The 72,089-nt window shown below is 42.2% G+C and overlaps 2 protein-coding genes across 2 annotated transcripts; one reads left to right on the top strand and one right to left on the bottom strand.

The window, feature by feature from the left end:
- The first annotated feature begins 20,306 nt into the window (after positions 1–20,306).
- On the top strand, positions 20,307–33,429 carry LOC115202568 (serine/threonine-protein phosphatase 2A activator-like). Its single transcript, XM_029766686.1, has 6 exons — positions 20,307–20,342; positions 24,314–24,385; positions 24,706–24,766; positions 26,456–26,511; positions 32,185–32,306; positions 33,402–33,429. Exons 1-6 carry the CDS (start codon positions 20,307–20,309, stop codon positions 33,427–33,429), a joined length of 375 nt encoding a protein of 124 aa, XP_029622546.1.
- A 27,360-nt stretch (positions 33,430–60,789) lies between these two features.
- Positions 60,790–63,107, bottom strand: LOC115203773 (immediate early response gene 5-like protein). The gene has a single exon (XM_029768748.1). It carries the CDS (start codon positions 62,928–62,930, stop codon positions 62,007–62,009), a length of 924 nt encoding a protein of 307 aa, XP_029624608.1. The 5' UTR covers positions 62,931–63,107; the 3' UTR covers positions 60,790–62,006.
- Positions 63,108–72,089: the final 8,982 nt, after the last annotated feature.

Here is a 72,089-nt window from a genome sequence, read left to right as displayed (position 1 = left end):
TAACGGGTCCTTGTCTCTCTTTGTGCTTTTCCTGCATGGGGCTTTCTGTGTGTTTGTAGGAACCCAGAGGATTACAGTTCAGCTTCTGGCAGGTTTTAACCTCCTGCATGGCAAAACCTATTCGAGACCAGGCAGAGTAGTATTAACTAAGCCCGTAGACTTAGTCATAGTCTCCTGTTGAGGTGAAAAGTACCGTGGTAAAGAAAAAAAAATACATTTATGTCATTTGTTTTTATTTCAAATGTTTAGAACCAAAACAATTTACATTCTGTGGTACATTTTTCCTGCATTATGCTCAAAGCACTAATTATGATAGTCACACTAAATATGGAGTAATTACAGCTGTATAATGGAAGATTGTGATAAGATATAAGTGTTCTTCTCTCCTAGTCCTGGAGAGGCTCAGTGTGTGCAGGCTTTCCTTCCAGCCTAGTACTATAACAGTGGTTCAGATATGTCACGGTTGTCGAAAGGAGAAGCAGACCAAAGTGCAGCATGTATGTCGTTCCACATTTTATTTACACTGTGAAACTATGCAATACATAAACATAAACTAAAGACCAAAAAAACAAACCGTGATGCAGAGTAGAAACATACACTAACTCAGAAACAATCTCCCACATACTCAGGTAGAAAAACCCCTACTTAAGTATGATCTCCAATTAGAGACAGAGGACCAGCTGCCTCTAATTGGAGATCATCCCAAACAAAACCCAACATAGAAATACAAAACTGGAACATGACAACATAGAAATAGAATACATAGAAAAAAACCTGTCACGCCCTGACCTACTCTACCATAGAAAATAACATATTTCTATGGTCAGGACGTGACAAGATAATTCAAATCTCGATGATTAGTTGATCGGTTCAATCAGGGCTCTCGAGAACCAGAAGTGAAGACCCTGAGATGGACAGTAAATGTTACCCCATATCCTGTGCATCCATGCCCCATGCACCTATATCTCTATGCTCATCATATTAACATCTTATCATGTACCTGTTATTTAAGGATAACTCTTATTTTTGACAATAAGTATATGGCCCACTACATGGTTAGGAACATAACATTTGTTTGGAGTATAGACTGTAAATCAGTATTAATATTGTATGTAAGTGCAGCCCCCTCAGTTTGGCCTGTAGTGAACCAGAAATGGTCCCAGAGAGCAGTAGAGCTATACCGTGACATATGCTATTCTGAATGAAAGGGGCACCATCTGGTCAGATGAAACAAAAATTTAGCTTTTTGGCCATCAAGGAAAATGCTATGTCTGGTGTAAACCCAACACCTCTCATCACCCCGAGAACACCATGCCCACAGTGAAGCATGGTGGTGGCAGCGTCATGCTGTGGGGGTGTTTTTCATCAGCAGAGACTGGGAAACTGGTCAGAATAGAAGGAATGATGGATGGTGCAAAATACAGGTAAATTATTGAGGGAAACCTGTTTCAGTCTTTCAGAGATTTGAGACTGGGATGGAGGTTCACCTTCCAGAAGGGCAATGACCCTAAGCATACTGCTAAAGCAATACTTGAGTGGTTTAAGGGAAAATATTTAAATGTCTTGGAATGGCCTTGTCAAAGCCCAGACCTCAATCCAATTGAGAATTTGTGGTATGACTTAAAGATTGCTGTACATCAACGGAACCCATCCAACTTGAAGGAGCTGGAGCAGTTTTGCCTTGAAGAATGGGCAAAAATCCCAGGGGCTAGATGTGCCAAGCTTATAGAGACATACCCCAAGATACTTGCAGCTGTAATTGCTACAAAAGGTGGCTCTACAAAGTATTGACTTTGGGGGGGAGGGGGGGTGGATAGTTATGCCTGTTCAATTTTTCTGTTTTGTTATCTTGTTTGTTTCACGAGAAAAAAATATTTTTCATCTTCAAAGTGGTAGGCATGTTGTGTAAATGAAATGATACAAACCCCCAAAAAATCCATTTTAATTCCAGGTTGTAAGGCAACAAAATAGGAAAAATGCCAAGGGGGAAGAATACTTTCGCAAGCTCTGTATTTTAGTTAACTACATCATATGTTCAGTGGATATTTTTCCATGTAAATCTTGATGGGGCTTACACATTTATTTTTATGCATGCCAGCAAAGTCATTACACTACACAACATTAAACAAATGTGGTTTCTACTGACAGTTGAGATGTACGAACTATGGCATAAGGGGACGAAGAGTGGATAAGAGGTAATCAGTAATTTTGATTAAGAGCTAGGACAGACGAAGTTATTATTACTATTTGTACAGCACTTTTTAAATGTACGACGACAGAATTCAGAACATGGGCCGTTCTTACAGACACCAAGTCAGAACCGTAGAATAAATAAAGGGGGCATAAGCAGACAATGAAAGCTCTTACAATATTCGATGATGACATTTCTCTAAAACAGACTATAGGCCACATGTGCACCACCAAGTCAAATCAAATCAAATTGTATTGGTCACATACACATCGTTAACAGATGTTATTGGGAGTGTAGTGAAATGCTTGTGCTTCTAGTTCCGACAGTGCAGCAATATCTAACAATTCCACAACAAATACCTAATACACACAAATCTAAGTAAAGGAATGGAATAAGAATATATAAATATATGGATGACCAAAGTCAGAGCGGCATAGGCTAAGATGCAATAGATAGTATAAAATACAGTATATACATATGAGATGAGCAATGGGGCAGCAGGTAGCCTAGTGGTTAGAGCGTTGGACCAGTAACCGAAAGGTTGCAAGATGGAATCCCTGAGCTGACAAGGTAAATGTGTGTCGTTCTGCCCCTGAACAAGGCAGTTAACCCACTGTTCCTAGGCCCTCATTGGAAATAAGAATTTGTTCTTAACCTGTTGGGGATAGGGGGCAGTATTTGCACGGCCGGATAAAAAATTGTACCCGATTTAATCTGGTTACTACTCCTGCCCAGTAACTAGAATATGCATATAATTGTTTGATTTGGATAGAAAACACCCTAAAGTTTCTAAAACTGTTTGAATGGTGTCTGTGAGTATAACAGAACTCATTTGGCAGGCCAAAACCTGAGAAGATTCCAAACAGGAAGCGCTCGCTCTGACCATTTCATGGCCTTCTTGATAATCTATAACCAAAACAGGGGATCTCTGGCATAACGTGACATTTTCTAACGCTCCCATAGGCTCTCAGAAGGCGCTAGAAAGATGAATGGTGGCTTTGCAGGCCCTGGCTGAAAAACATTAGAGCATTTTGATAGTGGTCGATCTGAGGACAATGAGACTGGAGGCGCGTGCACAAGCCGACACCATGTTTACTTTCTCTCTCTTTGAACGAAAACAACGACTCCCGGTTGGAATCTTATCACTTTTTTACGAGAAAAATAGCATAAAAATTGATTTTAAACAGCGGTTGACATGCTTCGAAGTACGGTAATGGAATATTTAGACATTTTTTGTCACGAAACGCGTCGGGCGTGTCACCCTTCTTTACCCTTCAGATAGTGTCTTGAACGCACGAACAAAACGCCCCTATTTGGATATAACTATGGATTATTTGGGACCAAACCAACATTTGTTATTGAAGTAGAAGTCCTGGGAGTGCATTCTGACGAAGAACAGCAAAGGTAATCAAACTTTTCTAATAGTAAATCGGAGTTTGGTGAGTGCCACACTTGGTGGGTGTCAAAATAGCTAGCCTGTGATGGCCGGTCTATCTACTCAGAATATTGCAAAATGTGCTTTCACCGAAAAGCTATTTTAAAATCGGACATAGCGAGTGCATAAAGGAGTTCTGTATCTATAATTCTTAAAATTATTGTTATGTTTTTTGTGAACGTTTATCGTGAGTAATTTAGTAAATTCACCGGAAGTGTTCGGTGGGAATGCTAGTCACATGCTAGTCACATGCTAATGTAAAAAGCTGGTTTTTGATATAAATATGAACTTGATTGAACAAAACATGCATGTATTGTATAACATAATGTCCTAGGATTGTCATCTGATGAAGATCATCAAAGGTTAGTGCTGCATTTAGCTGTGGTTTGGGTTTATGTGACATTATATGCTAGCTTGAAAAATGGGTGTCTGATTATTTCTGGCTGGGTACTCTGCTGACATAATCTAATGTTTTGCTTTCGCTGTAAAGCCTTTTTGAAATCGGACAGTGTGGTTAGATTAACGGGAGTCTTGTCTTTAAAATGGTGTAAAATAGTCATATGTTTGAGAAATTGAAGTAATAGCATTTCTAAGGTATTTGAATATCGCGCCACGGGATTACACTGGCTGTTGAGTAGCCCATAGAGGTTAACTGACTTGCCTAGTTAAAAAAAAAAAAAGCAAGATATGTAAACATTATTAAAGTGCCATATAAAGTGTTCCATTTCCTAACCCCACCATCTCCTGGTTGAGGATAACAATCACTGCCTGGGGACCAGGATGCCAGTGTACCTGCTTTCCCGCAACCTGTGGTTCCATGTTGGTGGAGGGTCCTGTGAGTGTCCTCCAGCCCATCAATCTGTCCTCCCATATCGTTGGCCCTGTGTTTTGGAACGTCGATGTGAACATCCACTGGTCTCTGGAGAAGGAACCGCTCCTGCTACCTGCCCTCCAGAGCGTATCTATGTTCCCACGGGGGTGAGAGATTGGCACAAACATCCCAGGTATCAACCACACCATCCAATCCCTCTCCGATAAGTACTGGTGGCCCACTATGGCGCAGGATGTCACCCACTATGTCAAGTCATGCTCCCTATGTACCCAATCCAAATCTCCCCAGCAAGCTCCAGCAGGGAAATAATTCCCCTTCCCGTTCCTCAGCGGCCTTGGTCACATCTGTCTATAGACTTTGTAACTGATCTCCCCCTTTCTGATGGTTTTACCACTATTATGGTTGTTGTTGACATTCTCTACATCTTGCCATTTTATCTCTCTTTCTGGTCTACCTACCGCTCTCCAGGTGGCTGAGGCACTATTCCAGTCTTCCAACACTATGCCCTTCCGGAGGACATTGTTTCTGACCGTTGGCCCCAAATCATGTTGCGGGTCTGGAAAGCCTTTATGCAGAAGCTGGGGGCCACGGTCAGGCTCACATCCAGGTACCGGCCTCAGTCCAACGGGCAGGTGGATAGGACCAACCAGGAGCTGGGGAAGTTCCTAAGGAGTCACTGCCAAGACTGACAGGGGGAGTGGGCCCAGTTCCTTCCCTGGACAGAATACGCCCAGAACTCCCTTCGTCAGTCCTCCACCGGCTGACTACCTTCTGGTGCGTCCTGGGATATCAGCTGGCCCTTGCTCTGTGAACTCTGAGCCAGAGGCTGCTGCAGTTTCGGCGTGCAGAGGAGGTGTGGAACGCGTTCCACGTGAGTCTCCAGCGCACTGTTGTTCGTTAAAAGGATCAGGTGGACCACCACCACAGTGAGGCTCCCGTGTTCTATCTTGGTGATTGCATCTGACTCTCCGCCAGGAACTTCCCACTCCGCTTGCCCTGCCGGAAACTCACCCCCCAGTTTGTGTGGCCCTTCAAGGTTCTCCAGAGTGTCAATGATGTAACCTATCTGTTAAAAACTACAGGATCTCACCCTTCTTTCATGTTTCCCTCCCCAGGCCAGTGGTTCCTGGTCCTCTGGCTGATGCCGTTCCCCGCGACACCCCTCCGCCTCCTCTGGACATAGAGGGGACCACCGCCTAAGTCCCTCCTGGACTACCGACATCGTGGGGGTCGGCTCCAGTACCTGGTGGACTGGGAGAGGTAGTTCCTGAGGAGCGTGTTTTAATCAGTTATATGATGACGTAAATATATGCAGTATAGTTTTATCTAAAAAGGATAACTTCAATGTTTCACTATTTTTATAGGTTGGTCCTCCGCTTAGGAACCTCCTTTGCCCCACTTACCCAATCTCACTTCATTGACTTCAAGGCTGTTGGTAGTATACATGGTGACACTATGGAAGATGTTGAGATCCAATTCAATGTATACTATTCAAGATTGGGCAAGTCTGAGTCATTCACTGTGAAGTCTGGAGTGAGACATGGTTCCTTCATCTCTCAGATCCTCTTCCTTATTACCATTAACTGGATTATGACCAAAACCACATCAGTGGACCCTGTTCTCCCAGCTGGAAGATCTCAAAACTTTGCCAAAAAACTCACATTGTGTATTTGCCCAACTCATCCTATCTGGAGGTCTGAGCAGCCTCAAAACAAATATCCACCTATACAACAGCGATTTCAAATTGGTTTTATTGTATGCTTTGGATTGTTGGCATGTTGTCAAGAATGACATGAGACGGATGGAGACTTTCAGCAGTGGAGGTCTCAGGAAAATCTGCTGCATCTTCTGGCTGAACAAAATACAAAACAGTGAGTAGTTTGGCCACTTTCTCAGAATGCCCATATATAAACTCATTGTGGACTGAAGTCCCAATGGGGATGACGTGGATTGAGTAAGTATATAGAATATTAGATATTTGTGATTCACCACCTGGATTCGGTCTTATGTAGCAAACTTTGAAATTGTGTTTTTTATATTGGATAAAAGTAGAGACTCAGAGCTACAAAATGGTATATCATACACTACATTTTTGAGGAACAATGGGAAAGTAATTCTGCTTTGAAAGTTGATAAACTTGCCCACTCAGTTTTGAGAAAATGGCCTTTGAATGTTTTGGTATCTAGTGATGAGCTCTTCTTTGTCGACACCCATTCACCATCGTTCACACCCTCTTAAGCTTTAGCCCCACCCATGTCGTTTCGCTCTCGGAGCGTTCAGAGCGCACACTTGACACTCTGGTTAATGATTTGTTTACATATTGATAACATGAAAACAGCCTAACCAGCTCTGATGGCAACAATTTAATTGTACTTTTTTGCAGACGTTTACTGACACTGGCAATATTCAACGGGTGTTGTACACTTTAGCTTAAGACATGTAGCTAGCTAGCTAGGTAAACAATGAACTGAGCTAGGTAAACAATGTGTAAGAGCACACATGTCATGGAACGTTAGCTAATGAGCCAGCCAGCTAACATTAGCTAGTTAAACAACAATGAACACATTGCCAAATCATGTCATTACTACCCTGCATGCAAATGCTGGGAGCTAACGAACCAGATTCAATTTTAGCTAGCTAGCATTAGGCTCTAACTAGTAAAGCAAACGGCTCTGGGAAACAAATAATAACATCAGCTAGGGAGCCAGCCAGCTAACGTTGGCCAGCTAGCTAACAGTACACTTTAGCTTGAAATGAAACCCCTTTCTGACAAAATTAGAAACACGTAATATCTGAAAATGTAGCTAGCTAACACTAGACTATCTTACCTGCAAGCATCATCATGCATGATGGACGTGTCTCCCTGTCATGAATGCCATGCCACAGTTGCCCTTAGTTTGAAGATGTAATCTGGTGACAGGTGTTTTCTCCATCTCATCTCATACTCTAATTCCACTTATTTCAAAACGTGATCCCCCAGAAAGTGGAGAGCAACACTTATGCAGCTCCACTACACAATAGATATTAAAAAAAACATGTTCGACAGGATTACCAACACAGACTGACCAACTCAAATAGACCGAAGCCTTCTATATGATAGTCCAAACCGAACTCCTCCCTCGGCATGTCCAGCCCACTCATTATCTCAGCCAATAATGGCTAGTTGGAGAGTTGCTATCTTTTTCTGTGGCTTAACCAACAAGGCTCGTAATTTAAGAATTGTATTCGTATTTACAGATGGCATACACGTTTGTTATTAAGGAAAATGAAAAAACGCATTTGATTTAAAAAAAAAAATACCTTCAAACAGCTCTCCTGTGAAGTCGTGGCTTGCGACAAACACCTAGTTTCCTGAATCATGAAACATGTTTTTAGACATTTTTGCAAATCTCACACCTCTGAGTCAATACATGTTAGAATAATCTTTGGCAGCGATTACAGCTGTGAGCCTTTCTGGGTAAGTCTCTAAGAGTTTTGCACACCTGGATTGTCCAATATTTGCATTTTTTTTTTTTTAGTTCTTCAACTTCTGTCAAGTTGATCGTTGCTAGACAGCCATTTTCTAGTCTTGCCATACATTTTCAAGCCAATTGAAGTGTCACGTCCTGACCAGTAAAGGGGTTATTTATTCTTATAGTTTGGTCAGGACGTGGCAGGGGGTATTTGTTTTATATGGTTCGGGGTGGTTGTGTTGTAGAGGGGTGTTAGATATATGTATTCCGGGGTTTCTGGTTATTGTTCTAGGTTAGTTTATTTCTATGTTCTGTCAAGTCGTTTGTATTTCTATGTTTTTCTAATTGGTGTTGGGGCCTTCAGTTGGAGGCAGCTGTCTATCGTTGCCTCTGATTGAAGGTCCTATAATTAGGAGTATGTTTGTTTTGGGGTTTGTGGGAGATTGGTTCTTGTTTTGCTGTGTGCATGACAAGACTGTCTAGTTTGTTTTCGTGTTTTGTTAAGTGTTCATAAAAATCTAAGTTAAATATGAGCATTCACGTACCCGCTGCGTTTTGGTCTACACCCGTGACATGAAGTGAAAACTGTAACAAGGCCACTCAGGAATACAATGTTGTCTTGGTAAGCAACTCCAGTTTATATTTGGCCTTGTATTTTACTGTAGGTTATTGTCCTGCTTAAAGGTGAATGTGTCTCCCAGTCTCTGTTGGAAAGCAGAATGAAAAAGGTTTTCCTCTAGGATTTTGCCTGTGCTTAGCTCTATTCTGTTTCTTTTTATCTTTAAAAGCTCTGTAGTCCTTGTTGATGACAAGCATGCCGATAACATGATACAGCCACCACCATGCTTGAAAATATGAAGAGTGGTACTCAGTGTTGTATTGGATTTGCCCAAAACCTTAAGTTTTGTATTCAGGACATAAAGTTTGTCATATTCTTTGCAGTTTTACTTTAGTGCCTTATTGCAAACAGAATGCATGTTTTGTAAAAGTTTTATTCTGTACCTGTTTCCTCCTTTTCACTCTGTCATGTAGGTTAATATTGTAATTACAATGTTGTTGATCCATCCTCCGTTTTCTCCTATCACAGCCGTTAAACTCTGTAAAGATTGTTTTAAAGTCAGCATTGGCCTCAGGGTCGTCATTCATCAGAGATGAGCTGGTCATTCAAAACTCATGTTAAACACTATTGCACACAGAGTGAGTCCATGGAACTTATGACTTGTTTTGCAAATGTTTACTCCTGAACTTATTTAGGCTTGCCATTACAAAGGGGCTGAATACTTATTGACTCAAGACATTTCAGCTTTCATATTTTTTATTCATTTGTAAACATTTCTAAAAACATAATTTCACTTTGACATTATGGGGTGTTTGTGTGTAGGCCAGTAACACAATTTAAATGCAGGCTGTAACGCAACAAAATGTGGAAAAAGTCAAAGGATGAGATTACTTTCTGAAGTCATTGCTGCTGCTTGCTCTTTGGGGGTCGAGACCGGGTTGGTAAAACACTCTAAGAGTCATTGTTGTGAAAAGCGCTATATAATACAATGTGTATTCCTTGATTTTTATGTGATGCAAAATGGGCTTGATTGATGGTATATTAGTGCAATCATAAGAGAATTGTGAAGTTCTCAAAAATGAAAATGTTATCTTCTGAAATTTAAGTTGAGGAGTGGTGGGTGGCATTTGGGACCAGCAGGCACTTGAGGTACATACCTGCCCATGAAATCTCCCCATGAAGTCCCAGGGTCCAGACAAATCAAATGCCCTTCCTGTGTTCTGTGAATTTAGTCACACTGTATCCACTTTCACAACTAGAGGCAAGAAGACAGAAGCAGACAACTTTATGGCTATCTATGCCACAGACATGATATTCTATTGTATTATACACTGCAATTTTTGATAAGTTCCTTCCATGGCTTACTGTGGAGGCCCACCATTATATAATAATCCTAGCAGTTTATGATGCTGTACATGGCTCCATTGTAATTATTGCCAATCAAAACATGTCTATTAGAGATCTCCTATTCTGTGGAGTTGTGTTTGGTTCAGCAGATATGAAGGAAAAGACATTCATTGTATGTCTGCAGCGAAATACAGTGCATTTGGAAAGTATTCAGAACCCTTGACCTTTTTCACATTTTATGTTACAGCCTTACTCTAAAATGGATAAAAAAATGTTTTCCCCTCAATCTACACACAATATTCCATAATGACAAAGTGAAAACAGTTTTTTTTATTTTTGCAAATATACAAAAAAAAAAAAAAAAGATCTTATTTACATAAGTATTCAGACCATTTGCTATGAGACTCAAAATTGAGCTCAGGTGCATCCTGTTTACATTGATCATCCTTGAGTTGTTTCTACTGTCACGACTTCCACCGAAGTCGGTTCCTCTCCTTTTTCGGGTGGTGGTCGGCGTCACCGGTCTTCTAGCCATCGTAGATCCACTTTTCATTTTCCATTTGTTTTGTCTTGTTTTCCTACACATCTGGTTCTCATTTCCCTCCTTAAGTGTTGTGTATTTAACCCTCTGTTCCCCCCATGTCTTTGTGTGGAATTGTAAGTGCTTGTGCACGTTTACTGGTGTGCGTCGGGTTTTGTACCCATGTTGATTATTTCTTTATGCCGTTGGTTTTGAAATTAAACTGCTCGGCTATTACCTAGTTCTGCTCTCCTGCGTCTGACTTCACTGCCACCAGTTACACACCCCTTTACATCTACAAATTGATTGGACATGATTTGGAAAGGCGCGCACACACCTGTCTATATAAGGTTCCACAGTTGACATTGCATATCAGAGCAAAAACCAAGCCATGAAGTTGAAGGGATTGTCTGTAGAGCTCCGAGACAGGATTGTGTCGAGGCACAGATCTGGGGAAGACTACCAAAATATTTCTACAGCATTGAAGGTCCCCAAGAACACAGTGGCCTCCATCATTCTTAAATGGAAAAAGTTTGGAACCACCAAGACTCTTCCTAGAGCTGGCTGCCTGGCCAAACTGAACAATCACGGGAGAAGGGCCTTGGTCAGGATTGTGACCAAGAACCCGATGGTCACTCTGAGAGACCCCTAGAGTTCCTCAGTGGAGATGGGAGAACCTTCCAGAAGGACAACTATCTCTGCAGCATTCCACCAATTAGGCATTTACGGTAGAGTGGCCAGACGGAGCCACTCCTCAGTTAAAGGTACTTGACAGCCCACTTGGAGTTAGCCAAAAGGCACCTAATGGACTCTCAGACCTGAGAACACAAGATTTTCTGGTCTGATGAAACCAAGATTGAGCACATTGGAATGAATGCCAAGCATCACATCTGGAAGAAACCTGGCACCATCCCTATTGTAAAGCATTTTTGTGGTAGCATCATGCTGTAGGGATGTTTTTCAGCGGCAGGGACTGAGACTAGTCAGGATGGTGGGAAAGATGAATGGAGCAAAGTACAGAGAGATCCTTGATGAAAACCTACTCCCAAGAACTCAGGACCTCAGACTGGGGGGGTGAAGGTTCACCTTTGACCCTAAGCACACAGCCAAGACAATGCAGGTGTGGCTTTGGGACAAGTCTCTGAATGTCCTTGAGTGGCCAAGCCAGAGCCAAGACTTGAACCCGATCAAACATCTCTGGAGAGACCTGAAAATGGCTGTACAGTGAGGCTCCCCATCCAACCTGACAGACGTGAGAGGATCTGCAGAGAAGAATGGGAGAAACTCCCCAAATAAAGGTATGCGAGGTATGTAGCATCAAATCCAACAAGACTCGAGGCTGTAATCACCGCAAAATATTCTTCAACAAAGTACTGAGTAAAGGGTCTGAATACTTACAGTTGAAGTTGGAATTTTACACGCAGCTTAGCCAAATACATTTAAACTCAGTTTTTCACAATTCCTGACATTTAATCCTAGTAAAAATTCCCTGTTATAGGTCAGTTAGGATCACCACTTTATTTTAATAATGTGAAATGTTATAGTACAGTGATTTTGTTTCAGCTTTTATTTCTTTCATCACATTTCCAGTGAGTCAGAAGTTTACATACACTCAATTAGTATTTGGTAAAATAGCCTTTAAATTATTTAACTTGGGTCAAACGTTTCGGGTAGCCTTCCACAAGCTTCCCACAATAAGTTGGGTGAATTTTGGCCCATTCCTCCTGACAGAGCTGATGTAACTGAGGCAGGTTTGTAGGCTTCCTTGCTCGCACACTTTTTTTCAGTTCTGCCAACAAATTTTCAATAAGATTGAGGTCAGGGATTTGTGATGGCCACTCCAATACCTTGACTTTGTTGTCCTTACTTAATTGGACAACACGCCAAGGATTGGGGGCGCTACAGCGATTTTTGAAAAAAATACGTGCCCATTTTAAACGGCCTAAAACTGTTTGAATGGTGTCTGAGTATAACAGAACTCATATGGCATTCAAAACCCCGTTACAGATCGTAACAGGATGTGGAATTCTGAATTGTGGACTCAACTTCAGCACTTTGCCTATAAATCACACCTTGAGCTATGGTTCATTGAGCACTTCCTATTGCTTCCACTAGATGTCCCCAGTCTTTACAAAGTGGTTTGAGTCTTCTACGGTACAAACTGACCGAATGAGAGTCTGTGGAACGTGGTCATATGGGGAGGGCCATTACCATTATGATGCGGGCGCCCCTGGCTACCCTCCCCTTTCAAAATGTTTTGAAAGACAATGCCACCGTCCCCATGGAATATTATTGAAGCTCTGGTTGAAAAATGCCCTAAAGATTTATGTTATACAACGTTTGAACGAACTTAAATTTTAAAAAAAATGCACTTTCGTGAAGAGAATTTACATTTTTAGTAGCCCTCGGAACGCGCTAAGAAGAAGCTATTCGGACATAAAGGATTAACTTTTTCGAATAAAACTACATTTTGTTGTGGACCTGGGATTCCTGGAAGTGCCTTCTGATGAAGATAATCAAAGGTAAAGGAATATTTACAATAGTATACAAGAGTAGATTTGATTTTCGATTGTTCCAAGATGGCGCTGACCTGTAACGCTAGCCAATTTTCTGAGAATAGCATCCCCTTTTATTGCGAAGTGTGATTTCCCAGTAAAGTTATTTTTAAATCTTTCACGGGATGTTAATCTATAATTCCTTGAATGACAATATTCCATTTTAAAAAATGTTTTCGAATAGTAATTTAGTAAATTGTAGCGCTGATTCACCGGATGCATTTGAGGGAAAATATTTTCTCAACGTCACGCACCGATGTAAAATGCAAATACAAAAGAATGCATGTATTCTGTAACATGATGTCCTAGGAGTGTCATCTGATGAAGATTGTCAAAGGTGCATTTAGCTGTTTTTTGGTTATTTGTGATGCATGTGGTTGGTCGGAAAATGGCTATGTGAATACTTTGGCGATATACTTTAACATTATCTAATGTTTTGCTTTTGCTGTAAAGCCTTTTTGAAATCGGACAACGTGGTTCGATTCAGGAGAGGTGTATCTATAAAACGATATAAAATAGTCCTATATTTGAAAAAATATATATATTAAATTTTGCTATTCGGTTATGAATATGGCAAAATGATTTTACGCTGGATGTTGATCCTGCATGCGGGACGGGCGCTTCAACAGGTTTAAGCCATTTTGCCACAACATTGGAAGTACGCTTTGGGTCATTGTTCATTTGGAAGACCCATTTGCGACCAAGCTTTAAGTTCCTGACTGATGTCTTGATGTTGCTTCAATATATCCACATAATTTTCCTACCTCATGAAGCCATCTATTTTGTGAAGTGCACCAGTCCCTCCTGCAGCAAAGCACCCCCACAACATGATGCTGCCACCCCCGTGCTTCCCGGTTGGGAAGGTGTTCTTCAACTTGCAAGCCTCCCCCTTTTTCCTCCAAACAACAATGGTCATTATGGCCAAACAGTTCTACTTTTGTTTCATCAGACCAGAGGACATTTCTCCAAAAAGTACAATCTCTGCCCCCATGTGCAGTGGCAAACCGTAGTCTGGCTTTTTTATGGTGGTTTTGGAGCAGTGGCTTATTTTTTTCTGTTCGGCCTTTCAGGTTAGCCGATTTTTATAGGACTCGTTTTACTGTGGATATAGATACTTTTGTACCTGTTTCCTCCAGCATCTTCACAAGGTCCTTTGCTGCTGTTCTGGGATTGATTTGTACTTTTCGCACCAACGTACGTTCATCTCTAGGAGACAGAACGCGTCTCCTTCCTGAGCTGTATGACAGCTGTGTGGTCCCATGGTGTTTATACTTGCATACTATTGTTTGTACAGATGAACGTGGTACCTTCAGGCATTTGGAAATTGCTCCCAAGGATGAACCAGACGCGTGGAGGTCTAAAAAAAAAATCCTGAGGTCTTGGCTGATTTCTTTTGATTTTCCCATGATGTCAAGCAAAGAGGCACTGAGTTTGAAGGTAGGCCTTGAAATACATCCACAGATACACCTTCATTTGACTCAAATTATGTCAATTAGCCTATCAGAAGTTTCTAAAGCCATGACATTATTTTGGGGAATTTTCTAAGCTGTTTAAAGGCACAGTCAACTTAGTGTATGTAAACTTCTGACCCACTGGAATTGTGATACAGTGAAATAATCTATCTGTAAACAATTGTTGGAAAAATTACTTGTGTCGTGCACAAAGATGTCCTAACCGACTTGCCAAAACTATAGTTTGTGAACAAGGAATTTGTTAAGTGGTTGGAAAACGAGTTTTAAAGTGTGACCTTCCAACTTCAACTGTATTTAAGTGTATTTGCTTTGTCATTACAGGATATTGTGTGTAGATTGATGAGGAAAAAAAATATTTAATACATTTTAGAATAAGGCTGTAACATAACAAATTGTGGAATAAGTGAAGGGCTCTGAATACTTTCCGAATGCACTGTAGCTAAATGCCCACCAGAGCCAACAGGTCGCCATTGTGATAAGCCATTTTGTATTGGATTTACAAAGGATTTAATTAATGGACATGTAAAATCTGTTTTCCTGATTTATCAATAACTCAGGCTTCTCTATAGAAGGTACACCTGTCAATTGAAATGCGTTCCAGGTGACTACCTCATGAAGCTTGTTGAGAGAATGCCAAGAGTGTGCAAAGCTGTCATCAAGGGAAAGGGTGGCTATTTGAATAATCTCAAATATAAAATATAGTTTGATTTGTTGAACACTTTATTGGTTACTACATGATTCCATATGTGTTAGTTCATGGTGTTGATGTCTTCACCATTATTCTACAATGTAGAAAATAGTCAAAATAAAGAAAAACCCTTGAATGAGTAGGCTCAGTTGGTAGAGCATGGTGTTTGCAACGCCAGGGTTGTGGATTCGATTCCCACGGGGGGCCAGTACAAAAAAGAAAAAAAAAGATATGTATGCATTCGCTACTGTAAGTCGCTCTGGATAAGAGCATCTGCTAAATGACTAAAATGTAATGTAAAAATGTGTTCTAAAACTTTTGACCGGTCATGTGTTTTTCTTAACAGAATAGCATAGCTAGTGTTTTTTTTTTCTAATGAATTTAATTGGCTATTTTGGTTTATGGTCTTGGTGCCCTGGCAGATTGGGCACCTGTTGAAGGCCAAATGGCCTTACCCCTAAAATCACGAAATTCCAGGCCTGGTACAGTCTATGGTTGGAATGGAGGTAGGTTGGGGAATATTTTGCTATCTGGTGCCCTCAACTGGTCATTGTAAAATAATGCAGGCATGAAACAGCTCTTTGCAGTCATTGAAATAAGCACTCAAATGTAATTGGCATGGTGTGTATACTCACCTGTGGTAGGCCAGCTGTAGTCCCATCTGGATGAAGGCATTGGGGCTCTTCTTGTGAGTCTTAGGGACGTTCTTGCCAAAGTGGGAGTAGACAATGACTTTGACATCCATGTCATGCACCATTCTGGAGGGTAGATGACAAAATGTAGAATATTAGAGGGTAGGCCTATACAAATATATGAACTCATAATTGATTACATCAACTATTTTTCATAAATTTGTACATAGGCCTGTATAATATTTAATCAAGGTCTTGAAAATAAGAATAGTTGATTCAGGTGTATTAGCACTGGCTGGAACAAAAGCCTGGAACACCCTGTAGCTCTCCATGACCAATGCAGATGACCACCACTGCTACAGATGTAGACTTTCAATTGATCAACCTGTTGCAGGATAACTTTCCTGCAATGCAGGACATTTAAACCTTGTAGTGTATTTGAGGTTTAAAATGGCTTCTGAAGTTTGTAATTTCCACTTTGAGGTTTCAAATTAGATTTTACCTTACGAAAAATGTATCAACTGTCATGACTGTCCCCATCAGGTCAAGTTACAGGAGACCACAAACCTACAGATTATCTCTCAACTCCCAACAGAGGGAGAGATCTAGGGGTATGAGGATGTGGGGGTTTTATGACCCCTCACGCCCAGGATAAATCTTAGGACACAGAGAAATTCCTTTGTCCTCACTATGGAGAACTGGCCTCAGAACATTAACCATGCAATAAAGGGACTTTGGAACAATGGTTTCCGTCAGCCACAATGGTGGTCATGACGATAGATGGAATATGAAAATGTATGTAATTTTTGTTTCATTATTAAAAGTTAATAAATTACGTTATTATGAAAACATTGTACCTTTAAGAGTTTTCCCAGTATATGCGTGATGTTTATACATTGCACGTTGTGTGGAAAATATCAAAATCAAAGCGCTGAAAACTGTTGTTCTGATTAAAGATCCAATACAACTGGCCTTCTTTAGACTAGTTGAGTATCTGGCGCATCAGCATTTGTGGGTTCGATTACAAGCTCAAAATGGCCAGAAACAAAGAACTTTCTTCTGAAACTCATCAGTCTATTCTTGTTCTGAGAAATGAAGGTTATTCCATGCGATAAATTGTCAAACTGAAGACCTCATACAACACTGTGTACTACTCCCTTCACAGAACAGTGCAAACTGGCTCTAACCAGAATAGAAAAAGGAGTGGGAGGCCCCGGTGCACACGCCTCACAAGTCCTCAACTGGCAGTCTCATTAAATAGTACCCGCAAAACACCAGTCTCAACAGTGAAGAGGCGACTCCGGGATGCTGGTCTTCTAGGCAGAGTTCCTCTGTCCAGTGTCTGTTCTTTTGCCCATCTTAATCTTCTATTTTTATTGGCCAGTCTGAGATATGGCTTTTTCTTTGCAACTCTGCCTAGAAGGCCAGCATCCTGGAGTTGCCTCTTCACTGTTGACGTTGAGACCGGTGTTTATGATTTTGTTTAATAATTAATGATCTGCTTAACGTGGACAGATTTTGGGCGGAGTAAACCCTTCGCCTCATCTTTTTGGATATTATAGTAGATAGACTTTTATATAATTCTCACTCTGACCAGCGAAAGGCAGCAATAAGCAAGATGGCGTTCAGTCTGCCGAAGAAAGGTGATGTTATCAAAACCTCACCACAGAGTTTCTAAACCCAGAGACGCAACATCGTGAAACCTCCAGGAATGCTTGCGACGCAGTCCAAGCAGATCAGGCTGGGGGTTTGAGAAATCAAATCTAATTTTATTTGTCACATGTGCTGAATACAACAGGTGTAGACACTAAAACAAGCCCTAACCAACAATGCAGTTTTAAGAAAAATAAGTGTTAAATAAAAAATAAGAAATAGAAAAATAACATAATTAAAGAGCAACAGTAAAATAACAATAACAAGGCTATATACATTGGGTACCATTACAATGTTTGGGTCACAGGTAAGTCGAGGTAATTGAGGTTATATGTACATGTAGGTAGAGGTAAAGTAACTATGCATAGATAATAAACAGAGTAGTAGCAGCATAAAAGAGGGGGGAGGGGAATGAAAACAGTCTGTGTAGCCATTTGATTAACTTGGCGCTCCAGTACCGCTTGCCGTGCGGTAGCAGAGAGAACAGTCTATGGCTAGGGTGGCTGGAGTCTTTGACAATTTTTAGGTTCCCAGTGGGAGGAGTTCTTGGATGGCAGGAGTTCTTGGATGGCAGGAAGCTTAGCCCCAGGGATGTACTGGGCTGTATGCACTACCCTCTGTAGTGCCTTGCAATCGGAGGCCGAGCAGTTAACGTACCAGGCAGTGATGCAACCAGTCAGGATGCTCTCTGTTGCAGCTGTAGAACTATGGATCTGAGAACCCATGCCAAATTTGTTTAGTCTCCTGAGGGGGAATAGGCTTTGTCATGCCCTCATCACGACTGTTTTGCTGTTTGGACCACTATAGCTTGTTGGTGATGTGGACACTAAGGAACTTGAAGCTCTCAATCTGCTCCACTACAAGCCCCATCGATGAGAATGGGGGCGTGCTCGGTCCTCCTTTTCCTGTAGTAACAATCATCTCCATTATCTTGATCACGTTGAGGGAGAGGTTGTTGTCCTGGCACCACCCGGCCAGGTCTCTGACCTCCTCCCTATAGGCTGTCTCATCGTTGTCGGTGATCAGGCCTACCACTGTTGTGTTGACATGAACTTAATGATGGTGTTGGAGTCTTTACTGGCCAAGCAGTCATGGGTGAACAGGGAGTACAGGAGGGGACTGAGCATGCACCACTGAGGGGCCCCCGTGATGAGGATCAGTGTGGCAGATGTGTTGTTACCTACCCTTACCACCTAGGGGCGGCCCATCAGGAAGTCCAGTTGCAGAGGGAGGTGTTTAGTCCCAGGGTCTTTAGAATAGTGATGAGCTTTGAGGGCACTATGGTGTTGAACGCTGAGTTATAGTCAATGAATAGCATTCTCACGTAGGTGTTCCTTTTGTCCAGGTGGGAAAGGGCAGTGTGGAGTGCAACAGAGATTGCATCATCTGTGGATCTGTTGGGGTGGTATGCAAATTGGAGTGGGTCTAAGGTTACTGGGATAGTGGTGTTGATGTGAGCTGTGACCAGCCTTTTAAAGCACTTCATGGCTACAGACGTGAGTGCTATGTGTCAGAAGTAATTTTGGCAGGATACCTTAGTGTTCTTGGGCACAGGAACTATGGTGTGCTTGAAACATGTTGGTGTTACAGACTCAGTCAGGGACAGGTTGAAAATGTCAGTGAAGACACTTGCCAGTTGGTCAGCGCATCCTCAGAGTACACGTCCTGGTAATCCGTCTGGCCCTGCGGCCTTGTGAGTAAGACCTTTAAACAGGTCAACATTCACATCGGCTATGGAGAGCGTGATCACACAGTCATCTGGAACAAATTATGCTCTCATGCATTTTTCAGTGCTGCTTGCCTCGAAGCGAGCATATAAATAATTTAGCTTGTCGGGTAGGCTTGTGTCACTGGGCAGCTCGCAGCTGTGCTTCCCTTTGTACTCTGTACTAGTTTGCAAGCCCTACCACATCCGACAAGAGTCGGAGTCGGTGTAGTACAATTCAATCTTAGTCCTGTATTGAAGCTTTGCCTGTTTGTGCGTTCGTTGGAGGGCATAGCGGGATTTCTTAAGTGTCCGGGTTAGAGTCCATCTCCTTGAAAGCGACAGCTCTACCTTTTAGCTCAGTGCGGATTTTGCCTGTAATCCATGGCTTCTGGTTGGGGTATGTACGTACGGTCACTGTGAGGATGACATCCTCGATGCACTTATTAATGAAGCCAGTGACTGATGTGGTGTACTCCTCAATGTCATTGGAAGAATCCCGGAACATATTCCAGTCCCTGCTAGCAAAACAGTCCTGTAGCTTAGCATCTGCATCATCTGACCACTTCTGTATTGAGCGAGTCACTTGTGCTTCCTGCTTTAGTTTTTGCTTGTAAGCAGGAATCAGGAGGATAGAATTATGGTCAGATTTGCCAAATGGAGGGTGAGGGAGAGCTTTGAACATGTCTCTGTGTGTGGAGTAAAGGTGGTCTCGAGGTTTTTTTTTCTTCTGGTTGCGCATTTAACATGCTGGTAGTAATAAGGTGAAACGGATTTAAGTTTCCCTGCATTAAAGTCCCCGGCCACCAGGAGCGCTGCCTCTGGATGAGTGTTTTCCTGTTTGCTTATGGCCTTATACAGCTTGTTGAGTGCGGTCTTAGTGCCAGCATCAGTTTGTGATGGTAAATAGACAGCTACGAATAATATAGATGAGAACTCTTGGTAAATAGTGTGGTCTACAGCTTAGCATGCGATACTCTACCTCAGCCAAACAAATACCGCCTACCAAATAGCCATATCTTCTGTATACCACCCCTACGTTGTCACAACAAAATTGATTTGGCTCAACTGCACTAAGAAGGAAAGAAATTCCACAAGTTAACTTAACAAGCCACACCTGAAAGGGAAAGGAAACTCTAGCTATTGGGACACAGCTGACATGCCTTGACTAGTCTCAACTTCTACTCTTCAGGCTCCTCCCCGAAGATGATACACCACATATCCCTGTCGATCAGAACTTCATGGTGCCCAAAACGGATATCAGCATGGTTTCTGATAACGGGAAGTGGAAATGTTTCCAGGTACTCCATACATGTCTATAGGATCAATTCTTAACCCCTAAAGCCCCTAGTGTTTAGGCCTATTGCTAGGGTCTTGGAGACACCCACTACAGGGACTCCCTAGCCTTGTCCAGTAAGACACACTTTTTAGTGTTCCATTGCAAAATGTTTTACATGTCTTCTGTTGCATACCCTAAAGAATGCAACCCAGATACTCAGCACGCCTCAGTTCATGTTCATTTAGATAAGTCTTTATTATCCCAACCGAGTAAACAAAGGGTACGGGAAACCTGTGGCAACGTGGCAATCTCTCAGGTTCTCCAGAGTACTGACTTGCCACTGTCTCGCTTGATCCTATCCCCTCCTCTCTTCTCCAGACCATTCCTGGAGACCTTCTCCCTCACCTCGCTCATCAACTCATCCTTGACCGCTGGCTACGTCCCTTCCGTCTTCAAGAGAGCAAGAGCTGCACCCCTTCTCAAAAAACCTACACTCGATCCCTCCGATGTCAACAACTACAGACCAGTATCCCTTCTTTCTTTCCTCTCAAACTCTTGAGCGTGCCGTCCTTTGCCAGCTCTCTTGCTATCTCTCTGAATGACCTTCTTGATCCAAATCAGTCAGGTTTCAAGACTGTTCATTCAACTGAGACTGCTCTTCTCTGTGTCACGGAGGCTCTCCGCACTGCTAATGCTAACTCTCTCTCCTCTGCTCTCATCCTTATAGACCTATCTGCTGCCTTTAATACTGTGAACCATCAGATCCTCCTCTCCACCCTCTCCGAGTTGGGCATCTCCGGTGCGGCTCACTCTTGGATTGCGTCCTACCTGACAGGTGGCTCCTACCAGGTGGCGTGGCGAGAATCCGTCTCCGCACCACGTGCTCTCACCACTGGTGTCCCCCAGGGCTCAGTTCTAGGCCCTCTCCTATTCTCGCTATACACCAAGTCACTTGGCTCTGTCATATCCTCACATGGTATCTCCTATCATTGCTACGCAGACGACACACAATTAATCTTCTCTTTTCCACCATCTGATAACCAGGTGGCGAATCACATGTCTGCATGTCTGGCAGACATATCAGTGTGGATGACGGATCACCAACTCAAGCTAAACCTCGGCAAGACGGAGCTGCTCTTTCTCCCGGGGAAGGACTACCCGTTCCATGATCTCGCCATCACGGTGGACAACTCCATTGTGTCCTCCTCCCAGAGTGCTAAGAGCCTTGGCGTGACCCTGGACAACACCCTGTCGTTCTCCGCTATCATCAAGGCGTGACACGATCCTGTAGGTTCATGCTCTACAACATTCGCAGAGTACGACCCTGCCTCACACAGGAAGCGGCGCAGGTCCTAATACAGGCACTTGTCATCTCCCGTCTGGATTACTGCAACTCGCTGTTGGCGGGGCTCCCTGCCTGTGCCATTAAACCCCTACAACTCATCCAGTACGCCGCAGCCCATCTGGTGTTCAACCTTCCCAAGTTCTCTCACATCACCCCGCTCCTCCACACACTCCACTGGCTTCCAGTTGAAGCTCGCATCTGCTACAAGATCATGGTGCTTGCCTACGGAGCTGTGAGGGAACGGCACCTCCGTACCTTCAGGCTCTGATCAGTCCCTACACCCAAAGAAGGGCACTGCGTTCATCCACCTCTGACCTGCTTGCCTCCCTACCTCTGCGGAAGCACAGTTCCCGCTCAGCCCAGTCAAAACTGTTCGCTGCTCTGGCACCCCAATGGTGGAACAAGCTCCCTCACGACGCCAGGACAGCGGAGTCAATCACCACCTTCCGGAGACACCTGAAACCCCACCTCTTTAACCTGTTAGGGCTAGGGGGCAGTATTTACACGCCGGATAAAAAACGTACCCGATTTAATCTGGTTACTACTCCTGCCCAGTAACTAGAATATGCATATAATTATTGGCTTTGGATAGAAAACACCCTAAAGTTTCTAAAACTGTTTGAATGGTGTCTGTGAGTTTAACCTCTCTGGGCTATGTGGGACGATTTCGTCCCACCTACGTAACAGCCACTTCAATCCAGTGGCGCGATTTTTGAATCGTTAGAAATGCTATAACTTCAATTTCTCAAACATATGACTATTTCACAGCTATTTAAAGACAAGAATCTCGTTAATCTAACCCCACTGTCCGATTTCAAAAAGGCTTTAGAACAAAAGCAAAACATTAGATTATGTCAGCAGAGTACCCAGCCAGAAATAATCACACAGCCATTTTTCAAGCTAGCATATCATGTCACATAAACCCAAACCATATCTAAATGCAGCACTAACCTTTGATGATCTTCATCAGATGACACACCTAGGACATTGTGTTATACAATACATGCATGTCTGTTCAATCAAGTTCATATTTATATCAAAAACCAGCTTTTTACATTAGCATGTGACGTTCAGAACTAGCATTCCCACCGAACACTTCCGGTGATTTTACTAAATTACTCACGATAAACGTTCACAAAAAGCATAACAATTATTTTAAGAATTATAGATACATTACCCCTCTATGCACTCGATATGTCCGATTTTAAAATAGCTTTTCGGATGAAGCACATTTTGCAATAATCTAAGTACATAGCCCGGCATTACAGGGCTAGCTATTTAGATACCCACCCAGTTCAGCCTCCACCAAAATCACATTTCCTATAAGAAAAATGTTCTTACCTTGCTTGTTCTTCATCAGAATACACTGCCAGGACTTCTACTTCAATAACAAATGTTGGTTTGGTCCCAAATAATCCATCGTTATGTTCCAACAGCGACGTTTTGTTCGTGAGTTCTAGAATGCTTCTTCGCGGTGTCGCGCATGGCGCATTGGCGTGTCAAAAATGTCTAAATATTCCATTACCGTACTTCGAAGCATGTCAACCGCTGTTTAAAACCAATTTTTATGCCATTTATGTCATAGAGAAGTGTTAATATTCCGACCGGGAGTATGCATTGAGCCTAAACAGCCGAATAAAATTTCTCCTCAGAAGCGACTCATGCACGCGCATCATTGAAAGGTCCTCCGAGCATCCACTTACAAAAGGCGATAATATATTTCAACCTGAGGTTCCCTCGTAAACCTTCAGTTATTTCGCGGGCTCTGAGAGCCTATTGGAGCCCTGGGAATTGTCACGTTACAGCTAAGATCCTTACTTTTCAATAAAAAGAGGTAAGACGCACGACTCCTTGTCAGACAGGGTACTTCCTGCTTGAAGCCTTGTCAGGTTTTTGCCTGCCATAGGAGTTCTGTTATACTCACAGACACCATTCAAACAGTTTTAGAAAATTCAGAGTGTTTTCTATCCAAACCTGAACAATAATATGCATATTCTAGCTTCTGAGTTGGTGTAGGAGGCAGTTAAAAATGGGAACATATTTTTTCCAAAATTCTCAATACTGCCCCCTATACCAAAGAGGATAACAGAACTCCTATGGCAGGCAAAAACCTGAGAAGATTTCATGCAGGAAGTGGCCTATCTGACAAGGTGTTGTTGTTCTTGCCTCTGTTTATTGAAGAGTCAGGATCTTAGCTGTAACGTGACACTTCCTACGGCTCCCATAGGCTCTCAGAGCCCGGGAAAAAGCTGAACGATGTCGAGGCAGCCCCAGGCTGAAACACATTATCGCCTTTGCCAAGTGGCCGATCAGGGGACAAAGGAATTAGGCGCATGCCCGAGTCGACCCCATCCTTTATTTTCTTTCGGCTGTTTACCTAATTGCAGATTCCCGGTCGGAATACTATCCCTTTTATACGAGAAAAATTGCATAAAAATTGATTTTAAACAGCGGTTGACATGCTTCGAAGTACGGTAATGAAATATTTAGAAATCTTCTAAATTGCACAAGTGCTAATAATAATCAAACATACCCAAAGAAAAACAGTTAAATGTTAGGAGGGTTTGTTTTGGGGTTTTATGTGTTTATGTTCTCATTTCAGACCATAGAGAAGCTTCTGGCTTTGTTGGAGACAAAGCTGAGATGAGACCCCTCCTAAAGACCAGCTCTCTCGCTTGGGCGACAAGGCTTACAGTGCCTGGTACGCCAAGCTTGACCAGGTAAGTGCACACACAGAGAAAGAAAATAAAGACTACCTTCGTCTTCAGTGTTTTTTACATATGTGGGAAGCACACAGGTTCCTTGGATAATGTACATTGAGACAGGGAGTTTCCCTTATATCTAGCTCTTCAGCACAGAAAGAATACACACACACACAGGGTTAATCTTATCCACAAGTGTTTTAATAAAATATGAAGAATTTACATTTGTTTGTGTGTTGAAGATTTTGTTGTGGAATGTGGTTGTTTTACCTTCTTTAGTTAAATACGGTGATTGTAAGTCGCTCTGAGTTTCTGCTATATGTATTGTGTGTGTGAAGGAAGCAGAGGCCCTGGTTGCAGCAGTCTTCCAAGAAAACAAGGCTGCTGCAACTCCAGAGATCAAATTTATTTATATAGCCCTTCGTACATCAGCTGATATCTCAAAGTGCTGTACAGAAACCCAGCCTAAAACCCCAAACAGCAAGCAATGCATGTGAAAGAAGGACGGTGGCTAGGAAAAACTCCCTAGGAAAAACTCCCTAGAAAGGCCAAAACCTAGGAAGAAACCTAGAGAGGAACTAGGCTATGAGGGGTGGCCAGTCCTCTTCTGGCTGTGCCGGGTGGATATTATAACAGAACATGGTCAAGATGTTAAAATGTTCATAAATGACCAGCATGGTCAAATAATAATAATCATAGTAGTTGTCGAGGGTGCAACAAGCACGTCCGGTGAACAGGTCAGGGTTCCGTAGCCGCAGGCAGAACAGTTGAAACTGGAGCAGCAGCATGGCCAGGTGGACTGGGGACAGCAAGGAGTCATGATGCCAGGTAGTCCTGAGGCATGGTCCTAGGGCTCAGGTCCTCCGAGAGAAAGAGAGAATTAGAGGGAGCATATTTAAATTCACACAGGACACCGGATAAGACAAGAGAAATACTCCAGATGTAACAGACTGACCCTAGCCCCCGACACATAAACTACTGCAGCATAAATACTGGAGGCTGAGACAGGAGGGATCAGAAGACACTGTGGCCCCATCCGATGATACCCCCGGACAGGGCCAAACAGGCAGGATATAACCCCACCCACTTTGCCAAAGCACAGCCCCCACACCACTAGAGGGATGTCTACAACCACCAACTTACCGTCCTAAGACAAGGCCGAGTATAGCCCACAAAGATCTCCGCCATGGCACAACCCAAGGGGGGGCGCCAACCCAGACAGGAAGACCACGTCAGTGACTCAACCCACTCAAGTGACGCACCCCTCCCATGGACGGCATGGAAGAACACCAGTAAGCCAGTGACTCAGCCCCCGTATTAGGGTTAGAGGCAGAGAATCCCAGTGGAAAGAGGGGAACCGGCAAGGCAGAGACAGCAAGGGCGGTTCGTTGCTCCAGCCTTTCCGTTCACCTTCACGCTCCTGGGCCAGACTATACTTAATCATAGGACCTTCTGACGAGAAGTCTTCAGTAAAGACTTAAAGGTTGAGACTGAGTCTGCGTCTCTCACATGGGTAGGCAGACCATTCCATTAAAATGGAGCTCTATAGGAGAAAGCCCTACCTCCAGCCGTTTGCTTAGAAATTCTAGGGACAATTAGGAGGCCTGCGTCTTGTGACCGTAGTGTACGTGTAGGTATGTACGGCAGGACCAAATCGGAAAGATAGGTAGGAGCAAGCCCATGTAATGCTTTGTAGGTTAGCAGTAAAACCTTGAAATCAGCCCTTGCCTTAACAGGAAGCCAGTGTAGGGAAGCTAGCACTGGAGTAATATGATCCAATTTTTTGGTTCTAGTCAGGATTCTAGCAGCCGTATTTAGCACTAACTGAAGTTTGTTTAGTGCTTTATCCGGGTAGCCGGAAAGTAGAGCATTGCAGTAGTCCAGCCTAGAAGTAACAAAAGCATGGATACATTTTTCTGCGTAATTTTTGGACAGAAAGTTTCTGATTTTTGCAATGTTACGTAGATGGAAAAAAGCTGTCCTTGAAACAGTCTTGATATGTTCTTCAAAAGAGAGATCAGGGTCCAGAGTAACGCCGAGGTCCTTCACAGTTTTATTTGAGACGACTGTACAACCATCCAGATTAATTAGCTGTGTATTTGAAGGAGGCGGTGGGCAACTCCACCAGGATAGACTACGGAACAGTTAATAGTGATACACATACACTAGGGTTTAATATTTTCTAGAGAATCTACCAATTTCCCTTCCAGAGATAATTGCAGTAAATTACTGGGTATCCTTGTATTTCCGTTCAAACCGGAAGTGCTTGTTTAAAAGCATATAATTCCAGCGAAAATGATGCCACTGTAAATGGAGAAATATACACATCAATATAATGTTTCCTTTTTTTGCAATTTTAATCAACTGAAAGTTCTCTGTCACCATACTATTTTGTTGATGTAGTGTTTTAAGGTAGCCTAGGCCTAAGAAGCACTGTTGGCCGACTGGAAAAATATTCTGATATCTAGTGGAAGTTACATTCGTTTTAAAGTACCTTTGACTGAAAGATGTCAGGCAGCTTGTTGGCCCTTTTCTCTCCCCTTGCACCTGGCTATCGGGGAACGTTGGGAGGTTGTGGCTGTTTTTACTTCATCCTAAGCCGCTTATTGTGGTGACTGTCACATAGAACATCAGATTCTCCGCTAAACACACAGGCCTAGGCTAGCGCAGAATCAGCACAATGGACAGCGCAGTTGAGCAATTGTCCATAAATCTGCCCAGTAGCCCACCATGCCAGTGTTTTCCACAAGCCCATGGAGTAGCCAGCCAAATAGAAAAAGTAGCTAGACCGGCTCCCCTGGGCTACGGAGGTCCCACTGGCTTAGAACATTTTTGCCAAACAAGCTCTATTTTGGTGGCCTCTGGTAGATTCTAATACTGGAATGTAGTTTCAAGTACCAACTCTCAGGACATGAACCTGATCACGTGTTCACACTTTTACAGTGTTAGTTTCATCAGCTGTCGTACAATATGATATAAAACACAGAAACGTAATTTTGACTGCACTGGGATCTTTAAAGAATCCTGTAAGAGTCTTCCACAGGCTTCAAGCTTCCTTTTAAGGGGCATTTTCTCAGCTTTTGCAATACAGGTAGGCTTGAAGAATGAAGCAGGTGTTAAACATGGGCTTTAATAAACAGAAAGCAGAAGTTGATTACTACATTGTCAACACTTTGATTAAATCAGTAGACATATCAATATCTTTAATGATGCAATATATATGATTAGCTTTGAATTGTTTTAAATCTGTTTTCTTTTATCATATTTTGAACCAAAGTGAGGCTGTCTGTCCACTTGCTTACCTATTGTTCCTGCAGTGAGGGGGATTTACCATCTTCATAGAATGTTTTCATAATTTTATCTGCACATAATCACTAAAAAGCCTACCAGTATGCATATTAGGGAGCCAAATGAACAGCTCTTAACGATGCAATTTGGTAGGCTAATGACGAGTCACTCACTTTAATATGTCACTGTCTTGGAAGTCCTGATGTATTTCATATCGAAAATAAAAACAAGATCTTTAGTTTACTTGTCCGGATGCGATGCCATGGATATATAATTACGTTGTATGATTTATGAATGGCAAGGATATATGATATCAACTTTATTCAGTCAGTTCAACACCTAAATAAATCTAGTCAAGCTTGCTGTTCATCAGCCCGGACATTGTGTAGTTCTTAAATGCATTGGGGTCATATGTTGGCATGCTTTCTCTACATATTTAGCTATTAATAGGCTACATTTGGTTATTATAATATATTAAAAATCAGTGTAATATAATTTAGCAAAGCAAGACATTACTCTATTCTTTCGAATTGTATTAATTGCATTGTTTCTAAAGTATGTCATTGTCAGAAGATTTGAAAATGGGATGCTGACCCTTTTAAGACAGGCATTCCAAAATAGATATCAACATGAACTCTAGGTGTCTTTTTGTAGACTATCAACAGTAGCCAACATATTGCTAGTCTGTTCACTATTGAAAGTTTACTTTTGCAAATCACTTTCTCTAAAATAAATAAGCTCAGCGAGTAGATTGATGGGCACTTCTTTTTGCTCTGGACAACTTACGTGTGCTGTGCGACGGCATCAACTCATGTACTGCTTGAGTGCTCGAGAAGTTATGACTTGCGGGAGGGAGCGTGTGGTACTTAAATGAACGGCCAATCATATTGCTCAAAAACAAATAGCATGACATACGAGTGTAGTCTTTAGTGGTAGACTGCGACAAAGCAGGTAAATGTTTAACTGGAATGAAAAATGGCTACCGGGTCAGTGACTGTGTCACGACTACTGTCGAGGGCGGTTCCTCTCCCTGTTTGGGTGGCGCTCGGCGGTCGTCGTCACCGGCCTACTAGCTGCCATCGATCCCTTTTTCGTTTTTCTGTTATGTCTTTATGAGTTACACCTGTTTTCTATTAGTAATTAATATTTAAGCCCGCCTCTCCACCTGTTCTGTGTGCGGGCTTGTTACGTGTTGTCACTTTGTATGTTTGTGGTACGTGTATTTTGGACTTCGGGGTTATTGTTTCGCCCTGCTGTGTTTGGACATATTTCCTCGGTTTTCAGGAAATATTGTACCAAACATTTTCCTGCTTCCTGCGCCTGACTCCACACCCACGAAGCCCAAGTGTTACAGACTGGCCCAACTGACACACATTTTTACTGACCCCGAGCCATCGTTAATGTTGGACCCTGCACCCAATAGAAAATAAATTAATGTGCCAGAAAACAATAGGCTAAGTGGATTTTGACTCATCGTTACCACATATGTATGGGATGTGCAAATTCATGCTCCCTCCCTTAGTGTAACTGAAATTTGATCGCAGGTACCGAGAGGCGGGACAGACAGTAGACTGTCAAACCAGCAGTGTTTCCCTATCATCGCTCACTTTGTGACTGACAGGCCCCTATCCTATCAATAGATTGCTAGAAGATGCATATTGTTCATTCAAGCGGGAGAGGGCTCTGAAGACTTTTTTTCTGACTAGCGAATTGAAAAGTAGCCTAGTTAATTTAAGTGGAAAATGTACCCAGCTGAAAATGTGTCTGTAATCGGCCATATAGCCGGCGCTAGTGAAAAACACTGCCATGCCCCCACTTTTGTTAGCGTAGTATCGTGAAACAATGTTGTGGACACTGTGTATTAGCCGTTTTGTGATTAGCAACAGTTTATATTTGAGCCTCTGTCAGAGATTTTAATGTGAGATGGAAGTTGAGATTGGACATTGTCTAACGTAACTGCGTCGAGCGGTCGCGTGTAGCCTGCAATTACAGTAGCCTAAGAAAATCAATGTATAGAAGCCATGCAAAAATCCTAAGGCAGGAATCATCAACTAGATTTCTTTCTTGAGTGGGTGGTCAGGGGGATGGAACATAATTACAAATAATTTGTATACTGCAAAAGCCCAAACGGATAGATAAATGATTGTTTTAGTCAAATATTTTAAAACCTTGCTTACATTTTGTATACGATCATGTTATGCATGGAAATACAGTGCATTCGGAAAGTATTCAGACCCCTTGACTTTTTCCAAATTGTTTACATTATAACAGTCTAAAATGGATTAAATATATTTTTACCTCAAATCTACACAAAACACCCTATGATGACGAAGCAAAAACAGGTTTTTAGAAAAAAAATTTTGTGCCCCCCCCTCTAAAATAACACATTTACATAAGTATTCAGACCCTTTTACTCAGTACTTGGTTGAAGCACCTTTAGCAGCGATTACAGACTTGAGTCTTCTTGGGTATGACGCTACAAGCTTGGCACACCTGTATTTAGAGAGTTTCTCTCATTATTCTCTGCAGATCCTCTCAAGCTCTGTCAGGTTGGATGGGGAGCGTCGCTGCACAGCTATATTCAGGTTTCTCCAGAGATGTTCGATCGGGTTCAAGTCCGGGCTCTGGCTGGGCCACTCAAGGACATTCGAAGACTTGTCCCGAAGCAACTCCTGCGTTGTCTTGGCTGTGTGCTTAGTGTCGTTGTCCTGTTGGAAGGTGAACCTTCGCCCCAGTTTGAGGTCCTGAGCACTCTGGTGCAGGTTTTCATCAAGGATCTCTCTATACTTTGCTCTGTTCATCTTTCCCTCGATCCTGACTAGTCTCCCAGTGCCTGCCGCTGAAAAACATCCTCACAGCATGATGATGCCACCATGCTTCACCGTAGTGATTAGGGTCCTTTAGGTGCCTTTTGTCAAACTCTAAGTGGGCTGTCATGTGCCTTTTACTGAGGAGTGGCTTCCATCTGGCCACTCTACCATAAAGACCTGATTGGTGGAGTGCTGCAGAGATGGTTGTCCTTCTGGAAGGTTCTCCCATCTCCACAGAGGAACTCTGTCAGAGTGACCATCGGGTTCTTGGTCACCTCCCTGACCAAGGCCCTTTTCCCCGATTGCTCAGTTTGGCCAGGCGGCCAACTCTAGGAAGAATCTTGGTGGTTCCAAACTTCATCCATTTAAGAATGATGGAGGCCACTGTGTTCCTGGGGACCTTCAATGCTGCAGATATTTTTTGGCATCCTTTCCCCAGATCTGTGCCTCAAAACAATCCTGTCTCGGAGCTCTACGGACAATTTCTTCGACCTCGTGGCTTGGTTTTTGCTCTGATATGCACTGTCAACTGTTGGCCCTTATATAGACGGGTGTGTGCCTTTTAATAAATCATGTCCAATCAAGTTGTAGAAACATCTCAAGGATGATCAATGGAAACAGGATGCACCTGAACTCAATTTCGAGTCTCATAGCATAAGGTATTTCTGTTTCTTATTTTGTATACATTTACAAATATTTCTAAGAATCAGTTTTTGCTTGGTCGTTATGGGGTATTGTGTGTAGATTGAGGGAATCATTTTTATTCAATCAATTTAAGAATAAGCCTGTAACGTAACAAAATGTGGAAAAAGTCAGGGGGTCTGAATACTTTCTGATTGCACTTTACTTTGGAACAGATTTTCAAAATGAAAATCAGTTGGAGCTGATTGGCTGGTGTTTCGACAGTAAATAAAGAAATATAAAAGCATATACATTTTGCTCAGAAAATTTGGGGTGTCAAATGGCCCTGCTTTCTATTGGGGATTTTATGTTGAGTAAATATGGCAGATTGCTAGCGTTGTGATGACTGGTCTAATGTATGAATGAAGCCAGAGTGTTATGTCACACATGCATATTTTATATTTTTGCATTTCAGCTAATTTACCCTCACCTTTCTTGGCATATCCTCTCACCAGTTGTGATATGTTTTAGGGATTCTTGGGGAGGGTAGGCTATAGCCATCTTTTTTTGCTCTGATCTAGGCATACTTGCTGTTTGCAATGGAACGGAAACCCATCGAATGTAGCGCTTTATATTCATGCCGACTTTGTAAGTAAATAGGTCTACGATAAGCAACAACACACACTCACTGAACGTTAATGATTGATTATGCAGAAAGCAGAGAAGGCCGCAGAGAAGCCTGATTTTTAGAGTTTGTATATCATTTAACATTTCACGTCTCGCTGTTCATATAAATTAGGGCTAGACAGTCAAAAGATATTTAATTTAGCAGTATTGATTTTATGTTTAAGCAAAATGGCACAGCATTAGCCATAGCAAAATGCATAGAATTGCAGGAAATTAGCTTTAAATCTCCAAAAATGTCTCTCTACTCCATGGAGAAATGTGTAGAATTGTAGGAAACTGGCTTAAAAATGCAAAAATGTCTCTATACCGCCAAGATGGAAGACTCTAAAATTCAGCCGCACCGACAGGCCGAACCAAACCCATTAACATGCCCCCTGCCATACCCACCACCTAAGCCCCTTTTTGATCCAGAAAGAAACCTGTGTTTTATCACATCACAAAGCTGCATTTGTTGTCTTCTTCTGCTGTCTCTGCAAGATCACAACACTCAAGGTAGATGACCAGTTGGCCATCATTTTCAAGGTGTTTGACAGGTGGGGTAGGCACTGTTTCGTGTGTGTGTGTGTGTGTGTGTGTTAATCCTGCATGGCTAAGTTTTCTGGAGCTGCACCCACCCCATGCCAGCCACATCAATACTGGGCCCCACCCGATCAGGACAGGTTATTCTCTGGAACCTGACCCACCTACAGTTGTTCCGAGAGCCGATCCACTATCCGCCATTTAACATACATTTATTTAATTGTTTTTATGACTCCAGAGTAGTAGACTTTATTGTTATTATTATGATTAGTATTATTAGGCTATTATTCTTTTATATTAAAGTTTTTATTTTATTTAACAAGACAAGTCAGTTAAGAACAAATTCTTATTTACAATGATGGCCTACCCTGGCCAAACCCTAACAACGCTGGGCCAATTGTACACCGTCCTGTGGGACTCCCAATCATGGCCGGTTGTGATACAGCCTGGAATCAAACCAGGGTGTCTGTAGCGATGCCTCTAGCACTGAGATGCAGTGCCTTATATCGCTGTGCCACTCAGGAGCCACTAAATAAACCAAACTGAGCCAAACTTTGGTTCACATAACTCATTTTGGAGCTAGAGGAATTGGACTTGCTATGTACACTGAGTGTACAAAACCTTAGGAACACCTTCGGGCATGGACTCTACAAGATGTTGAAAGCATTCCACAGGGATGCTGACCCATGTTGGCTGGATGTCCTTTGGGTGCTGGACCATTCTTGATACACACGGGAAACTGTTGAGCACGAAAAACCCAGCAGCATTGCAGTTATTGACACAAACCGGTGCGCTTGAACCCTACTACCATACCCCGTTCAAAAACACTTCAATATTTTGTCTTGCCCATACACCCTTTTTATCCCAGAGGCTGCTCCGAGATGCCGCCGGCAGAGAAGAGGTATTCGGAGTGGACTTCTAGTATGACTCAGGAGGCATGCACATCATCCACCACTTCCGAGTGTATTACTCGCTAATGTTCAGTCTCTGGACAATAAAGTGGACGAGCTCAGGGCGAGAATCTCCTTCCAGAGAGACATCAGGGACTGTAACATACTCTGTTTCACGGAATCATGGTTCTCTCCGGATATACTGTCCCATCCATACAGCCAGCTGGGTTCACAGTACATCGCTTAGATAGGAGTAAAGAACTCTCCGGAAAGAAGGGCGGTGGTGTATGTTTCATGATTAACTACTCATGGTGTGATTGTTATAACGTATAGAAACTCAAGACCTTTTCTTCACCTGACCTAGAATACCTCAAAATGCCATACGTATTATCTCCCAAGATAATTATCTTTGGTTATAGTCCCAGCTGTGTATATTCCCCCTCAAGCCGGCTCTCAAGGAACTACACTGGACTTTGACGGCTCTCAAGGAACTACACTGGACTTTGCACAAACTGGAAACCACAGTCATGTGGCCGCATTCATTGTAGTTGTGGATTTTAACAAAGCAAATTTGAGGAAAATGCTACTGAAGTTCTATCAACACATTGACTGTAGTACTCTCGCTGCTAAAACACTGGACCACTGCTGCCTCCAACTTCCGGGATGCCTACAAAGCCCTCCCTCGCCCTCCCTTCGGCAAATCAGATCATGACTCCATTTTGCTCCTCCCTTCCTATAGGCAGAAACTCAAACAGGAAGTACCCACGATAAGGTCTATTCAACGCTGGTCTGACCAATCGAAATCCATGCTTCAAGATTGTTTTGATCACGTGGACTGGGATATATTCCATGTAGCCTTTGAGAATAACATCAACGTTTACACTGACACGGTGACTGAGTTCATCAGGAAGTGTATACCGGATGTAGTTCCTACTTTGACTATTAAAACCTACCCTAATAAGAAACTGTGGATGGCAGAATTCGCGCAAAACTGAAAGAGCAAATCACCGCATTTAACCATGGCAAGGTGACTGGGAATATGGTTGAATACAAACAGTGCAGTTATTACCTCCGTAAGGCAATCAAACAGGCAAAACATCAGAACAGAGACAAAGTGGAGTAGCAATTCAACGGCTCAGACATGAGACGTATGTGGCAGGGTCTACAGACAATCATGGATTATAAAAGGAAAACCAGACGTCGCGGACACCGACATCTTGCTCCCGGACAAGCTAAATACCACACCCTAGATCCACTCCAATTTGCATACCGCCCCAATAGAACCACAGACAATAACATTGCCATCGCACTGTACACTGCCCTATCCCATCTGGACAAGAGGAATACCTATGTAAGAATGCTGTTCATTGAATATAGTTCAGCCTTTCAGGACCATAGTACCCTCCAAGTTCATCATTAAGCTTGGGGCCCTGGGTCTGAACCCCGCCCTGAGCAACTGGGTCCTGAACTTCCTCATGGGCCACCCTCAGGTGGTGAAGGTAGGAAATAACACCTCCACTTCGCTGATCCTCAACACGGGGCCCCACAAGGGTGTGTGCTCAGCCCTCTCCTGTACTCCCTGTTCACCCATGACTGTGTGGCCACCCATGTCTCCAACTCAATTATCAAGTTTGCAGAAAACACAACAGTTGTAGGCCTGATTACCAACAATGACGAGACAGCTTACAGGGAGGAGGTGAGGGCCCTGGCGGAGTGGTTCCAGGAAAATACCCTCTCCCTCAACTTCAACAAAATGAAGGAGCTGATCTTGGACTTTAGGAAACAGCAGAGAGAGCACCACCTTATCTACATTGACGGGACTGCAGTGGACAAGGTGAAACGCTTCAAGTTCCTCGGCGTACACATCACCGACAATCTGAAATGATCCACCCACACAGACAGTGTGGTGAAGAAGGTGCAACAGCGTCTCTCCAACCTCAGGAGGCTGTCGAAATTCGGTTTGGCCCTTAACACCCTCACAAACTTTTACAGATGCACAATTGAGAGCATCCTGTTGGGCTGTATCACTGCCTGGGACGGCAACTGCACTGCTTGCAACCACAGGGCTCTCCAGAGGTTGGTTCTGTCTGCCAAACGCATCACCGGGGGTACACTGCCAGCCCTCCAGGACACCTACATCACCCGATGTCACAGGAAGGCCAAAAATATCATCAAGGACATCAACCACCCGAGCCACGGCCTGTTCACCCCTCTACCATCCAGAAGGCGAGGTCAGTACAGGTGCATCAAAGCTGGGACCGAGAGACTAAAAAAACTGCTTCTATCTCAAGGCCATCAGATTGTTAAATAGCCATCACTAGCCGGCTACCACCCGGTTTCTCAACCCTGCACCTTCGAGCTTGCTGCCCTATATACATAGACATGGAACACTAGTCACTTTAATTATGTTTACATAATGCTTTACTCATTTCATATGTATATCCTGTATTCTACTGTATTTTAGTCAATCCCACTCCGACATTGCTCATCCTAATATTTATGTATATTTTTTAACTCCATTCTTCTACTTTAGTTTTGTGTGTATTGTTGTGAATTCTTAGATATTACTGCACTGTTGGAGCTAGGAACACAAGCATTTCACTACACCCGCAATAACATCTGCTAAATATGTGTTTGTGACCAATACAATTTGATTTCATTTGAATGGCACAGAATCACAATCCGTCTCAAAGCTTAAAAATCCTTCTTTAACCTGTCTCCTCCCCTTCAACTACACTGATTTGAAGTGGATTTAACAGGTGACATCAATAATGGATCATTGGATTCACCTGGTCAGTTTGTAATGTTTTGTACACTCAGTGTATATTTACATTTAGATCTGTTTTAACATTTTAGTCCTTTAGCAGACACACGACTGACAGTATATTCATCTTAAAGGGGCAGTGCAGTTAATGTGATTTTCTTGTTTTCTTTATGATATTTACACACTGAGGTTGAAATAACATTCTGAAACTGTGAAAAGGATAATGCCCTTTTTGTGTTTGAAAAAAATGCATTGAATTCAGCCTGTTCAGGTGGGATGGAACTTTTAGCCCACTTCATGTGTTCTGATTATAGTAGACCAACGACTGTTCATCTAGGCTCTAGACCAGGGATGGGTAACTGGCGGCATGCGCCCAACTTTTGTAAGCCCGCGGACCGATTTTAAAAAATAAATAAAAAGGGGACTCAATTTACTGTTGAGAGTTAGAATAATAGAATGCCCAAGGTGCAATTTCGAAATTATTGTGCGTCAGCAGTCACTCAATTAGCCTATGTCAGCTATTTTTATTTATTTATTGTTAAGTTAGTCTAGCGGCCAGTTATCTAAACTTGTAGTAAGGATGATCTAATTACCGACCAGGATGGGACCCATTGATCATCAGTTGTCATATTAAAAACTGCAAACATTTGCCTCCACCCTATGGATAAAATGAGTAGAATTGCAATGAAATGAGTTATAAAATTGCACAATCTTCTCTCTGCCCCATGGAAAAATGTGGAGAAATGCAGGAAATCTACTTTATTACAAAGACTGCATGGGGGCTTTAAGGTAGCTAGGTATAACAACCACATCTCAGTCATGGTGAGTCAAACTTTCTTCAATAAAGCAGCTACCAGCAAAAATCAGTGCTCGTATGAAAAGGCAAGTGTTAGTGCAAGCAAGGTAAGGACTGATTATATTTGACTGATTTCTGTATGCTACTGACAAGACACACACACACACACACACACACACACACACACACACAATACCTTATATCCAGCTTTTACATTTAAATGTTATTTTTTCTACTAGGCAAGTCAGTTAAGAACAAATTCTTATTTACAATGACGGCCAAACCCTAAGCCGGATGACGCTGGGCCAATTGTGTGCCGCCCTATGGGACTCCCAATCACTGCCGGCTGTGATACAGCCTGGAATCGATCTAGGGTCTGTAGTGATGCCTCTAGCACTGAGATGCAGTGCCTTACACCACTGCACCACTCGGGAGCCAGGAAACCTGACCAAAAGAGTCAAGGGTGTGTGGGGTGGAGTGGAGTGGAGGAGAGAGGGGAGTTTGATTTTGAGACTGTGGAAGAAAAGGAGGGTAGGGAAGGAGGTGCAGCTATGTCCTGTTTCTCCCCCCGAATAACAGGCTGAGCCAAGAAGGAGAGAGAGGGGAGTTTGAAGTTTGAGTTTGATGCTGCAGCTGTGCTGAGGGGGCCTCCCTCTCTCGCTCTCTTTCTGTCGGTACTCTCTTTTTCTGTTTCTTTCTCTCCTTCCCGCTCTCTTTCTCTCCATCTCTCTGTCAGTACTCTGTCTCGCTGTCAGTCTTTGTGTGTCAGTCCCTCTTTCTCTTTTTTCTCTGTCGGTTGTTCTGACTCAGTTTCCCAGAGCCAAGGGGAGGAGAAAGGAAAGGGAGGGGGAAGAGGGCTGCAGGGAGAGGGGGAGAAGAAGTGGAAGGCCCTGCCTCAGACTGAATCCTTTACTAAATCCAATCTTTCTCTCTATCTGTCTCTCTTTGTCTCTTACTTTCCTTATGTGAAGAGGCCAAATATGTTTGTTTATCAGTGTGTATATGCAAGTCTCTTAATGTCTTTTTAGTTCTACAGCTCTACCATCTTTTTTATGAATTTGTACAATTAGCACATTCCACTCCTTTCTTTCTCTCCCTCTTTTGCATTTGTATGCCTGTGCTTTTTATCTTCTGTAAACCACTGTTTCACACATACATACAGTTTGTATGCTTGTGTATTTTGTCTCTTACTACTTACATGCTCTTGCACACACTGCACTCTCTCTTCCATGCTCACACACTGGTCACTTTAATCATGTTTACATACTGTTTTTCATATTTATTTATATATATATATATATATTATACTGTATTCTAGTCGAGGCTCATCCTATACCGCTGTACACACCTTTTCTATTCATTTTGGTATTTTATTAGGATCCCCATTAACTGTTGCAAAAGCAGCGGCTACTCTTCTTGGGGTCCACATGAAATGTGACAGAACATTAATAGACAAGGACAGCACTACATATGTTTTTCTTTTTAAAGGCACACTTAGCCTACATTTCAATGCATACACAAACTATCTAGGTCAAATAAGGGGTAGGCGTTGTTCCGTGAGGTGTTGCTTTATCAGTTTTTTGAAAACCAGGTTTGCTGTTTATTTGAACAATATGAGTTGGGAGTTCCATGCAATAAGGGCTCTATATAATACTGTACTCTTTCTTGAATTTGTTCTGGATTGTGGGACTGTGAATAGACCACAGGTGGCATGTCTGATGGGGTAAGTATGTGTGTGTCAGAGCTGTGTGTAAGTTGACTATGCAAACACTTTGGGATTTTCAACACATTCATGTTTCTTATAAATAGGAAGAAGTGACGCAGTCAGTCTATCCTCAACTGTTACCCAAGAGAGACTGGCATGCACAGGATTTATATACATATACTGTCTATTCACACCATTATATACTGTGCCTTCAGAAACTATTCAAACCCCTTGATTTATTCCACATTCTGTTGTTACAGCCTGAATTCAAAATTGATGAAAAAATAAAATTCTCACAAAATAGCCCATGACGGCAGTGAAATCATGTTTTTAGAAATTATTGCACATTTATTGAAAATGAAATATAAAAATATCTCATTGACATAAGTATTCACACCCCTGAGTCAATACTTTGTAGAATCACATTTGGCAGTGATTACAGCTGTGTCTTTCTGGGTAAATCTCTAAGAGCTTTCCACACCTGGTTTGTGCAACATTTGCCCATGAATCTTTTCAACATTTTTCAAGCTCTATCAAATTGATTGTTGAGGATTGCTGAACAACCATTCTCAAATACACTGAACAAAAATATAAATGCAACGTAAAGTGTTGGTCCCATGTTTCATTAGCTGAAATAAAAGATCCCAGAAATGTTCATATGCACAAAAAGCTTATTTCTTTGAAATGTTGTGCACACATTTGTTTACATCCCTGTTAGTGAGCATTTCAGGTGTGGTGTATCAAGAAGTTTATTAAACAGCATGATCATTACACAGGTGCACCTTGTACTGGGGACAATAAAAGGCCACTTTAAAATGTGCAGTTTTGTCACACAACACAATGCCACAGATATCACAAGTTTTGAGGGAGGGTGCAATTGCCATGCTGACTGCAGGAATGTCCACCAGAGGAATGTCCACCCTACCATAAGCCGCCTTGGTCATTTTAGAGAATTTGGCAGTACGTCCAACCAGACTCACAAACACAGACCATGTGTATGGCGTTGTTGTGAACAGAGTGCCCCATTGTGGCGTTATGACATTTTATCGATGCCTATTTGAATACATAGATACAGTGATGAGATCCTGAGGCCCATTGTTGTGCCATTCATCCGCTACCATCACCTTAAGTCTCAGCATAATAATGCACGGCCCCATGACACAAGGATCTGTACACAATTCCTGGAAGCTGAAAATGTCCCAGTTCTTCCATGGCTTGCATACTCACCAGACATGTCACCCATTAAACATGTTTGGGATGATCTGGATCGACGTGTACGACAGCGTGTTCCAGTTCCCGCCAATATCCAGCAACTTCGCACTGCCATTGAAGAGGAGTGGGGCAACAGTCAACAGCCTGATCAACTCTATACAAAAGAGATGTCACGCTGCATGAGGCTAATGATGGTTACACCAGATACTGACTGGTTTTCTGATCCACACCCATACCTTTTTTTAAAGGTATCTGTGACCAACAGATATGCAGATATTTCACAGACATGTGCAATCCATAGATTAGGGCCTAATGAATTTATTTAAATTGACTGATTTCTTTATATGAACGGTAACTCAGTAAAATCTTTAAAATTGTTGCATGTTGCGTTTTTTGTTCAGTATAGACTAAACTGTAACTCGGCCACTCAGGAACATTCACTGTTTTCTTGGTAAGCAATTCCAGCGCCTTGTGTTTTAGGTTATTTTCCTGCTGAAAGGTGGATTCATATCCCAGTGTCTGGTGGAAAGCAGACTGAACCAGGATTTTCTTTAGGATTTTGCCTGTGCTTAGCTCCATTCCGTTTCTTTTCATCCTGAAAAACTCTCTAGTCCTTAACGATTACAAACATACCCATAACATGATGCAGCCACCACTATGCTTGAAAATATGGAGAGTGGTACTCAATAATGGCTTATATTGTATTTTCCCCAAACATAACAGTTTGTATTTAGGACAAAAAGTGAATTGCTTAGCCACATTTTTGCAGTATTACTTTGGTGCCGTTTTGCAAACAGGATGCATGTTTTGGAATATTTTTATTCTGTACAAGCTTCCTTCTTTTCACTCTGTAAATTAGGTTAGTATTGTGTTGTAACTACTATGTTGCTGATGCATCCTTAGTTTTCTCCTATCACAGCCATTAAACTCTGTAAAGAAAATTGTGTGTTTTATTGTGCAATTTCTTTTTTACAATCTTGGTCTCATCGCTGCAACTCCCCAATGAGCTCGGGAGAGTCAACGGTTGAGACGTGTTCTCCGAAACATGACCCGCCAAGCTACGCTGCTTCTTAACACACTGCTCACTTAACTCAGAAGCCAGCCTCCCCAATGTGTCAGAGGAAACACATTCAACTGACACCAGAGGTCAGCTTGCAGGCACCCAGCCTGCCACAAGGAGTCACTAGAGCGCAATGAGCCAAGGAAAGCCCCTTGGCCAAACTCTCCCCTAACCTGGAGGGAGCTGGGCCAAATGTCCGTCGTCCTATGGGGCTCCCCGTAACAGGATCGAAACCCCAGGCCGTAGTGGCGCCACTCAGGAGGCTCAACTCTGTAACTGTTTTAAAATCTCCTTTTACCTCACGGTGAAATCTCTGAGCGGTTTCCTTCCTCTCCGGCAACTGGGATAGGAAGGATGTCTTTGTTGTGACTGGGTGTATTGATACAACATCCAAAGTGTAATTAATAACTTCACCATGATCTAAGAGATATTCAATGTCTTCTTTTTTGTTGTTGTTGACCCATCTAGCAATAGGTGCCCTTCTTTGCAAGGCATTGGAAAACCTCGCTGGTCCTTGTGGTTTAATCTGTGTGGGGTACAGAGATGAGGTAGTCATTCAAAAATCATGTTAAAGACTATTGCACACAGAGTGAGTCCATATAACTTATGTGACTTGTTAAGCACATCTTATTTAGGGTAGCCATAACAAAGGGTTTGAATACTTATTATTCAGCTTTTCACTTTTTACTAATTTGTAAAAATTTTAAAACATAATTCCACTTTGACATTACAAAATGTGAATAGTTTCTGAAGGCACTGTACATGTATGTTTATATTCTGGACTCTGACATTGCTCGTTCTGATATTTCTGAATTTCAGTCGTCAAATTGTTTGGATTTGTGTTTCTTTAGTGTATTTTCTTGTTTTTTAGTATATACATTTTTTCTTTACTTATTTTATTTTCAGGAGGTAGATCAGCTTTAATAGGGCACCTGAGTGGCGCAGCGGTCTAAGGCACTGCATCTCAGTGCTAGAGGTGTCACTACAGTCCCTGGTTCGATTCCAGGCTGTATCACATCCGGCCGTAATTGGGAGTCCCATAGGGCTGCGCCCTATATATTTATTTATTTTTTATATATTTTTTCCAAATATATTTTCCTTTTATTACCCTCGAACCCTATCACCCCTCCCCGTTTATGTTCCGGACTCTGACATTTCTCGTTCAGATATTTCTTATTTTCATTAATTCAATCTTGGGGATTTGTGTTTATTGTGTTGTACTGTTAGGTATTACTGCACTGTTGAAGCTAGCAACATAAGCATTTTGCTGCACCTGTGATGACATCTGCAAAATATGTGTATACAACCAATAAAATTTGATTTGACACACACATATAGACACACACACGCTCTTACATACAGTTTCAGCCTCTCTCTGGGAGGTTGTGTGTAGTGTACTAAGCTCACATGAGTCATTTCCTTCCCCACATGCTGTTGTGAATCACTCTTTCCCCCAAGGGACCCTTGCTCGACCCCATCCCTTTCTCCCTCCCCCCTCTCCTTCTTCCTTCCCTCCTCATGCGAGGCTGGAAAGTCTGGTGTAGTGTCTCTCTCTCTCTCTCTCTCTTGTGTGTGTGAGAGAGTGTGAGTTTGTGTGTGTGTGTGGGGGGGGTGCAACAAGGTGCTGGAAAATGAATGGGGAGCTACATCCCTTAATTCATTTATTTCTTCATTCATTCAAGGGCCTTTCTCTCTCTCCCCATCTCTCTTTCTTCTCTTAGGGCAAAAAAAAGAACATGCACACAAGGTAATTCACTCTCCTCACTGGCACCCCAAAAAGTATGAGATAGACAGTGGGACAACTGTTGACCTGCCTACCATAAGGTCATAATATCTAAGGCCTATATCTTCCATTAAACTGTTATTCTTTTATTTATCTCTCTCTCTCTTTCCAGATGAAAATGGGTCCATAAGCTGAACACTCCAATCAGCTGTGGAATATCAGTTCTGTCCCCAACTGTTCCAAAGTCAACCAGAGCCTGATCCGAATGTACAAGGCAGAGGTAAGAGGACACACCCACAGAGAGAAAACACTCTAAATCTACACTTTAAGGTGCACTTTGTAAGATGATGATGACATTTTTACATGGAAGCTAAATAACTTCTATGCTTGCTTCGAGGCAAGCAACACTGAAGCATGCATGAGAGAGTCAGCTGCTCCGGACGACTGTGTGATCACGCTCTCCGACCACGCGCTGACCAACTGGCAAGTGTATTCACTGATATTTTCAACCTGTCTCTGACTGAGTCTGTAATATCAACATGTTTCAAGCAGACCACCATAGTCCCTGCAACCAAGAACACTAAGGTAACCTGCCTAAATGACTACCGACCCGTAGCACTCACGTCTGTAGCCATGAAGTGCTTTGAAAGTGTGGTCATGGCTCACATCAACACTATTATCCCAGAAACCCTAGACCCACTACAATTTGCATACCGCCCCAACAAATCAACACCTCCCTCTGCAACTGGATCCTGGACTTCCTGAAGGGCCGCCCCCAGGTGGTAAGGGTAGGTAACAACACATCTGGGTCGTTGATCCTCAACATGGAGGCCCTCAGGGGTTGGTGCTCAGTCCCCTCCTGTACTCCCTGTTCACCCATGACTCCAACACCTTCATTACATTTGCCGACGACACAACAGTGGTAGGCCTGATCACCGACAACAATGAGACAGCCTATCGGGAGGAGGTCAGAGACCTGGCTGTGTGGTGCCAGGATAACAACCTCTCCCTCAATGTGATCAAGATAAAGGAGATGATTGTCACTACAGGAAAAGGAGGACCGAGCACATCCCATTCTCTTCGACGTGGCTGTAGTGGAGCAGGTTGAGAGCTTCAATTTCCTTGGTGTCCACATCACCAACAAACTATCACGTTCCAAACACACCAAGACAGTGTTGAAGAGGGCACAACAAAACCTATTCCCTCTCAGGAGACTGAAAAGATTTGGCGTGGGACCTCAGTGTCACGGTTGTCATAGAGAGAAGCGGACCAAAGTGCAGCATGTGTGTCGTTCCACATAATTCTTTATGAAACTGTGAAACTCTGCAATACATACAAAATAAACCTGAACAAACAAAACAACAAACCGTGACGCAGAGGTGAAACATACACTACTCAAAATTAATCTCCTACAAACCCAGGTGGGACAAACACCAACTTAAATATGACCTCCAATTAGAGACAACGATGACCAACTGCCTCTAATTGGAGATCATCCCAAACAAAGCCCAACATAGAAATACAAAACTAGAACAACCCAACATAGAAATACAAAAACTAGAACATAGAAAAACTCAACTAGAAACCCCCCCTGTCACGCCCTGACCTACTCTACCATGGAAAATAACAGCTTACTATGGTCAGGACGGGACACTCAGATCCTCAAAAAGTTCTACAGCTGCACCATCGAGAGCATCCTGGTTGCATCACTGCTTGGGATGGCAACTGCTCGGCCTCCGACCGAAGGCAATACAGAGGGTAGTGCGTACTGTCCAGTACATCACTGGGGCCAAGCTTCCTGCCATCCAGGACCTCTATACCAGGCAGTGTCAGAGGAAGTACCTAAAAATGGTCAAAGACTCCAGCCACCCTAGTCATAGACTGTTCTCTCTGCTACCACACGGCAAGCGGGACCGGAGAGCCAAGTCTAGGTCGAAAAGGCTTCTTTACAGCTTCTACCCTCAAGCCATAAGACTCCTGAACAGCTAGTCAAATGGCTACCCAGACTATTTACATTGTCCCCCCTCTTTTACGCTGCAGCTACTCTCTGGTTATTATCTATGCATAGTCACTAACGCTACCTACATGTACATATTACCTCAATTACCTTGACTAACCTGTGCCCCTGCACATTGACTCTGTACTGGTACCCCCTGTATATAGCCTCCACATTGACTCTGTACCGGTACCCCCTGTATATAGCCTTGCTATTGTTATGTTACTGCTGCTCTTTAACTATTTGTTATTATTTTTTTAACTTGTTTATTTTTTACTTAACACATATTTTTCTTAAAACTGCACTGGTGGTTAAGGGCTTGTAAGTAAGCATTTCACTGTAAGGTCCAAACCTGTTGTATTCGGCACATGTGACAAATAAGAGTTGATTTGATTTGAACACCAATTGATTTCTTTGATACATTCATCAAATAGTAACATTCCATGAGAGATACATTACTTTCCCAAAAAAGGATTTTTATTAGATTTAACATTTTATTAGGATCTATTTTAGCCCAAGGGCTAGTCTTCCATGACCCCTTAAGAAATGTAAAAAACATACAGAAATTACAAGAACAACAAAAGCTAAGTAAAAGCACAAAGATCCACATTCCTACAGTATTACCTATGCATATGAGTTACCCACATACCTCATGTGCACAAATTAATTTAAATACAACATAACATATTACAATTACATATTACAAGACCCACTCTAGTAATTCAAGACATTTTGTGTATTAATCTCTTAAAACAACTATTTGGCAAGTTATTGTAACTTTCTGGCAAAGAGTTCCAGGACTTCACTGCCCTGAAACTAAAAGCTCTTTGCCCAGGTCTAATTTGGGCTTTGGTGGTCTATAGGTGGCCTTGGTTCTGTGTGTTACGAGAGTGTCTTTAACCATATCCAGTTTATCATATATAGCGGTTGGTCTTTCAGAGTGGTGAATTTTATTAAATAGGATTAGCATATTATTTTCTATATAATTTCCTTGACTGTCGGCCATTTGAGTTTATTATGTAATTCTATGAAGGACCTCTCGTAACCACATTGTAGCACTATTCTGGCTGCCTTATTTTGTGCTATCTGCAGTCTCTTTAGGTCACCAACACTTGCATTATTCCAGACGACAGAGCAGTAGTTAATTTGACTATGGATGAGAGCTTGTTAAATTTGTTTTAGAATTTGCTCTGGCATATCCTTATGAGCATACAGGAGGTGCCGATGATTTTGTTGCAAAGCTGTGAAATGTGTGATGACCAAGAGAGACTGTTGTCTAGCAGCACAGCCTAGTCTCTAAACCTGTTCTATGGGTGTCCTGCCAACTGTCAGCTGTAAGGAAGGTAGTTTCTCTCCCTCTACTCTTGGTACATATTAGCATTGCCATGGTTTTCTTTTAGTATTTAGGACTAGTTTGTTTGGGTTATCCAATTTGAAATACAGCAAACATTGTTGCCATAACATTGGAGAGCACCAGAGGGAGATCATTTGTATACAGCAAGTACATAAGACGTCTTAGGCAGCTGCCTTGTGGCACACCACAGTAAACAGAATAAGGTTCAGAATGGGCACCATTGTAAATGTATATTGTTTTCTGTTGACAAGATAGGACCGTAACCATCATATGAGGTGTTATCAAATCCATAGTGACACAACTTCATCAACAGTATATCATGATCAACAAAGTCAAAAGAAGCACTAAAATCAAGAAGCAGCACACTCACAAGTTTACCTTGGTCAAGTGACCTGAGCCATTGATCTGTTAAATCAACCAGAGCTGTTGCAAGCGAGTGATCCGCCTCAAGTCATACTCTTCCAAATCAGGGTTTATTTCATTAGTTGAAATCACACTGTGCCATTAACAGTGCATTCTGTCACTTGGATTTCCCCACTGACAATTTGAGGTACTACAGATTAACCCCCCACCCCACCCCACCCTCTTCCTCCTTGCAACTTAACTTTTATTTCAGGGGTAATTCAATTGTTTTGTTGAGTGTGTGGGTATTGTAGTTTAATCGTTAAAGTTTACACTAGGGCTGGGACGATACCAGAATAGCGATACTCATTAGTATTGTGGCAAGGAAACAAAACACAAAGGGGTTTAACCTTATTTAGGAAAACACTTATTTAGGAAAACAGCCTTTATGTTGGAAACAAACATTATGTTGTCATCCAGAGTCACACTGATTTATTTTCCCAAAAATGGCACATATTATAACAATGTAAAATACACTGTATTCTGAGAGTATTCGTACCCCTTGACTTTCTCCACATATTCTAAAATGGATTGAATTGTTTGTTTTTCCCCACCAACCTACACACAATACCACATAATGACAAAGCATAAACATGTTTTTAGAAATGTTTGCTATTTTATTTTTAAAAAATTAACTGAAATATCACATTTCCATAACTATTCAGACCCTTTACTGACTCAGTACTTTGTTGAAGCACCTTTTGCAGCTATTACAGCCTCATGACTTCTTGTATTTTTTATTTTACCTTTATTTAACAAATTCTTATTTTCAATGATGGCCTAGGAACAGGACAAGCTTGGCACGCCTGTATTTGGGGAGTTTCTCCAATTCTTCTCTGCAGATCCTCTCAAATTCTGTCAGGTTTGATGGGGAGCGTCGCTGCACAGCTATTTTCAGGTCTCTCCAGAGATGTTCGATCGGGTTCAAGTCCGGGCTCTGGCTGGGCCACTCAAGGACATTTAGAGACTTGTCCTGAAGCCACTACTACGTTGTCTTGGCTGTGTGCTTTGGGTCATTGTCCTGTTGGAAGGTGAACCTTCACCCCAGTCTGAGGTCCTGAGTGCTCTGGAGCAGGTTTCAATCAAGGATCTCTCTGTCCTTTACTCCATTCATCTTTCCCTCGATCCTGACTAGACTCCCAGTCCCTGCCTCTATAAAAGATCCCCACTGCATGATTTTGCCACCACCATGCTTCACCGTAGGGATGATGCCAGGTTTCCTCCAGACGTGACGCTTAAAATTCAGGCCAAAGAATTCAATCTTGGTTTCATCAGACCAGAGAATCTTGTTTCTCATGGTCTGAGAGTCTTTTATAGGTGCCTTTAGGCAAACTCCAAGTGGGCTGTCATGTGCCTGTTACTAAGGCTTCCGTCTGGCCAATCTACCATAAAGGCCTGATTGGTGGAGTGCTGCAGACACGGTCGTCCTTCTGGAAGGTTCTCCCATCTCCACAGAGGAACTCTGGAGCTCTGTCAGAGTGACCATCAGGTGTTTGACCGCCTCCCTGACCAACGCCCTTCTTCCCTGATTGCTCAGTTTGGCCGGGCGGCAAGCTCTAGGAAGAGTCTTGGTGGTTCCAAAATTGTTCCATTTAAGAATGATGGAGGTCACTGTGCTCTTGAGGACCCTGTAGAACCTTTTTGGTACCCTTCCCCAGATCTGTGCCTCTAAACAATCCTGTCTTGGAGCTCTACGGACAATTCCTTCAGCCCCATGGCTTGGTTTTTGCTCTGACATGCGTTGTCAACTGTGGGCCCTTATATGGACAGGTGTGTGCCTTTCCAAATCATGTCCAATCAATTGAATTTACCACAGGTGGACTCCAATTAAGTTGTAGAAACATCTCAAGGAGGATCAATGGAAACAGGATGCACCTGAGCTCAATTTTGAGTTTCATTAGCAAAGCGTCTTAAAACTTGTCTAAATAAGGGATTTCTGAAAAAAAAAATTTCCTTTGTCATAATGGGTATTGTGTGGAGATTGACAAGTAAAATACTTATTTTTAAATCCATTTTAGAATAAGGCTGTAACGTAACAAAATGTGGAAAAGGGAAAGGGGTCTGAATACATTCTGATTGCACCATAGGTTTTTAAAGGACCAAAAAGTTTGGTCTGCATCGAGTTATTAGTTTTGCCGTGGTAAAGATATTGCGATACTGGTATCATCTCAGCCCTAGTTTAGACAAGATCATTCAAACAGAAGTGTAGTCCTCCCAAGTGGAAAGAAAGAAATGAGAAAAGATCAATGAAATGTTGTTTATTAATACTCTCTCAAATACGACTTTGTGTATGTCAGTATACAGTACCAGTCAACAGTTTGGACACATCTACGCATTCAAGGGTTTTTCTTTATTTTTACATTTTCCTACATTGTAGAATAATAGTGATGACATCAAAACTATGAAATAACACATATGGAATCATGTAGTAACCAAAAAAGTGTTAAACAAATCAAAATATCAATTTCATATGAGATTCTTCAAAGTAGCCACTCTTTGCCTTGATGACAGCATTGCATACTCTTGGACTTCTCTCAACCAGCTTCACCTGGAATGCTTTTCCAACAGTCTGCAGAGTTACCACATATGTTTTCCTTCACTCTGCGGTCTAACTCATCCTAAATCATCTCAATTGAGTTGAGGTCGGGTGATTGTGAAGACCAGGTCATCTGATGCAGCACTCCATCACTTGGTCAAATAGCCCTTACACAGCCTGGAGGTGTGTTTGGGGTCATTGTCCTGTTGGATTCTAATTAATTCACTGACAGTGTCACCAGCAAAGCACCCCCACACCATCACACCTCCTTCTCACATGTGGAGATCATACGTTCACCTACTCTGCGTCTCACAAAACACAGCCTTTGGAACCAAAAATCTCACATTTGGACTCATCAGACCAAAGGACAGATTTCCACCGGTCTAATGTCCATTGATCGTGTATCTTGGCCCAATAAAGTCTCTTCTTCTTATTGGTGTCCTTTAGTAGTGGTTTCTTTGCAGTAATTACACCATGAAGGCCTGATTCCGTATTGACTGAGATTTATGTCTTAAAGTAATGATGGACTGTCATTTCTCTTTGCTTATTTTAGCTGTTCTTGCCATAATATGGACTTGGTCTTTTACCAAATAGGCCTATCTTCTGTATACCACCCCTACCTTGTCAAAACACAACTGATTGGCTCAAATGCACTAAGAAGGAAAATAAATCCACAAGATAACTTTTAACAAGGCACACCTGTTAATTGAAATGCATTCCAGGTGAGTACCTCATGAAGCTGGTTGAGAGAATGCCAAGAGTGTGCAAAGCTGTCATCAAGGAAAAGGGTGGCAACTTTGCAGATTCTCAAATATAACATATATTTTGATTTGTTTAACACTTTTGGTTAATACATGATTCCATATTTGTTATTTCACATGTTATTTCACATGTGGTGTCTTCACTATTATTCTACAATGTAGAAAATTGTAAAAAATAAAGAAAAACCCTGGAATGAGTAGGTGTGTATAAACGTTTGACTGGTGCTGTAGATTTGACTCATGTCCTATCTTGTGGTGCTATTATAAGTACAAATTTGTTATGAAGAGAGATGGCTAATGATTCTATTGACAAGTCAGAGAGAGGCAGTCAAGGGTTAAACGAGAGAGGAACTGAGAGTGCAGAACTGTGTGTGTGTGTGTGTGTGTGTGTGTGTGTGTGTGTGTGTGTGTGTGTGTGTGTGTGTGTGTGTGTGTGTGTGTGTGTGTGTGTGTGTGTGTGTGTGTGTGTGTGTGTGTGTGGCGCTGGGCCCACCCCCTTCTCCTGCCTGATCCCACATCCTGTGTTTTTGAGAGTGGGCCTGCAAGTCCTCTCAGAGCTGAGGGGCCAAGCTGTCTGCTAACTCTCTCCCCCCTCCTCCATCCTCCTCCTCTCTCTCTATCTGTCCCAGGCTGGAGCAGCCATCAGCGGCTCGCATTCCACTCTCCCTCCCCCGGCCCCACATTGGGAATCTGCTCCATGTTCTCAGTCTCTCGCCCTCATTTTTCTCAGTTTCTTTCTACCCCTACCCTGCCTTTAGCCTCCTGCTAGCGTCCCTCGTCGGGCCTTTTGCAATCTCTTCACCTCTGCCAGGGCTCAACAATAAAACATGCAACTCCCAAAAAATATGTTCTGTTCAAAAGTTTATCCTGACACTGGCGTGGGTGTTTTTTTGTTGTGTTAATTTACAGACTTTATAAAGTCAATTGACAAAGACTGAACAAATGCTGATTGAACAAATACTTACTTTAGATACCTCTGATACTGGGTACCAGTGTACTATCTCACTGTGCCTGTTGTATGAACCACAAAGAAACAGAAATAGTTTTTATTGTGTATTGTTATGTCATTACCATGTAATACCTTGTAATATTGAAGTAAGTAGCAGGTAAATACTTTAAAATAAAGTGTTACCCAAGGTTGTGCACCAATAATTTTGACTCCACACATCTAAATCTTTTGTGAATTTTTGGGGAAAAAGTCCCACCTAGCCAATTGCTGTGGATTCACATTGTTTATTACTTTGAGCCACCTAACTTCCAGAAATAAGTCATTTCCAATGGAAGGAGGCACAAGGAGACATTGAATGATTTGACTCTTGGCGACTACAGATGTTGTGTATACAAATAAAGTCACACACTATATATGCTCCCAACAATCTAATGGGTAAACCAATGTTTCAGCACACAGTGTGCCTTCTGAAGTGTTAACTAGAAATTTTGTGACCAGTGTCGAGACAGTTTAAACTTCATGCTAATTATCAGTGACGTGACTTTGCATTACGACTTTGTGATAGCAATTAGCTGATAAACTCTCGCTAGCGAGCTTTGACACCTTGCTAGATAGACAACCAACCAACTTGCTATTTCACAGGCTGTTCTGAAGTAACGCCAATGAGGGGAGATGTTGGCAATGTCTTACTACAAAGTAGTAAGCAGAAGCAATGTTAATCATCCGTTAGAGGGCAGGGTGTAGTTACCATATTGCTGATACCCACCCAACTGTTTCAAATCAACAATTACTAGGGGCTAGTGGTCAATTTGGAACTGGGCAATGCAATTACTCCAAAAGTCCTCTAAGAGTGTGAACGACTGGCCAGGTGAAAGCCATATCCATATAATTGTTTTCAATGGCAATCACACGATTGTAGAAACGGGATTGCATTTGAGCACAAAAAGGACTGTACTCGAAAAACTCACATTTTATTTATCAAAGTTTCATATGCCAATGATCTGAGTATGAAGTTGGCTGGTTTATAAATCTGCACAAGACTTCGAATGAAAGAGCACAATTTCACACCAACATTTAAAGAGTAGAGCGTTGACAGGAGAAATATTCATGTTTTTTGCCTACCACATGGTTAGCCTACCGATCAAGTACACTATACTAACTTGGTTATTATTTACTGCTAAAGAGAGCACCTTAGCTAGTGCAAATAAAACGGAGAGTAATTTGCAGATTATTTGAATGTCTTTTGGTCATGCATCGCTCACCTTTGTGGGAATAGACATGAAAGTAAAAATAGCGCTTTGCGTAACGTAGAATTGCCAATCTAATGAGATCGATATGTGCGCTTGCTCATCTTTCGACTGAAGTATCGCAGAAGCAACGCTCAATCTGCAAGTAAAAAGAGAAACTCAAGTCTCGCAAATAATCGAAACTAAAACAACAATTGATCCAACGCACTACAAATGTAGTCTGAAAAACGTCCCACTTCAATGCCTTTGAGACATCCAATCCATTGAGAGTATAAATATAAATGTCTCATTGGGTTTAAAAGTGTCTAGCTAGCTACACGAAAGGCAGATACAATACTCAATGTTTAGACAAATGTAAATACGGCCAAATTGTAACAGTCAGAGGTAATTGAGCTGTGGACGGCAGCTGTGGAGGAGATGAAAGGTGAGCTGATAACGGCTAATGCTAGCAACCCTGTGGTATCTCCAGTCACTAAAGCCATACTTGTTCATGCTAACACTACTCTCCCCTTGTGTTATCTTACCTAGACCAAACCATCGAACGGTTAATGGTTCTGAATGGCCAACAGTCCATAGCTATTGCTTCGGCTGGTATGGAAAACCAAAATCGGGCTAGAGTAAAGAGCAGACTGTACCACTTGCTCTCTGTTCTCATTATGTATTTCTCATGTATTTCTCCCTCTCCTCATCTCTCTTGATGCCCCATCTCCCTTTTTCTTTTTAATTCCCCCATGTTTATTTTTCTTGTTTATTTTATCTTCTTTTTATCTCTATTAATAATTGTAACCCCCTTCCTTTCTTTCGCCTCATCTCATTCTAGTGCTTGGAGAAGTTCTCTGTCATTCAGCACTTTAAGTTTGGCAGTCTCAAATTCCCAACAATCCTTGTGAAGAAATGTTCCACCATGTTTCACATTTGAGACACTAATTTCTTCAGCAATTCTAAGATTGTTTTGTTTTTGGTTTGAGTGTCCACTGATGTTTTGGACAATTGTTTTCAGTTTTGTCGCATAATGTGTCTGTCATTATTGCTTGTACGATTATCCAAGTTGTAAGTCATATTATAATAAGTTAATCATTTTGGTGTTCGGTTATTATTTCATGGAACTAGAAGCTGGTGGTTCGTTTTGAAAATGTCAACATGGTTCTCAACGAACTTATTCAACCGAAATAGGGTTACAAATTAAAAAGGAAATTAATATTCCCTTTGCACACTACAGTGCATTAGAAAAGTATTCCGACCCCTTGACTTTTTACACATTTTGATACGTTGCATCCTTATTCTAAATGGATAAAAAAAATCCACATCAATCTACACATTGACAAAGAAAAAACAGGTTTTTGTACATTGCATTTACATTTTACATTTTAGGCATTTAGCAGACGCTCTTATCCAGAGCGACTTACAGTAGTGAATGCATACATTTCATACATTTTTTTTCTTCCGTACAATTGTATTAATAATGTATTAATGATAAAAAAATTACATACATTTTACATACATTTTACATAAATTGTACATATTTACATAAGTATTCAGACTCTGCCATGAGACACTAAATTTAGCTCAGGTGCATCCTGTTTCAATTGATCATGCCCAAAATATTTCTACAACTTGATTGGAGTCCACCTGTGGTAAATTCAATTGATTGGACATGATTTGGAAAGACACACACGTCTTTATAAGGTCCCACAGTTGACAGTGCATGTCAGAGCAAAAACCAAGCCATGAGGTCAAAGGAATTGTCCGTAGAGCTCCGAAACAGAATTGTGTCAAGGCACAGATCTGGGTAAGGGTACCAAAAAATGTCTGCAACATTGAAGGAACCAGAGAACACAGTGGCCTCCATCACTCATGAATGGAAGAGGTTTGGAACCACCAAGACTCTTCCTAGAGCTGGCCCCCGGACAAACTGAGCAATCAGGGGGAGAAAGGTCTTGGTCAGAGAGGTGACCAAGAACCTGATTTTCACTCTGACAGATCCAGAGTCCCTCTGTGGAGATGGGCGAACCTTCCAGGAGGACAACAATTTCATCAGCACTCCATCAATCAGGCCTTTATGGTAGAGTGGCCAGACAGAAGCCACTCCTCAGTAAAAGGCACATGACAGCCCACTTGGAGTATGCCAAAAGGCACCTAAAGGTTTCAGACCACGAGAAACAAGATTCTCTGGTCTGATGAAACCAAGATTGAACTCTTTGGCATGAATGCCAAGCGTCACGTTTGGAGGAAATCTGGGACCATCCCTATGGTGAAGCACGGTTGTGGCAGAATCATGCTGTGGGGATGTTTTCAACAGCAGGGACTGGAGACTAGTCAGGACCGAGAGAAAGATGAATGGAGCAAGGTACAGAGCGATCCTTGATGAAAACCAAATCCAGAGTGCTCAGGACCTCAGACTGGGGGGTAAAGGTTCACCTTACAAAAATCAATCAATCAAATGTATTTATAAAGCCCTTCTTATATCAGCTGATGTCACAGTGCTGTACAGAAACCCAGCCGAAACCCAAAACAGAAAGCAATGCAGGGGTAGAAGCACAATGGCTAGGAAAAACTCCCTAGAAAGGCCAGAACCTAGGATTAAATCTAGAGAGGAACCAGGTTATGAGAGGTGGCCAGTCCTCTTCTGGATGTGCCGGTGGACATTTAGTTGCATGGTTGTGGATCCCTTATACATAAGGGGCACTCCTGTCCCTATAGCATGTGAGCTTGGTTTGTAAACCAAACATTTTGACCCTCCTATGTTCCGGGATTCATCCAATGGCATTTAGGAGTATACAACCTCAGTCACCGGCATCATCAATAAGTGCATCAACGATGTTGATCCGATAGTGACCATACGTATACAGTTGAAGTCGGAAGTTTACATACACCTTAGCCAAATACATTTAAACTCAGTTTTTCACAATTCCTGACATTTAATACGAGCAAAAATCCCTTATGTCAGTTAGGATCACCACTTTATTTTAAAAATGTGAAATGTCAGAATAATAGTAGAGAGAATGATTGATTTATTTCAGCTTTTATTTCTTTCATCACATTACCAGTGGGTCAGAAGTTTACATACACTCAATTAGTATTTGGTTGCATTGCCTTCAAATTGTTTAACTTGGGTCAAACATTTCAGGTAGCCTTCCACAAGCTTTCCACAGTAAGTTGGGTGAATTTTGGCCCATTCCTCCGGACAGTGCTGGTGTAACGGAGTCAGGTTTGTAGGCCTCCTTGTTCGCACATGCTTTTTCAGTTCTGTCCACACATTTTCTATAGGATTGAGGTCAGGGCTTTGTGATGGCCACTCCAATACCTTGACTTTGTTGTCCTTAATCCATTTTGCCATAACTTTGGAGGTATGCTTGGGGTCATTGTCCATTTGGAAGATCCATTTGCGACAAGGCTTTAACTTCCTGACTGATGTCTTGAGATGTCGCTTCAATAAATCCACGTAATTTTCCATCCTTATGAAGCCATCTATTTTGTGAAGTGCGCCAGTCCCTCCTGCAGCAAAGCACCCCCACAACATGATGCTGCCACCCCCGTGTTTCACGGTTGGGATGGTGTTCTTCAGCTTGCAAGCTTCCCCCTTTTTCCTCCAAACATAACGATGGTCATTATGGCCAAACAGTTCTATTTTTGTTTCATCAGACCAGAGGACATATCTCTAAAAAGCACGATCTTCATCCCCATGTGCAGTGGCAAACCGTAGTCTGGCTTTTTTATGGCGGTTTTGGAGAAGTGGCTTCTTCCTTGCTGAGCGGCCTTTCAGGTTATGTTGAAATAGTACTTGTTTTACTGTGGATATAGATACTTTTGTACCTGTTTCCTCCAGCATCTTCACAAGGTTCTTTGCTGTTGTTCTGGGATTGATTTGCACTTTTCGCACCAAAGTACGTTCATCTCTAGGAGACAGAACGCGTCTCCTTCCTGAGCGGTATGACGGCTGCGTGGTCCCATGGTGTTTATACTTGCGTACTATTGTTTGTACAGATGAACATGGTACCTTCAGGCATTTGGAAATTGCTCCCAAGGATGAACCAGACTTGTGGAGGTCTACAATTTTTTTTCTGAGGTCTTGGCTGATTTCTTTTTATTTTCCCATGATGTCAAGCAAAGAGGCACTGAGTTTGAAGGTAGGCCATGAAATACATACACAGATACACCTCCATTTGACTCAAATAATGTCTATTAGCCTATCAGAAGCTTCTAAAGCCATGACATCATTTTTTTGAATTTTCCAAGCTGTTTAAAGGCACAGTCAACTTAGTGTATGTAAACTTCTGACCCACTGGAATTGTGATACAGTGAATGATAAGTGAAATAATCTGTCTGTAAACAATTGTTGGAAAAAGTACTTGTGTCATGAAAAAAGAAGATGTCCTAAGTAACTTGCCACAACTATAGTTTGTGAACAAGGAATTTGTGGAAGGGTTGAAAAACGAGTTTTAATGACTCCAACCTAAGTGTATGTAAACTTCCGACTTCAACTGTATATCCCAACCAGAAGCCATGGATTACAGGCAACATCCGCACTGAGCTAAAGGCTAGTGCTGCTGCTTTCAAGGAGAGGGACACTAATCTGGACGCTTAAAATAAATCCCGCTATGCCCTCAGACGAACCAACAAACAGGCAAAGCGTCAGTACAGGACTAAGATTGAATCCTACTACACCGGCTCTGATGCTCATCAGATGTGGCAGGGCTTGAAAACTATTACGGACTACAAAGGGAAACCCAGCCGTGAGCTGCCCAGTAACGCGAGCCTACCAGATGGGCTAAAAGCCTTTTATGCTCGCTTCCAGTTAGAGCAATACTGAAGCACGCATGAGAGCACCAGCTGTTCCTGGACAACTGCGTGTTCATGCTCTACGTAGCCGATGTGAGCAAGACCTTTAAACTGATCAATATTCACAAGGCCACGGGGCCAGACGGATTACCAGGACATGTACTCAGAGCATGCACTGACCAATTGGCAAGTGTCTTTACTGAAATGTTCAACCTCTCCCTGACTGAGTCTGTAACACCTACATGTTTCAAGCAGACCACCTGTTCCCAAGAAAGTGAAGGTAACCTGCCTAAATGACTACTGCCCGTAACACTTACACCAGTAGCCATGAAGTGCTTTGAAAGGTTGGTCATGGCTCACATCAACACCATCATTCCTGAAACCCTTGACCCACTCCAATTCGCATACCGCCCCAACAGATCCACAGATGACGCTAACTCCACACTGCCCTTTCCCGCCTGGACAAAAGGAACACCTACGTGATAATGCTGTTCATTGACTACAGCTTAGTGGTCAACACCATAGTGCCCACTAAGCTCATCACTAAGCTAAGGATCCTGGGACAAAACACCTCCCTCAGCAACTGGATCCTGGATTTCCCAATGGGCCGCACCCATGTGGTAAGGGTAGTTAACAACACATCTGCCACGCTGATCTTCAACTCGAGGGTCCCTTCAGGGGTGCGTGCTCTGTCCCCTCCTGTACTCCCTGTTCACCCACGACTGCATGGCCAAGCACAACTCTAACATCATCATTAAGTTTGCTGACGACACCAACAACAACGATGAGACAGGCTATTGGGAGGAGGTCAGAGACCTGGCAGTGTGGTGCCAGGACAACAAACTCTCCCTCAACGTGAGCAAGACATAGGAGATGATCGTGGACTACAGGAAAAGGATGGCCGAACATGCCCCCATTCACATTAACGGGGCTGTAGTGGAGCGGGTCGAGTTTCAAGTCCTTGGTGTCCACATCACCAACAAACTATCATGTTCCAAACACACCAAGAAAGTTGTGAAGAGGGCACGACAATGCCTTTTTCCCCTCGGGAGGCTGAACGATTTGACATGGGTAACACAGATCTTCAAAAAGTTCTATAGCTGCACCATCAAGAGCATCCTGACCGGTTGCATCACAGCCTTGTATGGCAACTGCTCGGCATCCAACCGCTACAGTGAGTAGGTCGTACACCCCAGTACATCACTGGGGCCAAGCTACCTGCCATCCAGGACCTATATGCTAGGCGGTGTCAGAGGAATGTCCAAAAAATTGTCAAAGACTCCTGTAACCCAAGTCATTGACTGTTCTCTCTGCTACCGTGCGGCAAACGGTACAGGAGCACAAAGTCTAGGTCCAAATGGCTCCTTAACATCTTCTACTCCCAAGAGTGCTGAACAATTAATAAAATGGCCACCCAGACTATTTACATTTGTTTTTACACTACTGCTAATCACTGTATATTATCTATGCATAGTTACTTCACCCCTACCTACATGTACAAATTACCTCGACTAACCTGTAACCCCCGCACATTGACTCAGTACCAGTACCCCCTGTATATAGCCTCATTATTGTTATGTTATTTTATTTTGTTACTTTTTTTTTTTTTACTTTAGTTTATTTAGTAAATATTTTCTTAACTCTGTCTTGAACTGCATTGTTGGTTTGTAAGTAAGCATTTCCCGGTAAGGTCTAAACCTGTTGTATTTGGCGCATGTGACAAATAAAATTTGATTTGATTTTGATACAGCCAGGCTACACCAAGGATATATAGGGCTACAGATAGGAATAACTGGCTGGACCTAAGTTTATAGTTAAATGTAAACATTCAACATTAATTCACTCTTTCTCTTTTTCCAACCTCTGCAGCTAATCTGAATTCTCCATGCAAATTCGTTCTCAATTTTTGCCTCACCACTGTCGGGTTGTGCACAGAAGAGTGGCCCCTGAAATTTGTGCGGCTTGCTGCTGACTAATTAAAGCGAGGAGGCTGAGCAGAGCGGTCGGCATCACCTTATATTCACCCCTACCTATTCAAATGCATGGAGCGACTGCTGTGCTGTGATCATCAATGCCGACGACACCAATAAGGATAGGGAGGGTGGAGGGGTTTTAGACCATGCACTCGGGTAAAGCGGCCTTCTGTCAGGGTAGCGTTAAGCTCAAACAGCTGGTCTGACCAAGTGATCTAATGGCCTGATCATGTAGCCTGCCAAGAGACAAATATTTGTTTACCTCAACTTCATCCCAGCACAGCTGAACACGCTAGCTAGCCATTGTAACATAAATCTTAAATGTTTAATTTGCGTATCCACCATCCTTATCTTTTTGTTGTGGTGTCTTATTGTTCACCTGGCACAAAAATGTTTGTACAAAGTTAACTGGACGAACCTGTGACCCACATCCTTTGCATAGAATTGGCAACCAGAGGGTTAATGGACAAAATCTGTGATCGCACTATTGCCAAAAATACTTATTTAAATATGCCTTCGCTGTGTGTGACATTTGGTGTCTCTATCATAAAGTCCACAATTTGTTCACATAGCTGCTGGAATATGGTCAAAATAACCTCAACATGACCCCTATTAAGGTCTTAAGAGTACTTTATTATCCAAATGATTGTCTATATTATCTGTGGGGTTCATTTAGTGGGTAGATAACATTACAAAGTCATTTTGATACTGTTTGGAACAATTTTACCCTATTTTCTTCCAGAAGGGAATCCGGATGGCAGCCATTTTATTAAAATGGCCGCCCTGGTTGACTGACAGGCTTCCCAGACTGCCTCCAATCTTTAAAATGTTCCTAGTAGTAGTGTACCAAGTTTGATACTTGTACCATAAAATGGAAAATAATTTAATCTCTCAACTGGACTAATGAGGATCCAAATAAACAAAAAATATATAATAAGGCCAGTTGGTGTCATTGTAACGTGAAACCACATTCTCTGACAGCACCAATCTTTAGAATTATTTCTGAGATAGATGCTATTCCTTTGGAATCCACGCGGAGGAGCTCGCTCTACACCACTAAACGAACCCTAATTTGTTACAGTGGGAGAACACTCATTTTAAAGGTTTATTATATACAATTATTTTCCATCATCGCTTTCTGGAGATGAAACCCGTCTATAGCGACCTAATGCTCCAAATAATAAAAAGCACAATCAAATGTCCATTACCCGTTTGTCAAAAATATCTAAATGAACTGTAACCTATAGTCTATAAAAAGCATTGTAGATCTTCCATTATTTGTCGTAGTGTCGTCAAATCATGCTAAATAATAGTCTAATCTAAGAAAACCGACGCGCAGTTAGTTAAGCTTTCTATTTACGACCTACCTATACCAAATTAATATGCCCAAAGGCTAATGGCAAACAGTGCCAGCAACGGAGATTTGAAAGAGTAGGTTAGGCTAAACCATAGCTGCGTTGACGTGTTGGACGTACTGCGGTATGTTACATTGAAAGGAGTCGAGAGGTTTCGGGTTGGAATAAAAACGAGGGAGACAGGAGGAGGGGTGGGAAGCGGGGTGGATGACTGTTGGGGGAGGGGTGGCGAGGGGGAGGGGTGGCGAGGGGGGAGAAGCAGCGGAGCCGAGGTCAGCCCGAGGTGCTGCTACAAAGGCTTTCTAATACCTTCATTCATTGATTTCGAAGAACACCACCAAGTGGCATATAGCAGAGATAACACGACTGCAAGTTTGGGGGAAATGTCGGGCAAAAAAATGTGCACGCGCACAGCAGAGTCCCAGTCAGCTTGAGCGTGCACTAACTAACCAAGCACAGACAGTCAGTCCTATGTGAGTTTGGGACTAGAAATTAGCCACTGCCTTTTCTCAAGTAAACCAGTTTAAAAAAACAATCTCTATTAAATATTCTTCATTGTTCTTACAGCATTGCACTCCGCATGGTTGTAACAACCAAGTTGTAACGTTGTAACAACTCATAGCAGGCTACTTTTTTAAAAGTTTTTTTTAAACATTTAAACATGGATGCCCCATCAATAACAGTAATGCTGTAAATATTAGTCCAAAAGGGTCTAGTTACACAAAAGTGTTGGCTATACTATGAGTTTCTTGGAATTCAATGTAGTATCCCTAAAAATATATATTTCATGGATATCTTTGTGTTGATAACCAGGTCTTCCTGGTCTACAATGATGTGAGAAGATAATGTGGTGTAGGCCTATGCAACATATCACTGAATGAAGGGTCCATTCTTCTTTTGTAACACTGGTTACCAAATAGACCTACCTCTCTCCCTTATTGGAAATAACATTTGACCAGCATGTGCCATTCAAACAATAAATCAAGGAGAGTTGATTGTTTTCAATTGTTTATTAAGATTATAAATTTAAGAAAGATTTTCTTAAACAGTTTTACCCGGTGATATACAATTTAATATGCACAAAAATACAAGAATACAAACAAAATATGAAGAGGACGTCTGGAAACATCTTTCAGTACACATAGTGCTTATAATGTGTGGATGTATGGCTAAATCAGGAGCTTGCCTTTTTAGAACAAAAGGTCATAAGATTTAAGAAAACAAAACAAAAACTCACAAAACCAAGACATGTTGGCATCATGAATTACTGTGAAGGCTTGATCAATAACTTTTTGTTATAGGTTAAGTGGGAGGGGGGCGCTCAACAAACAAAACTGTCAAAAACTACCTGGATTTATTAGATTATACATGCACTCTGGGAATTGGAGTAGCCTAATTAATGGTTGTGATCAGAGGTGAGGTGGGAACTTGGGTACAACTAGCAGATCAATGGAGACACAGCAAGCTGGTTCAGAGTTAATGCACCCAGGAGTTTGATAGGGAAATGTAAGTCTGAACCATTGCGCCTTCACCTGTCAATTTATATGTGGTCAGAATGTACCACATAGTTCCCATGTAACATAGCCTACCACTGATGTGCTTAGAATAAGAGTTTCTATACACAAGGTTTAAATATCAACCCAGAGATACATGATAACCAAGTACAACACAACCGTGCTTGTGTAATAGCCTGTTACAGCTTTGTATTAGTTATTTGCCGAATGAAACCGCGACGCACAACAAAAGCATTTTGCAAAGCCATCCATGGCCACACTTTTCCAGTTAGGTTGGAGCTGGGGCTACATTATATGATTGCTATTCAGTCACAATACTTGTGTAGTGTCTTTAAACGAGACATTGTGTTCAAAACTGTTCTGAAGTGATCAACAACATAACCCGCGACCTAGACATTCAACCACTTTCAATGTTAGCAACAATAGCTACCAGTAGTATGCGTTGGGTTTAAGGCAACGAAATCAACTTCGTTAGATAAAATTCACAACTAGTATGTAAAATGTGTTATGTAGACATTTTCGGTTTAAAATTAAAGCTTGCCCATCACATGCGGCAACAACCTTTCTCTCCCTCCCTGTGAAAACGAAAGTCAACAAACGGTTCAATTTTTAAATACCCTTTCCTGCAAAAAATAAATCCGATTTGATTTATACTTTGTACAATTTCATAAAGTGTTTCATTCTAGTTTACCATTGAGTCAAAAAGCTACTATAGCTCTAGTCCATGCCCCAAGACTCGATAGGGCTTGTTTGCTACAGAACTGTCCGTTCAAGGCTAAGGCTTGCTCTAAGTCCGCCTGTCGGCTCACCAGCCCCGAAAACCCCGAACCGAAGATCGAGATCAGATTGGAAATGTTCGAAGTGTCCAAGTGTTCCGAATTTGCATAGGAACAATCCTCAAATTTCGCTCTTTTACACGGCGTAAAATCCGGTACCTCCTCAATATCGGATATATAATATTCAAAGTCAACCTTGCGTTTCTTGCCTGAGTACTGTGCGCCCTGGCAGCACTGTTGGAGAGACGCGCAGCAGTCCTGGTGAAGGTACCCATTCTCCACAGTAGTCACTACGTGCGTGTCCAAATCGAGCACCGTCGTTTTGTTGCAGTGTAAGTTGTTCACCGGGGAAAACTCGCAATTCGATACAGGGTAAGCCTCCGCACAACAGCTCTGGTAAAACGAGGGCTCTGTCTCCTTGCAGACCTCGTCGCTTTGGAGAGAGAGAGGCGCGGAGCAGGCGGAGGGGGTTTGCATATGCGCTGACTGCACTGCTACTAGTTGGCTCACTGGCAGCAGAGCGCAGCACAGACTCGCCGGCTCGCTCACCCCACCGTTGCCGCAGCAGTCCCCCCTCTGCTCCTCACAATCCTCGGCCAAATCCAGCGGGTTTAACTCCTGGATCTCGTTGCAGACGGTCATCACCTCTTCGTACTGCTGCATCCTGTAAACCTCCGCGTACTTCTCGTTCATGTAGACCTGCCTGGCGTTCCTCAACACATAGGACACCAGGAGGTTTTTGTGCAGCTTGATGCCTCCTCTCTGTGTCCTGGAGTTGTGGATCTTCCGTAAGGAAATAGATATTAGACTTTGTGCATCCACTGCACACTCCATCGTGTTGATCATGATGGTGATCTAGTCGTTTCCCGCTCTTCTCTGACGCAAAAAAGCGACTTTCTCTCAGTGGAAGTCACGATATTTCTATTGGGGGCGAAGGCTAAGTCAGCTCTGTGGTGAAACATTGAACACGGCTGTCCGCTTCCCTCTGTAAGCGAGCAAGTAATCATTTGCTAGGCACACATTGCAGGAGTATATATATTTCGAGGAGTCTGCCCACAACCTCTTGCGCCAATAGGGAGCCGCGTTCGCCATTGATTGTCATGCAAACTCCACCCATATGAGATGATCAGGCCCTATCAGACAGAGGCGGTTCTTCTGTGCTATTCAAATTCCAAACTTACTTTACCAAACTGGAACGCTCTCATGAGACTCACTGGGCTAAAGCGCCGGATCAAATAGGACATGCGTGTCTTTGTGACAAGCCTACAACATGGGGGAAACTATTTCTGACTTACAAATATCTGTAATATTGAGGATATTAATCTTCATCAAATTAATTTCTGATCTGAATTCTGTACCAAACAAAAAATAAAGTCTAGGACACTTAAAAATGAGTTTTAGTGTTTAGAATAAGAACATATTGAATATTTGTCTATGCACATGATGATATTAATTTCTTATTTGATTGATTGATTCATTCTTAAACTATCTCTGAACTATTCTGATTACATTTTAATATATATACTTATCAGGTATAAATAAAATGTGTGTACATTTTAAAAGCCAACTGCCCCATAATACATATAAGGGCTGTACACTACAATCAGGAAACAGTAGAAAATATGAACTATTTTCCTATTTAACTATTTTGCTATTGTGACGACCCTCCCACTCTGTCTGCCGTATTCTCTCTCTTGTTCTTGTTTCTTTATTAGGAGGCCGGTGGGCGGAGTTGGAAGGGTCGTCAGATAAATGGGAAACACCTGGGCTCAGGTGTTTCCCAGGATAAATGGACCTCTTCCCCATTCATTGAGGAGACTCTCTCCACACAGACACCTTGTTGATTTTGGTTGTGTAGTTTTGTGGTTTTTTTGGTTATTTGCTTTAGCACCTTTCAACACTCTGCATTATTACATTCAAGTATGCAACACACTCACTTACACTACTGATTACTGATTACACATGCCATTGTTACCTTCTTAGTTGCTTTATTTAATAAATATATATTTTTGATACACCTTGTCTCCATGTTGTCTCCCTTTTGTTGCGAACCCTGAGCCGGTTCGTAACACTATAAAAACAAGAAATTACATTGACAAATAGACAAACAAATAAAGTATAATTTTGTCGTTGTGCCATGTCATTATTTACTTATTGTATTCTATCCATTAGGTTATGTTAATCACACATTGGTCTCACAATAGCTTCCAGAAATCCATTTCCACTGGTCAATGTGAGAATTAGGATCCCCATTAGCTGTTGCAAAAGCAGCAACTACTCTTCCTGGGGTCCATACAAACCAAAAAACATGACATAATACAGAACAATAATAGACAAAAACAGCTCAAGGACAGAATTACATACATTTAAAGGGTTACTCTAGTCTCCACCTAATTTAACACCTGATTTACTTAACAAAAGGCATAGGTGGTCCAGGTATGTCATGACATAGCACAAGTGGAGGGGCGGGGCTCTTTTGATCTATGTTGCTCCTCTATTGATCCTCAAGCAAAGGGAGAGGCCGATGACATCACGGATTCCCATCAGACCAACCCCTTGAAGTTTGTAGTTGTCAAAAAAAACTATTTTGCTCAAAAAAATGTTTGTTTACGCTTTAGTGTGTGTACTTTGATATATTTACATTTGGGATATTCCCTTTTTATAGTAAAAAATATATATTTTTGAAGGACATCTTTAAAATAAGAATCTCGAAAAACTGCTCCTGTACAGACAAAATACTGAGAAAAAAGAGAGACCTATACTATTGGCCTACATTCAGTCACATCTATCAATTTAATGCTTTCTTACATATCAGTTGACATATACTGTACATACAAGTTATTTGTATGTAGTGCATGTGTTATAACATGCATGTGATGTAGTGCACGTCTATCCAATGTAGTGTCTGTCTGATTGTCAAACCACAAAGCTATTTATCTATTGCATCCCATTCATAGTAAACATATTTCTGTTTAATATTGTAAATCAATTCAAAATGATCCACCTGATTCACACCTCAGAACCCTACTCTCTCTCTCTAAATTCAATTGTCAATTTAAGGGGCTTTATTGGCATAGGAAAAATATGTTTACATTGCCAAAGCAAGTGAAATACATAACAAACAAAAGTGGAAAAAAAAACAATTTAAAAAATGCACAGTAAACATTACACTCACAGAAATTCCAAAAGAATGAATAAAACATTTCAAATGTCATATTATGTCTATATACAGTGTTGTAACGATGTGCAAATAGTTAAGGGAAAATAAATAAATATACTGCTCAAAAAAATAAAGGGAACACTTAAACAACACATTCTAGATCTGAATGAAAGAAATAATCTTATTAAATACTTTTTTCTTTACATAGTTGAATGTGCTGACAACGAAATCACACTAAAATAATCAATGGAAATCCAATTTATCAACCCATGGAGGTCTGGATTTGGAGTCACACTCAAAATTAAAGTGGAAAACCACACTACAGGCTGATCCAACTTTGATGTAATGTCCTTAAAACAAGTCAAAATGAGGCTCAGTAGTGTGTGTGGCCTCCACGTGCCTGTATGAGCTCCCTACAACGCCTGGGCATGCTCCTGATGAGGTGGCGGATGGTCTCCTGGGGGATCTCCTCCCAGACCTGGACTAAAGCATCTGCCAACTCCTGGACAGTCTGTGGTGCAACGTGGCTTTGGTGGATGGAGCGAGACATGATGTCCCAGATGTGCTCAATTGGATTCAGGTCTGGGGAACGGGCGGGCCAGTCCATAGCATCAATGCCTTCCTCTTGCAGGAACTGCTGACACACTCCAGCCACATGAGGTCTAGCATTGTCTTGCATTAGGAGGTACCCAGGGCCAACCGCACCAGCATATGGTCTCACAAGGGGTCTGAGGATCTCATCTCGGTACCTAATGGCAGTCAGGCTACCTCTGGCGAGCACATGGAGGGCTGTGCGGCCCCCCAAAGAAATGCCACCCCACACCATGACTGACCCACCGCCAAACCGGTCATGCTGGAGGATGTTGCAGGCAGCAGAACGTTCTCCACGGCGTCTCCAGACTCTGTCACGTCTGTCACGTACTCAGTGTGAACCTGCTTTCATCTGTGAAGAGCACCGGGCGCCAGTGGCGAATTTGCCAATCTTGGTCTTCTCTGGCAAATGTCAAACCTCCTGCACGGTGTTGGGCTGTAAGCACAACCCCCACCTGTGGACGTCGGGCCCTCATACCACCCTCATGGAGTCTGTTTCTGACCGTTTGAGCAGACACATGCACATTTGTGGCCTGCTGGAGGTCATTTTGCAGGGCTCTGGCAGTGCTTCTCCTGCTCCTCCTTGCACAAAGGTGGAGGTAGCGGTCCTGCTGCTGGGTTGTTGCCCTCCTACGGCCTCCTCCACGTCTCCTGATGTACTGGCCTGTCTCCTGGTAGCGCCTCCATGCTCTGGACACTATGCTGATAGACACAGGAAACCTTCTTGCCACAGCTCGCATTGATGTGCCATCCTGGATGAGCTGCACTACCTGAGCCACTTGTGTAGGTTGTAGACTCCGTCTCATGCTACCCCTAGAGTGAAAGCACCACCAGCATTCAAAAGTGACCAAAACATCAGCCAGGAAGCATAGGAACTGAGAAGTGGTCTGTGGTCCCGACCTGCAGAACCACTCCTTTATTGGGGGTGTCTTGCTAATTGCCTATAATTTCCCCCTGTTGTCTATTCCATTTGCACAACAGCATGTGAAATTTATTGTCAATCAGTGTTGCTTCCTAAGTGGACAGTTTGATTTCACAGAAGAGTGATTGACTTGGAGTTACATTGTGTTGTTTAAGTGTTCCCTTTATTTTTTTGAGCATTGTATATGGGTTGTATTTACAATGGTGTTTGTTCTTCACTGCTTGCCCTTTTGTGGCAACAAGAATGATTGCACCCTGTGGTATTTCGCCCAATAGATATGAGTTTTTCAAAATTGGATTTGTTTTTCAAATTCTTTGTGGTTCTGTGTAATCTGGGGGAAATATGTGTCTCTAATATGGTTATACATTTGGCAGGAGGTCAGGAAGTGCAGCTCAGTTCCCACCTCATTTTATGGGCAGTGTGCACATAGGCTCTCTCTCTCTCAAGAGAAGACAGGCTGTCTGTCTACGGCGGCCTTTCTCAAAAGCAAGGCTATCCTACTGCGTCTGTACATAGTCAAGGCTTTCCTTAATTTAGGGTATTCTGCCACTGTGTACCAAAGGGCCAAATAGCATTGTAGTTTGCTCAGTTTTTTTGTGAATTCTTTCCAATGTGTCAAGTAATTATCTTTTTGTTTTCTCATGATTTGGTTGGGTCTAATTGTGATGCTGTTGCTGTCCTCGGGCTCTATGGGGTCTGTGTTTGTGAACAGAGCCCCAGGACCAGCTTGCTTAGGGGACTTTTCTCTAGGTTAATCTCTCTATCGGTGATGGCTTTGGTATGGTAGGTTTGGGAATCGCTTCCTTTTAGGTGGTTGAATAATTATAACAGTTCTTTTCTGGATTTGGATAATTAGCGGGTATCAGCCTAATTCTGCTCTGCATGCATTATTTGGTGTGTTATGCTGTACATGGAGGATATTTTAGCAAAATTCTGCATGCAGTCTCTCTTTCTCTTTCTCTCGCACACACACCTCACCAAGCTACCTCCATCCCCTCCCTTTCTTCTCCACTCTCCCTCCCGCCCTCCCCACCTCAGCTTGGAAGTGGTGTGGAAGGGAGTGATGGGAGAATCATGCAGATATAGAAGATCTAAGGCAGCACGGCTATTGCAGCGCTGTCTCAGATGTTCTGCCTTCTCGGCTCTCAGAAAAAGAGAGAAGCGCCGCTGCATCTTAACAATGCCTGGGAAGCTAGGCCGCTTCTTTTCTCTTCTCTTAGCTATGTATTGAGAGCAGTGGAGGCTCCTCAGAGGAGGACCATCCTCCTCAGTGAATTTCATAACTTTTTCAATGTTTTACATTTTTTAAATCATTTTTCGATGAAACTATACTAAATATATTTACATAACCAAATAATAAATTAAAACACACTGCTTTGCAATGAAGGTCTACAGTAGCCTCAACAGCACTCTGTAGGGTAGCACCATGGTGTAGCCGGAGGACAGCTAGCTTCCGTCCTCCTCTTGGTACATTGACTTCAATCCAAAACCTAGGAGGCTTCTTGGTTCTCACCCCGATCCATTGACTTACACAGTAATTATGAGAACTTCCGGAGGACGTCCTCCGTCCTATCAGAGCTCTTGCAGCATGAACTGACATTTTGTTCACCCATTCAAAGGATCAGATAATGAATCTAGTACTGAAAGCATAAGCGACAGCTGGCTAGCACTGCAGTGCATACAATGTGGTAAATAATTGACTCAAAGAGAGAGAAAGACAATTGATGAACATTTTTTAACAAATTCATTTCTTCAAAAATGAAGGAGAACCGAGAGAGCGATTTCGTAAAATCTTTTCACTTTCAGTTTCACTTACTTAGCTAGCAAATGCAGCTGTCTTGTTTAGCCTACTCAAACATCCTGCTCAAACAGAGGGATGCTATGTTAGCTATAGTTAGTTAACGCACTTTTGCACATCGCACTGTAACGTACAATTTACCTTATTTTAGCTCCCAAAAAAACGTAATACTTCCAGGTCAACTGTTATATGAATACCATTGTAAAGCACAATTTCTCCCCTTTCCAGCAAAATCAATGACGAGACCTTGATGATGCCCCTCTCTGCATGATTCAAGAAGGCAATGAGCTCCGTCGGGTCTTTTTAAAAATGGCGGGTGGGGAAGCGAAACCTACTGCGTGATAGGTAAAGGGGGAGATGAGCCATTTGGGGAAACAACTTTTTTCACCCGATCTGTCCAACTTATCACCTCTAAAATGTAAATAAAACACTATAAAGAGTTTATATAATGTGTCATTACATACCTATTTGAAAGTTTGTGTCGAATTTGAATCAGGTTTTTAGGGCGGCCCTAAAGTTATCTTCAGAAGTAAACAGCGGCTGTTGTAGCTTTTGAGAGTCATGATGGCTTGCAGTGATGACGCAAAAAAAGGAATGCATTCAGTTGTATATTTGACTAGGTATCCCCCCTCACCCTGGCCCTTTCTTGTTTTTAATCTGCGAGAGAAGCGCTACACCTGGTGGAGAGAGGCTATACGACACAGAATGAGTTGCTTTATGCGTGCTGCATGTTACGTCATGACACGTCACAATTTAACGTACAGCGTTGTTTTTTCAACTTTTCTCCAATACTATCGGGCCATTACCATGTCAATCAACCCTTGAATAGAAACGTAGTTCACACCCCAGATTTTGATGCCAACACAGTTGCTACAGTCCCATTAGTTTTTGTTGCAGTCTCGTTTGAATGCCGCGGTTGTGTAAATTTGTACATAATGGGGTTAGTCAACAGTAGCTGGCTATGACTATCCAGCACAACACTGGAACTCTTCCAAGTCAAGGTAAGCTTTTTCGATTGTAGCGGGTTTACTAACACCTTAGTTCTATTAGCTATGTCGACTAGGATTTTACTTTAACTAATATTGTGACAACGATGTTGGCTGTGTGTAGCGGTTATGACATGGTTTGGCTTGGAAAAGTTTTTTCACCTGGTCACATACAGCTGATGTGTTGTGCATTGTAATCCACAAATGAAGGGAAAAGGTGACAGGAGTAGAGTGCATTGAGGCGAGAAGGAATACAAAGTGGCTACTATGAAAGTGAACTGTGTTTATGCGTGATCAGGGGTGTATTCATTCTGATGATTCTGTTGAAAAACATTTCTTAAATGGAAGAAAATGAAACAGGGATAGAAATACCTGAATTTGTCCAATAGAAACGCTCGCTGCAACTGTTGGACTAATGATTGCACTCTAGATAAGCTAGATGCAGGCAAGAGTGTGCAAGGTGGTATTGAATGTGTCACTGTCTGTCCATGTGTCACTCACTGTCTCTCATCTCAAATGTTTCTCTTGACCTACGTTGTAAACATTCACTCATAGGCTAGGTTGAGTATCATGTAGTAGCCTAAACCTATCGATTTTACATTGAACTGGGTGAATGGAATATGAATGACTCATCCAACAGGCTGTAATATAAATAAGGCCATGCTCATGAAAAAATAATCGTCCTCCCTCATCATAAACGGCACTGACCGCCACTGATTGAGAGAGGGGAGGGAGGGAAGAAATCAATAACCACATGTGTAACTAAGACAGACTACCAAACTGGAATGGTGACCACATTGAGATGGTGTGTGATGGTGTGTGTGAGAGTGTGTATTTATTGGGGGAAAGAGAGAGAGTGTGTTTATGTGGGGATGGAAAGTGTGTGAAATAACAAGAGTGTGTGCAGGGCCGGTTCCAGGCATAAGCGACATAAGCGCTTTTTAATTTTTTGGGGAACTTAGTCGGGGTCTCAACTTAACACTGAAGGTAAGAATAGTAGGATACACCAGGTGTCATTTTGAAATTTTGTTATGCATCAGCAGTTTCTTTTTTTCAGCTATCTAAACTGATAGTAAACATGTCCGAATACCGACCGGGCATGCATAATTCGTTCCAGTCATTGGCAGCAGAGAACTGGAAGGAAAGGTGGCCAAAGTAAGTGTTGGCTTTGGGAATGACCAGTGCAATATACCTGCTGGAGCGCGTGCTACGGGTGGGTGTTGCTATGGTGACCAGTGAGCTGAGATAAGGCGGGGCTTCTCTGGGAGGCGGGACAGGGAGACTAGTCTGGATCAATGGAAAGATGAACGGAGAAAAGTACAGAGATGAACACCTTGATGAAAACCTGCTCCAGAGCGCTCAGGACCTCAGACGTGGGTGAAGGTTCACCTTCCAACAGGACAACGACCCTAAGCACACAGTGAAGACAACGCAGGAGTGGCTTCGGGACAAGTCTCTGAATGTCATTGAGTGGCCAAGCCAGAGCCCGGACTTGAACCCGGTCAAACATCTCTGGAGAGACCTGAAAATAGCTGTACAGCAATGCTCCCCATCCAACCTGACAGAGCTTGAGCGGATCTGATGAGAAGAATGGGAGAAACTCCCCAAATACAGGTTTGCCAAGCTTGTAGCGTCATACCCAAGAATACTCAAGGCTGTAATCGTTGCCAAAGGTGCTTCAACAAAGTACTGAGTAAAGGGTCTGAATACTTATGTAAATGTGATATTATATTTTCTTCTTTTTAATACATTTGCAAACATTTCTAAAATCCGATTTTTGCTTTGTCATTCTAGGCTATTGTGTGTAGATTGATGAGGAAAATAAACAATTTAATATATGTTTTAGAATAAGGCTGTAACGTAACAAAATGTGGAAAAAGTCAAGAGGTCTGAATACTTTCCAAATGCACTGTGTTTCTCCCATGGGCAAAGAAATTCAAAAGGGGTGATCCGAATGTGCAAATTGTCCAAACAGATCCTCAAGGTAGATGGATGATTTTAAATATGTTATTGGACCATAAACACATATGGCTCATTAACCTATACGGCCCAAATAATGATGATCGACGGTTCTTTGAAAATATATACAGTATAATAATTGATCAACCCTACAAGCAATATAAGACTATCATTATGGTGGGAGATTATAAAATGGTTTTAAATACCTTTATGGGTCTCACACTACAAATGATCACCCTCAAGCAGTTAAGGAAATCACAAATGTCATGGATATATTGGAACTAGTTGATATATGGAGGCTTAAATATCCTGACCTAGTGAGATATAGAGTGGGGAGAACAAGTATTTAATACACTGCCGATTTTGCAGGTTTTCTTACTTACAAAGCATGTAGAGGTCTGTAATATTTATCATTGGTACACTTCAACTGTGAGAGACGAAATCCAGAAAATCACATTGTATGATTTTTAAGTAATTAATTTGCATTTAATTGCATGACATAAGTATTTGATACATCAGAAAAGCAGAACTTAATATTTGGTACAGAAACCTTTGTTTGCAATTACAGAGATCATACATTTCCTGTAGT

Source organism: Salmo trutta, chromosome 12 (genome assembly GCF_901001165.1).
Source record: "Salmo trutta chromosome 12, fSalTru1.1, whole genome shotgun sequence".
Lineage (NCBI taxonomy): Eukaryota > Metazoa > Chordata > Actinopteri > Salmoniformes > Salmonidae > Salmo > Salmo trutta.
The sequence above is the reverse complement of the archived record's forward strand: the minus strand, read 5'-3'. Positions and strand labels throughout refer to the sequence as shown.

Bases quoted from the DNA above. Each gene is read 5' to 3' on its own strand.
- LOC115202568 (XM_029766686.1), top strand. From the start codon at position 20,307: ATGGTTTCTGATAACGGGAAGTGGAAATGTTTCCAG. The intron at 24,386-24,705 runs GTAAGTGCACAC...GTGTGTGTGAAG, and splicing joins GGTACGCCAAGCTTGACCAG to GAAGCAGAGGCCCTGGTTGC. The intron at 32,307-33,401 runs GTGGGGTAGGCA...CCATCCATACAG, and splicing joins ATTTTCAAGGTGTTTGACAG to CCAGCTGGGTTCACAGTACA.
- LOC115203773 (XM_029768748.1), bottom strand. From the start codon at position 62,930: ATGATCAACACGATGGAGTGTGCAGTGGATGCACAAAGTCTAATATCT.